General features: G+C 43.7%; 4 protein-coding genes and 1 long non-coding RNA gene across 5 annotated transcripts; all 5 read right to left on the bottom strand.

Annotated features, from left to right (window-relative positions):
* Positions 1-8553: 8553 nt before the first annotated feature.
* On the bottom strand, positions 8554-16620 carry LOC133121516 (E3 ubiquitin-protein ligase TRIM35-like). The gene is made up of 6 exons (XM_061230736.1): positions 16231-16620; positions 13357-13452; positions 12025-12255; positions 11311-11333; positions 11095-11213; positions 8554-10678 (listed from the first exon to the last, which is right to left on the bottom strand). The coding sequence occupies exons 1-6, from the start codon at positions 16618-16620 to the stop codon at positions 10134-10136; spliced, it is 1404 nt and encodes a 467-aa protein (XP_061086720.1). The 3' UTR covers positions 8554-10133.
* A 1887-nt stretch (positions 16621-18507) lies between these two features.
* LOC133111551 (E3 ubiquitin-protein ligase TRIM35-like) lies at positions 18508-28372 on the bottom strand. The gene is made up of 8 exons (XM_061222011.1): positions 28009-28372; positions 26842-26937; positions 25744-25974; positions 24841-24863; positions 22410-22500; positions 22211-22233; positions 22007-22125; positions 18508-19605 (listed from the first exon to the last, which is right to left on the bottom strand). Exons 1-8 carry the CDS (start codon positions 28180-28182, stop codon positions 19028-19030), a joined length of 1335 nt encoding a protein of 444 aa, XP_061077995.1. The 5' UTR covers positions 28183-28372; the 3' UTR covers positions 18508-19027.
* Positions 28373-30485: 2113 nt separating this feature from the next.
* LOC133111545 (zinc-binding protein A33-like) lies at positions 30486-40421 on the bottom strand. The gene is made up of 8 exons (XM_061221999.1): positions 40017-40421; positions 38354-38449; positions 38027-38257; positions 37860-37882; positions 37174-37276; positions 36944-36966; positions 36650-36768; positions 30486-31765 (listed from the first exon to the last, which is right to left on the bottom strand). The coding sequence occupies exons 1-8, from the start codon at positions 40197-40199 to the stop codon at positions 31182-31184; spliced, it is 1362 nt and encodes a 453-aa protein (XP_061077983.1). The 5' UTR covers positions 40200-40421; the 3' UTR covers positions 30486-31181.
* Positions 40422-49368: 8947 nt separating this feature from the next.
* LOC133111470 (uncharacterized) lies at positions 49369-50336 on the bottom strand. Its single transcript, XR_009704996.1, has 3 exons — positions 50208-50336; positions 49947-49985; positions 49369-49827 (listed from the first exon to the last, which is right to left on the bottom strand). It is a non-coding gene; the product is annotated as an uncharacterized LOC133111470 (long non-coding RNA).
* Positions 50337-50761: 425 nt separating this feature from the next.
* Positions 50762-58883, bottom strand: LOC133121336 (E3 ubiquitin-protein ligase TRIM35-like). Its single transcript, XM_061230537.1, has 9 exons — positions 58645-58883; positions 57309-57404; positions 56982-57212; positions 56804-56826; positions 56337-56439; positions 56119-56141; positions 55566-55684; positions 53818-54340; positions 50762-50798 (listed from the first exon to the last, which is right to left on the bottom strand). Exons 1-9 carry the CDS (start codon positions 58825-58827, stop codon positions 50762-50764), a joined length of 1338 nt encoding a protein of 445 aa, XP_061086521.1. The 5' UTR covers positions 58828-58883.
* Between the last annotated feature and the right edge of the window lie 2441 nt (positions 58884-61324).

Below are 61324 nucleotides of genomic sequence, written 5' to 3'. Positions count from 1 at the left end.
AAAATCTCAAAAGAAAAACCACCCGATGTGATTTGAACACACAACCTTCTGAGCTGGAGTCAGATGTACTACTGTTGCACCACGAGGTCTGCTTACAAATGTTTGTTTTTTTCTTCTAATATATAATATAATAAAGATTGTGAAGCCAAAAAAAAAAACCAGTCTGATCACCTTAAATGACAGTATTACTAAATATCATTTAATGTTACCCTGCAAATATAGATTACCCTGCGGCTGGTTTTGAGGATTTCTGATTATTGATCCAACACCTGATCGGTCAGATAGGATGGGACCTGGGCTCCTCAGTCAGTAGAGCGTCAGGCTCTAATTTAATCTGAGGGTCCAGGACTCAAGTCCCTGTTTTGGCAGAGTGGTTTTCCCTGTTTCACTCAGCTGTGTAGACCAGCTGTGTTTTAACTCTTGAAGTGTTAGTTTCAGTCTGTAAGTAATCTCATATTCATTGTTTTATTAATGAATTGCAATGTGCTGGAGAAACAACCCCCCCCTCCCACCCAACATACCCTTGCATTTAACCTGAGTATTATACTGGATCAGGGGTGCACAATAAGAACCCATCCGTTTCAGGATTTTGTGCCAACTTCTGGTCTTAATTATCTAATTGACTCAATCATATCTTATCTGACATGTGTGTGAGTACCGGCTACAGCTGCAGACTGCAAGTGTATCCTGATGATTTTATTGTGGTCAAGTTAAAAACTAGGCAATTGGTTGGAACGAAAAGCAGTACGCAGACCGGCCCTCAAGGACCAGAGTTGTGCACCCCTGTGCTAAATCTATGATCCATGTAGGATTATATATCATATACAGTGTGATGTACCACAGTCTACTCACTGTACTGAACCGTCGCCAGCATCTTCTCCCACACTCTGAACTTCAGATTGCTCAGGTGCTTGGTCACGTTGATCAGTGCCCCCGGAGTATTCTCAGGGCACTGAGGGGCCCCCCAGACCCTGTGGTGAAGGGTTCAGAGGTCAAACAGGCGAACGGCCAATAAAATACAAAACACTGGCGGCGTCTCAAACTGACATATTTGACGTGTTTGTGATCTCACGTCTTAAAGGCAGGGATGTCCAATCATGTGCCATGGTGGGCCAAGAGTATGCAGGTTTCATTCCAGCCAATCACCACACCAGCTGATTTAAATCATTAACACTCCGTCGACCAGGTGGGAGGAAACTTATTCGTGAAATCAGCTGGTGTCTGGTGATTGGCTGGAATGAAAACCTGCATACTCACTCCGCCTGGCGCATGGTTGGGCACCCCTGCCTTTAAGGGTTAACAGACTCACTCGTTCATAGAGGTAGGATTACAGGTAAGATATCTCCCTGAGGCACATCGTTAGAAAAAGTAGTTTTTATTTAATGGCCCACTCAGTAATTTTCAACAGAACATTATGTGGATGACAAAAAGTACCTTGGTGGATCATGGTAGTATTTAACATTTTGTACTGGCCTCTTGGTAAAGTGCAAGGCTACTGTTATTGCTACTTGGTTCATTTATCTGATTATTCTACAAGGGTTCAAGTTTGTATTTATGTGATCACAGGGTTTCAGTGCCCTTGTCCCTGGTTATGATTTGCTCTTTATGGTACATCGCTCTGGATAAAAGCATCTGCCAAATTATTATAATGCAATATAATTTCATTTACTGGACTGTAGCAATGTGAAGTACACCTGAGGTAGTTAGGCATTGTTTATTTGGCAAAATAGCCAACTATTATTTCAAAATTTTGCCTGACAAGTGAGTACTAAGTTCCTTTCCATAGTAATGATCTGAGCAGGGACTCAGTTATATAATACAATGAAGAGAATCAAAAGTCAGTTATATAATACAATGAAAAGAATCAAAAGTCAGTTATATAATACAATGAACAGAATCAAACATCTGTTACATAATACAATAAAAAGAATCAAAAGTCAGTTATATAATACAATGAAAGAAATCAAAAGTCAGTTACATAATCCAATGAAAAGAATCAAAAGTCAGTTATATAATACAATGAAAGAAATCAAAAGTCAGTTACATAATCCAATGAAAAGAATCAAAAGTCAGTTATATAATACAATGAAAAGAATCGAAAGCAGAAGACGAACATGGAAGTAGTGTCAGTCTGACATTATTTTGAATACTTATTTTTTCCTTTTGAATTGCTTTTTATAAGGACCTTTACTGTTATTTGCTTTAGGATAATAATTATGGGCAATAGTACCACCGCTTTCTTTTTTTGCTTGTTAAAAGCCATGAGCATCAAATTGCAACAACATTAGTGAGTGGGCCTTTAAACACATGTAAAATAAGTGCACATTTTTCACATCCGTTTGCAATCACATGCGGTTGATGTGAAAATCCGCTTCCTTCTACAGTACTACTGTAGATGGCATCTTTTTCCTTCTACAGTACTACAGTAGATGGCATCTTTTTCCTTCTACAGTACTACTGTAGATGGTATCCACTTCCGTCTACAGTACTACTGTAGATGGCATCTGTTTCCTTCTACAGTACTACTGTAGATGGCATCTGTTTCCTTCTACAGTACTACTGTAGATGGCATCCGCTTCCTTCTGCAGTACTACAGTAGATGGTATGAACATATAGGCATGCTAATGAGCACGAACAGGGGCTCTACACTGAAGCTGCGCTTCTCGCAGGGCTGAGGGGACCACGGGGGAGAGGTGTTCACTGTACCTGCTCATCGTTGTCTTGTATTCCTGGAGGTCAAAAGGGGAATATGTTATTCTCTAATATGTATTTACACAAATGCAAATGAAGTCTAAAAACAAGGGAGAACTAATAATATAAAGCAAAGAACATAATAATAAAACGGCACTTATTTATTTGTTTTTACACGAAAAAAGAGAAACTTACAAATGATATGTTTATGTGAAGGCTATATATAAATGTTGTACATGTATATAATTGTGGCTGGAAAAGGGATGTCAGGTGCTAGCATTAGTGCTCAACCTGTTACTGGCTGAAAAAAATGGATGAAAGTAATTTGGGAGATTCAATAAGGGTGCTACTCTAACAACAACAGAAGACCACAATATACGGCATCTCTTTTTATCTGAGATGGGCCCTGAGATACAAAGCACAACAGATGTTTTTACGATGCTAAGTTAGTCACACCATCATCCATTGTTCCTGTTCCTGTTGGTGTATCTTGTCTCAAAGTATCTACGATTTTACCCTTTACATTATTACATTACATTATAGGAATTTGGCAGATACTCTGATCCATAACCACGGGCTGCACACCTTTAAGGCATAAGATTGCAAAGTGTGCATTCTAATGCTGGTATTTCTGATCTCTGACCTACAGTGTGACCTCTGACCTGTAGGAACGAGATGTTGTTTAATTTCAGCTGCTGCTCCATGGCCGTCGCCGTGTCTGAAAGCAAGGCTATCCCCCATTTCATTTTCAGCGTCTTCTCCTTCATCAGCCGACTCTTCCGTTTCTCTTCCTCCCTCACTGCGGCGATCCTGGCCTCCTCTTCCTCCCGCAGAAACCGATGGAGATTCTCAAACTCGTCTTTTATCTTTTTCTCCGTCTGACGGGCCTGGCTCTGCAACAGGACATATTTTGAATGCTTTCCAATACATTATTATTTTGAATGTAACAATAAAAAAATTACATCTCCTAAACACCATATTAACATATTACCAGCATATAAATATGAAGTGTATTTAATATGCATTTGACCCATGTTTAATCTGCATGAACTACAGCACTATAGCCAAATATATACACTGAATGAGCACCTTATTAGGTATTTATTCAACTTGTTTCTTCTACTGCTTCTACTGCTGTAGCCTATCCTTTTAGAGTTATGATGTGTTGTGTGTTCAGAGATGCTCTTCTAGATACCACTGTTGTAATGTGTGTTTTTTTTGTTACTATCACCTTCCTGTTCTCTGATGTCATTTGTTTTTTGCACCATTCTTTGCTAACTCGAGAGACTAGTGAGCATGAAAATCCCAGGAGATCAGCAGTTTCTGAGATACTCAAACCACCCTGTCTGCCATCAACAATTTTTCCCCATTCTGATGGATGATGTGAACATTAACTGAAGCTCCTGACCCGTACCTACATGATTGTATGCACTGCACTGCTGCCATACAAATGGCTGATTAGATAATTGCATGAATAAGTAGGTGTAATAAAGTAAAAATGCTAAAAATGAAGTGCTCGGTGAGTGAATACGATCATACATGCATATATTCATAAATACATTTAATGTACGTGCATAGCATCTGTATCTATCCACCTGTATCTACAGTACACACACGGGTACATGCACACTGTAAAGTGAGTATACCATGTTATGATTTGCTGATTGATAGCAGATTTCTTTGACTCCATTTGCAGAGTCTAGCCACTTCTTCAGGGGTCTCACCGCCACCTTAATCTCGTCCTAGAAGCAAAGAGAGGACAGACAGACGGACGGACAGACGCAACGTCATTTCCCATGTGGTGAGCCCTGGAGAGAAATATGCTGCTGCTAGGTCTAGATGTTTGAGGTCCTGACGTTCCCTTGGTCCTTTCAAAAGTCTTCTCATGGTACTTTGTGAGGTGTCGAGGTGTTTTGTTCGAAGTGTCCGGGCCAAATCCCCCCAAAACAAGTGTCTGGCCACAAAAATGTCCGCTACATCCGATTGCCGATATTGCATTCATATCTACAGGTCGTCACCGCAGAAGAGAATGCTCAGTTCTCAGTTGACCTAATGTAGTCAAATGTTATTTTGGTGGGGAGAGGGGGAAGGAGTGCCAGGTATAGTGAGGCCTGATCGAGAGGTTTGGACACACACACACACACACACACACACATTACATTACATTACATTACATTACATTACATTACGTTCTTTGTTCAGCCTCCACAGGCCGCTTGGCACCTCCCCCTCTCCGAACTTCCACCTCACCCTCACGACTAATGTCTGTTCTGGCTCCGCGGTGGTGGAATGAACTCCCCGTTGAGGTCAGAACTATAAAATCTCTTCCCACCTTCAAGCGCAAACTGAAGACGCACCTCTCCCCGTCCCTCCCTACCTCCCTGTCAACCTTAATTGTTGTCTTTCTGTGATTTACTTTTTTGTGTATCGGTAGTTTGGCTAGGTAAGCAGTGTTTGGCTAGTTAAGTTTGGTCACTTTTTCTTTGTTGTTTGTTTGTTTATAAAAATATTTCAAAAATCTTTGTTGTACAGGTAGCAGTTGAAATTGTACTTCCCTCTAGGGTCTTTCAGCGCACTTATCCCTGGTTATGGATATGCACTTTGTTGTACGTCGCTCTGGATAAGAGCGTCTGCCAAATGCCATTGATGTAATGTAACACACACACACACACAGACACACCCCACGTCTATGAGTTGAGTATGCTGTCAGTGAGTGACAGATGTTGATACATTCTCAAACCAGTTTGTCTCATTTGTCTGTAAGCAGACACCGCAAAAACACAGCTGCTCTCTGTATGTGTCCTATTATATCCCATTATGTCATTTGTCATAAACTGTTATAAATAGCACATGTCAAACTGTACACAGCAGTTTGAAAGGGTACACAGTCATCTGTACACTGCTCACTACATTTCAGTTATAAAATAAAGCCAAGCCACAGCTTTATTCAGTGATTAAGCAAAAGGATTAGTCTAGGGTCTTCAACCCTGGTCCTGGAGAGCTACAGAGTCTGCTGGGGTCTCCAGCCATGTTTCTGGAGAGCTAAGGAGTCTGCTGGGGTCTCAAGCCCTGTTCCTGGAGAGCTATAGAGTCTGCTGGGGTCTCCAACTGTCTGACTCCCACAGGCTTTGTTGTGAAATGTCATCAATACATTTATTTATCAAAAAGATGTCATATTTTTTTGTATGGGTCTGAACAGGTTGCTGCAGCTCTCCATGACCACAATGGCTTCAAGACCCTTTGCAAGACCCTCATTTTACATTTAACCCCTTTTGGGCAGATGCAACCTGCACATTACAGCTTGCTTAACAGACGGATGTGACCTGGGTGTAACACCTCCCTTAACAGACGGATGTAACCTGCACGTTACATCTCCCTTAACAGACGGATGTGATGCCAGTATTACATCTCCCTTAACAGACGGATGTGACCTGCAGGTTACATCTCCCTTAACAGACGGATGTGACCTGCACGTTACATCTCCCTTAACAGACGGATGTGACCTGCACGTTAAATCTCCCTTAACAGACGGATGTGACCTGCATATTACATCTCCCTTAGCAGTTGGATGCCATTTTTCAAGACACATGACCGTAGAAATGCATTGTGATTCCTAGGCCTTTCTATGGGTTTCCTATAGGGCGCCTTGGTCCATAATGGGTTAACAAGCTCACTGAGCCACAACATAACGATGCTACCTGTAACTTATTCCAAATGCACAAACAGGCTGTGGGATGAAATCGTTGCTAAATATAAGCTGGACGCCTAGCAAGGCATGTCCATTCAGCTTGTGCTTGTGTCTTTGTTTTATTTTGTGTCTAAATACTAGAGACACTAAAAAATAGGATCTTTGTCTGTGTTGCTGTTTCTCCAAACACAAAAGCACCATAGAGGTGATTAAAGCTAGGATACCCAAGCACTGATTAATAGCAAAGCACCATAGAGTTGAGTACAGTTAGGATACCCACGCACTGATTAACAGCAAAGCACCATAGATATGATTAAAGCTAGGATACCCAAGCACTGATTAATAGCAAAGCACCATAGAGTTGAGTACAGTTAGGATACCCAATCACTGACTGACAGCAAAGCACCATAGAGTTCAGTACAGCTAGGATACACAAGCACTGGTCAGTAGTTTAATTAATTAATTAATTAATTATAAATATTCACAAACATGCTTACCCTACAGATCTGTGTAGCCTTGCTGTCGGACCGCCGCTGGGGCGACGTCCGACACGCCCAGCAGACGGGCAGTGCCCGCCAAACAGCCCCCCCACAGAGCTGACATCGCTGTGACCCCGCCTCATCCCCATAGTCCTCCCCGCACCCTCCAGGAGGACGCGGGGCGGAGGATTCAGAGCTGCCCTCCATTCCGTCTCCACCTCCGCTGCCACATCCAGCCCTGTCTTTATGCGGCCATGTGACACGCATGCTCCAGAACATTCTGACATTTGTGGGTCACACTTAGATATGATTACAGAAAGAACCCTAAACCCTCCACTGCCCCCCCCCCCTCCCCCCACATACTTAGAAAGAAAAAAAAAATTAGTAGTTAGGCTAATGTTTGTTCTTTAATATGCTATTATTAAGGTATTATATTCTTTGTGCATTGGGGTTTTTCCCCTTTTTTTGTCTTATATCTTCACTTATGTACATACAGTGTATGTTTACATGTGCATATATTGCTGTAAAGACACACACATACGCACACACATATACATACTGTACGGTATATATTGGGCGGTTGGCCTGGCTTGTGAAATGAGGCACTCAAGTGTACATCTGTGGCACGGTCCGGTGTTTCGTTTCGCGATGTGCTGACTGTTGGAAAAAAAAGAAACACACCTCAGCACTCTGCATTCTGAGTCTGAGGGGAAGAGAGTCATGTTTCCCCGGCAACAACTTACAATAAGGTTCCGACAACTAGCATGAGTTCACCCATTAACCAGCCCAGAACCAATGAATGAACGAAGAATGCACTACATCTTTTAAGGCACTTGTTCAACATGGACAAATCATTTAATTGCATTTTATCAAATCATGTAACATGTTCTTCCATGTTGGACTATGAATTGTTCCCTTTTGGTCACTAATGGAACATTTGCATGAATAGCACATTTTTATACACCTTATAAACCAACTTGCTCAACCTCCTATTCTGCCAATGCCAATGGCTTAACATTAATAAACGGTAATAGAATAGTTATAAAATGAGTTAATTCCTTGTTCAGGTTACTGTAGTTAGAACTGAAAAGTGTTAACCAGTTTCCCTTGTATTTCACTTTACTTCACAGGCAATGTCAACTGACAGATACTATACCGCATAATGTGACTTAGCAGGCCTAAAAGCTTGTATGATTAAACTACGGAAAAATATTTTCTAAAGGAACACAAGCAGTCTTTATTTTATTTTTCATCTATCATAAATGTTGGAATACTTTCATGTTACCTAACTACGTTATTTAAGCCAATTCTTATTGGAATGAAAACAATGGCTAACTAATGCTAATGCATGAATACTCAAAAGGCAATGTAATGAATACTCATGTAACTAATACAATAGTTAGTGGTTTACAAATAGGGGAACTAATGGGAAGATAATTCCACGCTTAACTAAGTAATTTTTCCATCAGTTAATTAATAGTTGCAAGAGTTAATGCCAAATCATCTTATTGAAAATCGTCCTAGAATGTAAAAAAAAAAATACTGGGCTAATTAAATGAAATCCTGCATTTATTTGTACATTCATTTTTACAAACATTTTTCCCACAATTACACAATTGTTTTTTGTATAAAATTACAGAATTTTGGTTTTCACTGACAGTACAGTATATATATACACTTAGTGACCATTTTATTATGGATACCTGTACACCAGCATGTTAATGCAAATATTGAATCAGCCGTGGCAGAAACTAAATGAATAAGCATGCAGATATGGTATGTTTTTCAGACCTAATATCAGAATATGGACGGGAATAGGGAAATGTGACTTGGAGTGATTGTTGCAGACAGGGTGGTTTGAGAAAAACAACAACCACTAAGCAACAGTTCTGCAGGCAAAAATGCCTTGTTAATGAAAAAGGTCAGAGGAGAATGGGCGGACTGGTCCAAACTGACAGGAAGGTGACAGTAACATAAATAACCACACATTCCAACTGTGGTATGCAGAAGATCTCTGAACACACAACATGTCAAAAAGTGGATAGACTACAGCAGTCTAATAAATACCTAATAAAGTGCTCACTGAGTGTAGAATCACACTGCTTTTCAATAATTGACTTATCACCAGTATAAAATTAAATGAACTTAAGGAAATAAACTTTTAAAAAGCCAAATGCCCTGTAGGATATTTTCATTGTTGTGATCTCTTTTTTTGACTTTGTTAAGTCTAATAAATACTTAATAAAGTGTTCACTGAGTGTAGGTCCAAATAGGTCTCCTTGACGTTCTCCTTGGCGTCGTTTCATTTGCGCTGGGTGACAAAAACAGGTTGCAGTGACCATATTGTCATTAATATTATGCTTTTTATTCTTGCTTAATGTCTCTTGGACTTTAAGTTTCAGCATAGCGGTTGTTGAGATCAAGACCAGAGGCTTACACTAGTTGGCATTTTTACATACAATCCATTCATACTACCACTGGCCCATGACCCACATGGAATTAAACCTGCAGCCCCCGGGTAACAAGCCCAGCTCCTTAGCTGTCATACTACCCTGTAATGGCTGCAGAAGATCAAGTGAAACCCTTATTTCAGTCAATACCCAGGCAATTAGGCATGTAATCATACAGTACATTCTGCAAACCTTAAACCTTTGACCGCTAAGAACATTCTTATTACAGTGTAAACACTGTCAGATCATTTCAAGACGACCTTCTCAGCAATCATTTTTTCTTTGTCTTTACTTCATTCCTATTTGTAATTTTCAAGACATCAGATCTACTGTACTGTAAAAATGTACTGTACATTTAACAGTAAACGAGTAAGTGATAAATCTGTTGTGCTTATTTTACTCTTACATAATTATGCATATAGTAAAATTTAATGATAAAAAAGACGTGCAAGCAATGCCACACAATTTTAAAAGCAGAACTGGAAAATCCAGGTTCAGAAAGTAAAAAGTCCTCCCCACTACTTTTTGCAGAATTAGCACAATTCTTCAGCCAGGGGGTAGCAATGCACAATAAAATCAGCCAGCTGAGTTTAAGGGTGGAAGAAACATTACTTTACGTGTCATTTGGCAGACGCTTTTATCCAAAGCAACTTACTGTTGATTTCAGACTAAGCAGGAGACATTCCCCCCTGGAGCAATGCAGGGTTAAGGGTTAAGCGTCCTTGCGGGTCATGTACCTTAACCACTACACTACAGGGCCGGACTTTTACATTCTGACTCCAGGGCGTTCCACCTGTTTAAAAGCCGGAGCGTCCGCAGAGTTTCTCACGAGTGCGGCTCCACCTTTACAGACACCTTGGCGGGGAGGACCCGCAGGCCGTGGTGCCTGCAGACCGTGAGGAAGTAGGGGAACACCCTCTCGGTGAAGCGCTCCGTGAAGGTGTAGAGAGTCGCCCCGTCCGCGGCGTTGGAGAAGCTGACCCGTCCCTCGTCCCAGTCCAGCTCCACCCTCACCCTCTGCAGCGCCCCCGTCTGCACTGCGAGGGGGGTGGCGGGGGTCGTGCCGGCGGCGTACTGCCCCAAAAACAGCCCGATGCTCCACAGCCCCTCCTGGGGGCGGAGCGCCACGTCGTCCTTCCGCTCCAGGGACCCGGACGCCACGCCCAGGGCCCAGTCCGTGTTGGCGCCCACCTCCACCTCCCAGCTGTGCCGGCCCGAGCCGAGGCCCTGCGAGCCCAGCACCGTCTCCGAGTTGGAGAAGCGTTCGGGGTTACCGGGCAGCTGCTGGACCTTCCTGTACCTCACGCTGGTCAGGTCCTCCGACAGGATCTGCCAGGGAGCTGCCGTGTTGGGGTCAAGGGTCACCGGGGCTTAAAAAAAACAGAGACGGTGGCAATCACTTTTTGGAAGAGACGAACTCATAGCTCTAACTCGCTGTGGCCCTCATGAATGATTGAGGATTCCTTGCATTTCCACATTCTCAAAATATGCTTTTTTCCCAAAAATTAAGGAAAATGTTTTATTGAATCTGAATTAATGCTGTGTAGTATCAGACACTCACTGAATTGCACCAGCAGACTTTCGCAAGACCAGTGGTCTCCAGGTCAACCTGGTTACTTGGGTCTCAACAGGGTACTGATTTTGAGGTGAAAACAAAAACCAGCACATCCTAGCTCTCCAGGACCCAGGAGTTGGAGACTACTGCGTTAGACATACAGTACTGTATGTCCCCATGAAGCTCAAAGCTACATATAAATAAGTAAGATAAATAATATCTAGTACTCACTGTGCTGAATAGTCCCCAGCATCTTCTCCCAGACCCTGAACTTGAGGTTGCCCAGGTGTTTGGCCACGTCGATCAGGCCCCCTGGGGACAGGTCAGGTTCCTGCGGTGTGCTGGAGATCCTGTGTAAACACTGACAGGTGAATATTGCCGGGGAATATTGGTTTCACGTCAAAAAGAAATTACAAAATGGAGGGCAGTTCTTTACAGGTTCTTTACCTTTTTATTGTATCACTGAAGTTCTGAAAGAAATAAAAATGGTGAATTAAATTTTAAACCTTCTTTGATTATTTTGTGTATTTTGAGTCATTCATATTCTAATTATTGTGAGTATTGTTTTTATATGAAGTCTATCTGATTGTTGTGTGAATGTTTGCTGTGCATAAAAGTGGTTTTGTCATAATAAGGATGCATAAACACAGGACCTTAATAAAGTAACACCTTATTACCACTTTATGAAGTGTTTATTTCACTTCATAAAGTTATGCACGCACTCAGATTCACATATATAAAATGAGTATATTTTTAGTGTAGTATAATTGAAGATAGGATTTCCAAGACATACATATGCACACGCACACATGCAAAAACACACACACACACATGCACACATGCACACACACACACACACACACACATACAGTCTGTTAATTATGTTTTTATTACAGCAGCATGTAGTGCATATTCATAATGCAATCATGGGTAATAATTTTGACCCCTTCTATCATAATAGTAATTTCACATAAATCGATGTTAATGTTAATGTTCTTTTTCTAGAACAATTTGTGGGGCCTCATAATCTGCATGTCTTAATTCATGCAGAAGTAAAATTATAGATATTTAATTTTTATATCTGATTATGATAGAGCAAGTCACAATTGCCCTTGTCACTGTTGCCATTGGAAGCCTGTTAAGGTGTTGATCGGTGCTTACGTCCAGTAAAGCGATGTCTTCAGCTTTCAGTTCCCGTTCTGTGGCTTTAACCAGGTCAGAAAGAGAGCAAATCTCTCTTTTTATCTTTTCTAACTTCTCCTTTATCAACTGACTCTTCTGCTCCTCTTCCTCCTTCAGTGCAGAGATCCTGGCCTCCTCTTCCTCGCGCAGAAACTGGTGGAGTTTCTCAAACTGCTCCCGGATCTGCCTCTCTGTGTGCTGGGTCTGTATCTGGCAGAGAAATCGTTGAAATCATGGATATAAGTATCCTCACATATACAAAGTAATATGTGTTTAAATTGGATCCCATTGGACTCATTTGTACTCTGTTGAATTGAATTAATACTTGACGTTTTACTTTATGCTGTCTGGGAATTTTGTTTGCCAGGTCTTGTACACAGGTAAATCAAATGAATGCATGTATGTTCTTTTGCATTGCAAATTGTTCTGGAAAAGAGTAGCTACTAAATTAAGGTAATGCAGTTTAAGGAACAATGTACAAACACTTGCATATACTCACTCACATACAGTCTACACACAGACACAAGCACACATACACACAAACGTGCTTGCTCACATACAGACACACACACACACACACACACGCACACACACAATCAAAGACAGAAACAGGGAAGAATCAAGAGCAAGAAATAAATGATATTTCCTGTGGAGAAGCAGCATCCATGTGCAAAATAGATCAAACTTTAAAAAAATAGGTCAGTTTAAAGGAAACTAAAAACTGAAAAGTGGTTAATGATTTCACCGTAATACATACTGGGAGATTTGGAGTTAATTTTTAATGGCAGCCACAACAGATAGAATGTTTTTGCGGATTACATCTGAGGCATACTTTTCTGCTTCAGGTGAATGGACCCATGACACACTTTATATGATTCTGGATTTGTTTCAAAGTCTTATATGGCTTTTATCTTTATAACTATGCTTTTATGGTATATAGATATGTATTATTTACCTGTAGCGCTACCATTCAGCACCTTCCAATACAAGACAATAAAAAAAATGCAGTGTCCGATTATGCAGCCGGATATAAACTGACGCAAATCAGGTTAAGCACCACACCCAAGAGTAGAACGACAGTGTCCCATGTGGGACTGAAATCTGCGACCATTATCCATAAAAACCAGTATGCCACACTGCCACTGGACTGGTCACTGCTTTTCAGGGTGAAATGAGAAGCAGCAGAAAAGCTGGGACCAGTGACATCCCCCAAGTACTGTTTTCAGGCACAATGACGTCATCAAAAATCACATGACGGAGGGAGAAACGAAAGAGCGGGCTGAAACGGACAGGCAAAGTTTCCGTGGTTACCTTGACGTACTGGGCCGTCTGCGCGTAGTTCAGCTTCACAGCCTTGTAGGTGGACAGTTTCTCCTTCAGGGCCGCCTGCAGCTCCTGGAGTTCGGCCTGGAGTGAGAGGTCAGGAACGCCGCCATGTCATTCCAAAAGCGTCATTGGAAGTCTTTCAACTAACCCTTTTAACCCAAAGCTATTTCCCTGTTTGCGCTGCTCTAAGAATAAAGGCGGTTAACTGTGGAAACAGACACCAGAGACTTCGACGATGACAGAATTTACATAAACAAAAAGACATTTAAAAAAAAGGCATGATTTGGAAAATATTCATGGTACACACAGAATGTTGCTACATACAAAGGTAACACAATTGTGGGTATATGTAAGATATTGGATAATCTCCAATATGGTTCCCACCACTGGAAAACAAATAGCATATCTAAAAGCTGTCAAAATCAATGAAGGTTTCTAAGGAAAAACTGTACTTTTCACATTGAAATGCCCCCAATTTTTTAAGCTAATATGTGGCGTTGTTCTCAGATTTCTTTTTGATGAAATGCGGGTAAATAAATACCACTAGGGGGCAGGGTAATCCATTCATTGGGTTTTGTGGAGCGCTGGGGTCCCTCCCTTTTAGGATGCTATCCCAGAGTTCCCCTGGTCGGTGTGAACAGCCCACAGGATATATGGTGATGCAAAAGTCCGACAAAGCCGACTCAAAGAAAACAAAGTCCAGGAAGTGATTGCATTTGTGTCAGTCGCTGGACTTTGATGTAGTCTCTGCCGAGACCAACCGTATTTCCCCCCTATCGCCGTGACAACCAATCCTCCTGCAGGTAATAGGGTGGTGAGGCAGTTGTTGAGCCCATCGTCCCTCTTTTAGGTCTCTGAAGTTGGAGTCCCCCCTAAGCAGGTGGCTTTGTTAAATGACCCACACAGACCATCCTAATATAATATACTAAGACCGTAATATAATAATATATAATACAATATCCTACTCATTGGCTCTATCCATAACCTCAGAGCCATATTAATGTAGATAACATTTACATTTGTTCGGGCATTTTGATTCTCTTTCCTGTGAGCTTGCTTTTATTTTACACTCTACCATCCATTCAGTACAATAATATGAATTTTGGATGCTTGAACTTTTTCTGCTGTGAGAACAGGCTTGTGGAATTGATGCTGGACAAGTCTTCATTTTGCGTTTACTGAAATCTTACTTGCTGAGTCATGATAATAAATTGAGTGAGATAAGCTGAGGAGGAAGCATTGTTCTGTTAGCGCGCTCACGTGAGGCTAAGCCATATAATGTTAAATATACTCGGCTAACGCAGTTAACGATCACAAAGTTCACGCAACAGAATGTTGCTCCACTTCACTCTTCGGCACTACAAACAGCTACTGCTCATGAGACAATGCAGTGGTTTCAACAGGACAACACGATAGTGATACTGTTTGTTTTGCAAAGAAAATCCATAGACTAATGCCTATGTGCTCTCCTATTATACAAAAATCACTAGGCTACAGTCTATCAGATAGGCCTATGCAAAAATACAAAAATAACAAACAATAACTACAAACTACAAAATATAACAAACATAACTACACCCTGCAGGCCACACACTGTAGTGCAGAAGAGCTTGTGGCTATTTTAGACTCCACAAGCCACACAGTACTACAGGACAGACGGAGACTCTTCTACATCCTACAGGCCACACAGTACTACAGGAGAGACAAAGACTATTTTACACCCTACAGGCTACACAATACTACGGGTGATCCAGTGACTATTATACACTCTACAAGCCACATAGTACTACAGAAGACCTAGTGACTATTTTACACCCAACTGCCCACACACTGTACTACACAGGGCCGCACAGTGAAAGTCAGTGATTATTTTACACTCTACAGGCCACACAGTACAAGAGCATTTTACATCATACCTGCCACACACTGTTTTACTGAAGAGCTAGCGAATATTTTACACTCTACTGGCCACACACTGTTCTACAGAAGAGCTAATGGCAATTTTATACTCTACTGGCCACACACTGTTCTACAGAAGAGCTAATGGCTATTTTACACTCTGCTGGCCACACAGTGAATATGGGACCTTAATTCACGGCAGGAACGGCTATTTCTCTCATTCATATGTCTCGGAGTGTTTTTTTTATTATTTCACAGCCTCATAATGGCTTTCTTGACTGTCATTGGTACAACTCTGGCCCTCATGTTGACAAATGCTAATAACAGACAATTAAAGGCCTAGAATCAAGACGAGATACTGAAATGTTTCTTATACCTGCACTAAGGAAGGAATACCTGGGACCCGCAAGGTCGGTGGTTCAATCCTTGGTTTAGCCACAATAAGATCCGCATAGCCATTGGGCCCTTGAGCAAGGCCCTTAACCCTGCACTGCTCCTGGGGAGGATTGTCTCCTGCTTAGTCTAATAAACTGTACATCGCTCTGGATAAGAGCGTCTGCCAAAATGCCAATAATGTAGTAATGTAACATTCATTGTTTCATTTGAAATCTAATGTGCTGGAGTACAGAGCCAAAACAACACAAACTGTACCACTGTCTATACATACAGACTGTATACATAAAATGTGTAAAAAAACCAAAAATGTCGATTTCATATATTCAGACTTGTATTTTCAATGTGTATGATATGAATGACAAATGTAATCTCAACGGATTTATCAAACACATTTCAGAATAGTATTCCAAATGTATTTCAAAATGCAATGCAAATGCATGTAAAACGCATTGCGAAATGCATTTTCTTTCCCACATGGTATGTCAGTTGCTAAGTGTGCTCAGCTCGATCTTTTCGTTGCTGTTTATGATGATGTGCGGGGGGGGGGGGGGGGTGCTGTCTCACCTTGCAGCGTGGCAGCACCTCCTCCAGCGGGCAGAAGCTGTGGTTCTGGTGCTGCTGGGTCAGGCAGTCCACGCAGATGAGCTGACTGTCCTGCAGGCAGAAGAGCTTGAGGCTTTCCCCGTGGCTGGAGCAGGGACGGCCCCCCCCCCGCCGTTCCCTCTCCCTCAGGTAGGACTCGCAGGTGTTCCGGAGGGTCAGGTTGAGCACGGGCGCCTCCGCCGACACGGTCCGGCACACGGGGCAGTCCTGCAGGCCGCTGGAGAGCCAGTGCTGGGCCAGGCACGCCCTGCAGAAGCTGTGGCTGCATTTCAGCACCATGGGGTCCTGGAAGATGTCCGTGCACACAGGGCAGGAGAGGTCCTGCTCCAGCAGGGAGTGAGGGCTCAGCATCCTGTCTGCTACACACACACACGCACACACACACACACACAAGTGCTCTTAACACACACCCAGTCACACACAAACAAGTGATCTTAACACACACACAGTCACGCACACACACACAAGTGCTCTTAACGCACACCCAGTCACACACACAAAAGTGATCTTAAGACACACACAGTCACACACACAAACAAGTGATCTTAACACTCAGACAGAAACACAAACTATCCAACTTCCAGCATCCAGCTACCTCCCTAACACAGCTGAGCAAAATACCGAATGGACAATTCAGGCTGAAGTGAGGAATATAACTGAAAAAAGAACAGGTACAAGTGCGGGCATTTACAATGCAGGCAGAGATAATGAGTTATAAAATAACCTGTTCCTACTTCCTTGTAGGTGACAGGTGACTTTCTCTGCCCAGTGACATGTGCCTTTTTTACTAGGTGTCAGTAGAGGGCCATGTTGCCTGATGTTCAAAACTGCACATTTCCTCATTTCATGAATGTGATTAAATGATATTGTATTAGGCTCATCTGGCACCGGCAGATGATATTATGTCAAAAAGAAATAAAACTAAAAAATGTAAAATAGAACCCTTTTTTCCTGCCCAGTCTCAAGAGGATATTGGCAGGACTATTTCACAACAAAAAGAAATACTGCTGTCCGGGAAGTCAAAGAATAAATTATTTAATTATTGAACACATCGTGGGGAACGAAGCCAGGTTTTCTTCTTTGGCAATATGAGAAGCAGTGGGAAAACAATGGGGAGTCTCTTTGGGAAGAAGGACAGGATGAATGAAGTAGTGACTGCAACAGTGTGCGCTATTCCATACAGATCTAACACCTTCTCTGGAAAAATAAACTCATTTTTCTAGATCCTTGGGTCCATGTAATCCACACTTAGCCTTTTCAAGCAACGAAATAAAAGTGAGTGGAATTGCTCATTCTCTCTCCTATAAACCCGTTTGTGTCAACATGGGCTGGGCACAGCAAACCCACTGAAACGTTTGGCACTGTGCTAGTTTGGTGTTCAATAATGCGTTGCCATTTTAAACCAACCCAGACTAGTTTTAAATTCAAACGTTGGTGCATTGTTCTTTAATGGCGGCGTTGCGAATGTGCTACATACAGCATATGAATGTCAGGCCTAGGTCAAAGGTCGGGTGTATGTTTGAAATGAGACGTTTGGACCAATCGGGTGGTCCATGATCCATAACAGTATAGCCCTGGGAAAGTCATTGCCTTGTTCGCAGGGGGGCTGGAGCCTATCCCAGCATACATTGGGCGAAAGGCAGGAATACACCCTGGACAGGTCGCCAGTCCATCGCAGGGCACACACACCATTCACTCACACACTCATACCTATGGGCAATTTATACTCTCCAATCAGCCTAACATGCATGTCTTTGGACTGTGGGAGGAAACCGGAGTACCCGGAGGAAACCCACGCAGACACGGGGAGAACATGCAAAATCCCCAGCTGACGGGGATTCAAACCCAGGACCTCCTTGCTGTGAGGCGGCAGTGCTACCCACTGCACCATCCAAATCCAACAAATCCAACAAATGAACCCCACCATTAATTTGTTTTACAAACCCGGCCACCGTTGTACCTCAGTGGCCGAGTGGTTGTGTGAACCCCGCCCCAGGTAAGCCGTTATATTTTAAGGAAGCTCTAAAATCAGTTCATTTGCATTAAAGAGCCACTGAGACTTCAAACTGGAATCTCACCGCAAGTCAAAGGACAATGTGTACAACACACAACTTATCTCTCCTGTGGGGCAGCATGTAGCCTAGTGGCTAAGGTACATGACTGGGACCCGCAAGGTTGGTAAATTGCTTTGGATAAAAAACTGATAACAAATGAATACATTAATAACCCGTGACACAGTTGCATTAAAGCCTTTAATGGAATTGAGTTGGACACGCCCTTACTCACCAGCACCTTGTGTTACAGCTAGATTTTGATAGTTGCTCCATTACTCCATGAAGCCTTATCTAGGACTGGAATGAGTGTTGTCAGGAGAATCTCCATTCAAACTGTAATTTAGCCTAATCTCTGTCTGTGACACCAGCCCTATAATTCACGCCAAATAACCAATCCACCGTCTTACAGTACCAGCACCATAACATAAAATAAGGTATCTAAGATACAAAGATATAAAATGTATTACCAGAAATGTAGCAAAATTTAGCTTTTTTCAAAAGTATGCCATTTCTAAGCAGGAGGACTCCAAGTTTCCAGTGTTCATTCTGGTGTAGCAAGTTCACTTCTGATTGGCTGTGCACTTAATGGGCACATTGCTGATTGGTCAAACAATACATTTCCATGCTACTTATGTAAGGAATGTTGTCTGCAAAAGACTTATCCGCCCGTAGCGGTACCTTTTGGCTTTTAATTCCAAATTGTTCTACAAATACCAGTTAAATATTTGAGGGAAAAGGCCTTGTTCTTCTTGCGTTGGAGCTTGGACGCTGACGCTGACCCTCTCCGGAGCGACCCGCAGGGGGTGCTCCTCGCAGGAGCTGCGGAAGTACGGAAACACCGGCTCCGTGTAATGAACGTCGACAGTAAAGACGGGGCGGTTACGGACCGGGTCGGAGAAGGTCACGTTTCCGCTGCTCCGGTCCAGCTCCACGCGCACCCTTTGCAGCCTCCACGGGATGGGGAGGTGTGTTGTTTTCACCTGGTATTTTCCATTCACAAAACACAGGGCTAAAACCCCCCGCACTTGACGCGGCTGGACGTTCCGGCCCTTACTCACAACAGACTGTGTGGCCACTCCCACCGCCCAGTTGGAGTTGTCCCCCACCTCCACGTCCCACTGGTGTTTCCCGGAGGTGAAGCACTGGGACCCCAAAATTCCGAGGGTGAACCTCTCCAGGTTGTCGGGGAGCTGAGGGTTGTCCGTACAGAACTTCATACTGGTCAGTCCCTCAGACAGAGTGAGACATGGAGCAGCAGTGTTGGGGTCCAGAATAACAGGAGCTGGAGAGAGAGAGAGAGAGAGAGAGAGAGAGAGAGAGAGAGAGAGAGAGAGAGAGAGAGAGAGAGAGAGAGAGAGAGAGAGAGAGCGAGAGAGAGAGAGAGAGAGAATACACAGGGGATTGGAGAACTGTGTCTGTGTGTGTGTGTGTGTGTGTATGTGTTTGTATGCCAACAGTGATATTTTTAATGAAATAATTATGTACATTAATGTGCATTTATGTCCACATACTAAACACAATAGGTGCACTCTCAGAGAGAGAGAGAGATAAACAAAGAGATATGTTTCACATGCTTTAATATGGAAGCAGTAAAGGGGGGGTTACTTTTACACACATAGTGTCAGCATGTTAGCATATTTTTGTTAGCAATGACACAGTAAATTGTGTATTTCTGTTGCATGAGGTTAAATCTATCCATTGTTAGTTCTTGCTGAGACCTAGATGAAGGTTAGTTACATGCTAACATGTAGAACCATTGACAGGAAAGAGGGTGCACTCTCACACATCGCAGCATATGTAGTTTCACACGTTTTATACATATGAGCATGTAGGTGTATGCGTTGCTGCCTACAAAATGAAGAACCTGGCTGAAGCAATGCTGTCAGAACTGGGCTCTGGCAGAAAACCAAAGCAAAAAATAAATAAATGCACCACCAAAAACCACAAATATCTCACAAGAATATAGCACGTAGCATGTTCCCCCAGACTTCCCCCAGAAATATTCCTTTGGCCCCCTAGAAGGCAATTTCTGCCCAGTTTGTACTAGTCCTATAAGGGTCAATATCTCAAAAACTATTTCCTGCACAAACATATACTTTACATACACTTCATCCCTGCTAAAACCTCTCCCCATCTGGATCTCTCCGTTTCCCTCGGGGATACCACACTCACGCCGTCACCCAGTGCAAAGAACCTCGGCGTGGTGATGGACAGCAGACTCCCCGTTGACGTCAGAACTGTAGAATCTCTCCCCACCTTCAAGCGCAAGCTGAAGACACACCTCTTCAAGCAGCACCTCTCCCCATCCCTCCCTACCTCCCTGTGAACCTTAATTGTTGTCTCTGTGACTTGCTTTGTGTATCGGAATTTTTAGTTGGCTAGGTAAGCAGTGTTTGGATAGTTAACTTTGGTCACTTTTGCTCTGTTTGTTTGTTTCTTTGTTCTCAAAAAAAAAAAAAAAAAGGCCCTCGTCCTTCTCTTTGTTGTACAGGTAGCAGTTGAAATTGTACTTCCCTCTAGGGTCTTTCAGCGAACTTATCCCTGGTTATGGGTATGCACTTTGTTGTACGTCGCTCTGGATAAGAGCGTCTGCCAAATGCCAATAATGTAATGTAATGTAACACATATAGTTGAAGACTAAAATCAACGAAGAGGCTTGTACCATTCAGAGATTTGAGACAGAACAAATGTATCTCAGAGCATGTACATACAGGGTACACAAAAGCAAGCTACATAAAAATACAAAAGAAAAATCAAAAAACGCAAATACAATGAACATTCATCTGTATTTTATTCACATATGTATGTGAATATATGTATACAAGTATGTGTTATAAAGCATACCCAAAGTGTCCAAAAAGCTCTCCAAAAAGTATTATTCACCCTAATGCTTTCTAACGAACTTGGATCACTTTGAAAATTTTACACATTTAATTTCTTCAGTAAAGTCTTGAGATGCTAACTGACTGCCATAAACACTGTGAGTGCATTGTAAGTTGCATCTTGCTAGATTGTATATTCTCTCATGTGCAATGAGAAATATCCCATATCAGCCAGTCAGTTGCTGGCTAACTATGAGGGTATATCGCAAATGACTTTTGAAAGCCTAACTGTAGGGTAGCTAGTTAGCTAACTAGTTGGCATAAACATTGTCGCTGCCAGCTAGCTGGCTAGCCTAGTGAACTCACTTTTTGGTGTTTATGACTAGCCAAATAAACTAGCATAGCTGGTGATTTAGCTATTTTCTGTTTATGTATGCTGACCTAGCTGGTCTCTTTTTGGCGGCCCTCCCTTTACTGCATCCAACACTTTCTGATTGTCACAAATTCAATGCTTGCCACTTTGCACAGTCAGTGAGACTGCCTGCTGCTAGCCTGTCATGCTAGCTATGTAAAGTCATCTAGCTGCCACCTGTATGTGATACTTTAGATTAGCCTCGTCTATGTTAGCATTTTTTAGGGGTATGCATAACACAGAAGTGGCACAACGTAGCTATACCGAAATCGGTAGCGCATTGCTATTAGCAGGCCTGCAATATGTCGCTGAGATTGGATTTGAAACGGGTAAGATATTGAGGTATGATATTCAAAATGTGCTGTATTCATAGGAAGAACCAACCAACACTACCGTGTTCACAACAATGTGATAACTGCCAAAAGTGCACGCTTAAATCGCGTACTCACTGTGCTGAACAGCCCCCTGCATCTTCTCCCAGACCCTGAACTTGAGATTGCCCAGGTGTTTGGCCATGTCGATCAGGGCTCCAGTAATGAGCTCAGGTTCCTGAGGTGGTTTGCACATCCTGCAGACACACACTGCGGTCAATGCTCAGCTTGTCTTTTAGTCTCACAGAAAAATGTTAAATTTTAAGAAAGAACAGGCTTTACCTTTGCACTGTATCAGCATGGACCTAGAAAAAAAAAAAGTCACATTTGTTCCATGTTCATTTTTAAAAATCACTGTAAAACTAATGTTTTACCTGGAATTGGATCCCTAGACCTGAGACAAATGCACATGGCCGTGTATGAGCAGTTGCTAGTGCACTAAATGAAAAAACGTGGTAGTTCTGTATGGGCCCTTGTTTACCTGGCCTGGTAGTTTCATCAGCTCAGCTAATTGGGTCATGAAGTTGGATGCACCAGGCTGGCTTTGTTGATCCTGCAGGGCGCGCCATGTTCTGAAACAATAAGAACGCAGTGTATGTTACTGCGATGTTTGACTCATGCATAATATGGCACAGCTTTTTTAAGTTTTATCTGATCCAGATTTTGAATGCTCAACAACAGATTTTGAAATGATGTGTCTCTTTTTCTTTTGCAGCAAATAAATAAATAAAATATAGATTTGTTGAGCTACGATGTGTGTTTGTGTGGTGTGTGTGTGTGTATGTATGCAAGCGTGTGTCAGTTTAGATTGAAGGAATGCAGTAGGCGGGGTACATAAAAAGAAGAAAAGAAGAAAAGAAGGAAGTACAAGAGCGAAGGCAGAGGGTAAATGAAAGGAATGAGGAAGAATAGAGAAAAAGAATGACAAGAGTGAATGAAAGAAAGGTGAATCTTGGAAGTAAATTTACATTTTATGTTTTAGTCATTTGGCAGACGCTTTTAATCCACAGCGACTTACAAGTGCATAGGTTCTACCATAAGTCAAAGCATCACATCCAGAAACTAGCAAAATACACATGAAATGCTGTTCTAAACATAGTTGTCATCAGAAGTGCATTTTATTTTATTTTATTTTTTTTGGGGCGGGGTTAGACAAGGATAGGGATATCAGAAAGGAGGGGCAGGGGAAATCAGGAGGGAGGACTAAGGTAGAGTTTGAAAAGGTGGGTTTTGAGTCTGTGTCGAAATAGGGGGAGGGATTCTGCTGTTCTGACAGTGGTAGGCAAGTCATTCCACCACTGAGGAACCAGAACGGAAAACAGGCGTGAACGTGCAGCTCGACCGCCAGGTGCACGTAGAAAGGGAACCGTAAGGCGGCCAGAGCTGGCAGACCGGAGTGGTCTAGCTGGGGAGTAGGGAGTGATCAGGGATTGTATGTAAGGTGGGGCAGTCCCCTTAGCAGCCTGAAATGCCAACACTAGGGCTTTGAAACGGATGCGTGCGGCAATAGGAAGCCAGTGGAGGCCAATGAGAAGCGGGGTGACATGAGCCGACCTGGGCTGACTGGTGATCAGGCGGGCTGCAGCATTCTGGACCAGCTGGAGGGGCTTGATGGCACACGCTGGGAGACCGGCTAGGAGGGAGTTGCAGTAATCCAGGCGGGAAATGACGAGCGCCTGGACTAGGAGCTGGGTGGCTTTCTCAGTCAGGAGATGACGGATATAGCGTATATTATACAGAAAGAACCTGTAGGTTCTGGCAGTGGAGGATACTTGCGGAGCCAGGGTGAGGTAGTTATTAAGAGTCACCCCAAGATTCTTTGCCGTATGGGAGGAGGAAACTACACAGTCCTCAACAGTCAATGAGAGGTCGATTGACGGAGAGGACTTAGCAGGGATGTAGAGAAGCTCAGTTTTGGCAAGGTTGAGCTTCAGGTGATGGGAAGTCATCCACGCAGAGATATCAGCCAAGCAGGCAGAGATCCGTGTGGTGATTTGGGTGTCAGGGGGGAAGGAAATGAAGAGTTGGGTGTCATCAGCGTAGGAATGATAAGAAATGCCGTGGGAAGAGATAACAGAACCAAGAGACATGGTGTATAGCGAGAAGAGGAGAGGCCCAAGAACCGAGCCCTGCGGGACTCCAGTTCGTAGGGGGTGAGGGTCGGAGACTGAGCCCCTCCAAGTCACCTGGTAGGAGCGACCAGAGAGGTAGGAGGAAAACCAAGCGAGTGCAGAACCTGTGACACCCATCCCAGACAGCGATGAGAGCACAATCGGCGGCCGACAGGTCGAGGAAGATGAGGACAGAGGAGAGGGATTTTGCTTTAGCAGAGTGGAGTGCCTCAGTGACCGCGAGCAGGGCGGCCACTCTTGAAGCCAGACTGGTTGGGGTCATGGAGATTGTTCTGGAGAAGATAAGTGGACAGTTGGGAGCAGACCGTTCCAGAGTTTTAGCGAGAAAGGGAAGAAGAGAGACAGGCCGGTAGTTGTTCAGGGCAGAGGGGTCAAGAGTAGGTTTTTTGAGCAGGGGTGTGACTCTGGTGCCGGAAGAGAGGGAGGTGTTGATTAGAGAGGAGAGAAAAGGGAGAATGTCATCAGATATAGATTGTAGGAGGGGAGAGGGGATGGGGTCAAGAGGACAGGTGGTCGGGCGGTGGGAAGTAAGGAGTTCCAGTGTGTCGGCGTCAGAGAGGGGAGAAAAGGAGGTTAGGGAGTTGGGGAGGGTAGGAGGGTCAGCAGGGTGGAGGGTTGGGAGAAGGAATTGCGAATAGCATCGACCTTCTTTTCAAAGAAGGAGACAAAGTCATCAGGTGTGAGTGATGAGGGGGGTGGGGGGGGAGGGGGGGCCAGAAGAGAGGAGAAAGTTGAAAACAGTTTGCGGGGATTAGAGGCGGCCGCGGTAAATACACATACTTGTCAATTGTGGTCTTGTAGTTCTGCAAAAAATGAGTGAATTAATATGTCATCAAGTTATATTTGTGAGTCACTGTAAGTGCATACTCATAATATTTGTCCTGTTTATTAAAGGCCCACTCAGTGATCTTGGTTGGCAACCAATTAAAATTATGCCACTAGCAGCCAATCCCTCAGTGGGTCATGGTAATTGTCTGGGATGGTGTCTTGATAACCTGGGCAACAACTTTACTTAGCCTTCTACTGTTGCAGTTTGCGTAATGCTACTGTGTCCATGTCAAGTGCACGTGAAGTAGTTGGGCAAGGTTTATTTGGCAAAATGTTTGCATACTATTCAATTTCACATGTTAACTGACATGTGAGCGACAAGTGTTTTCTCATGGTGTTGAGCTGCGCAAGGACGACAGTACATTACATTACATTACATTATTGGCATTTGGCAGACGCTCTTATCCAGAGTGACGTACAATTGATTTGACTAAACAGGAGACAATCCTCCCCTGGAGCAATGCAGGGTTAAGGGCCTTGCTCAAGGGGCCAACAGCTGTGCGGATCTTATTGTGGCTACGCTGGGATTAGACGCACTGACCTTGCAGGTCCCAGTCATTTACCTTAACCACTACGCTAAAGGCCGCCACAGCAGTATGGCTCAGATATCAAAAACAAAGAAGAATGAAAAGCGGAAACCGCAACATGAACAAAGTAGTAGTGACAGTCCAACACTAAATATCTACTTTTCTTATCGAAGAGGGTATCATGAGGATCTTATTTTGTTATTTTAGGAGAATAACTCTGCACTATGTCTTTGTCTTTTTGTTCTTTGTAAGCCTTTAGCATTTTATTTTTCTATAAATGAGATAATACTGAATGAAACATAATGCACTGTTAATCGTTCACACATGCCTGCAGGAAGGCGATGTCTTCAGCTTGCAGTTCCTTCTCTATGGTGCTGATTGTGTCTAAGATGGAGGGCAGCTCTTTAGTTATCTTCTCAATCCTCTCCTTCAGCATCCCGCTCTTCCGCTCCTCTTCCTCCTTCAGCGCGGCGATCCTGGCCTCCTGCTCTTCGCGCAGAAACCGATGGAGTTTCTCAAACTCGTCTTTCATCTCTCTCTCCGTCTGCTGGGCCTGGCCCTGGAACAAAAAACGGCAGATGTGTTTTTCCAGGGCATTTTCTAGATCTGTCGATGACTTGGACCAGGGGTAGGGCCGTACATTTCCAGGAAAATACACTGTACATATACCAGACTTAACTGAACACTCTAATGCTGATGTCACAATCACTACAAGTAACTGAAAGCAATGGGGCTCTAGAACACTGATTTAGAATTTTTAAGAAAAATATATTTTACACAAAAACTACACTTCAAAGGGCTAACAGGCACACAATGATTGTGTGTTCCAGAGTTACCACTTAATCCCCCCCCCAGAATTGAAAAGTGTGGTGTGTGTGTGCATGCATGGGGTACTGAAGCTGGCAACCCGCACGATGAGGCTTAAACTCAAAATCCACCGGGTGCTCATACCTGTGCTTCACAATATCACATAACAACAGTGTAAAGACCCATGCCAAACCTGTCACAACTCATACAGCTGACCCGCCCTTTTTCATATTTTAATGCCGAGCAAAGTCTGATAAGACTGATCAAGTTGCACAGATCCAAACACAGGTACCGGTTCATATTTCGCTTGTTCTGCGCTTTAGAAGGGTATGATAAAGAATGCCAGTGGCAATACTGCCCCGGGGCTGATGGCCTGTGGATTGTGCTGCTTTATGGCATGTTTGCACAGTGACCCCCGAAGCCTCCCTCGGTTTTCCCTTTGTCCATGGGGTAATTTTGTGGGCAAATCTGAGAGAGGTAACCATGGAAACAGCTAAGGAAACATTCCGACTTTCATTCACACGCTGATGAATGACAGCACCGTGAACGTCAGATTCAAGAAATGATTGAACTTGATCAATTAAGAGCATTTAGGGCCCTCTAGGAGCTGTCATTGTACCTTCAGATGCTTGGCCATGTCAGTGAAGACTCTGCGAGCTTTCTCATGTCCTTCCACCTTTTTCAGCAGTTTCTCCCGAGAAATTGTGAGGACCACCTGGAAGCAGACAAGTCACAGGTGACGGTGTTTCCATGGGCAGACTGGTAGATGGACAGACAACAGGTACCACTGCTTGATGTAGGGTAAAATGAAAATGTGCTCATATTAAATGCACATGCCAGTGTTTCACTGGCCTTTCAGTTCCCCCTAGTGGTGAAACATTGATACTGTCACACTGCAGTTAATACGCAACATAGGCGTCAGAGTGGCTACGGTGCATTACTGGGACCCACAAGGTTGGTGGCTTAATCCCCGGTGTAGCCATGATAAGATCCGGACAGTTGTTGAGCCCTAACCCCACATTGATCCAGGGGGGATTGTCTCCTGCTTAGTCAAATCTACTGTAAGTTGCTTTGGATAAAAGCATCAGCTAAATAACTACTGAACCACTGCATAATGGGCAACTTTATGGAACTATTTTAGGCTCCTTCCATAAAAAAAAAATTATAAAAAATATTCCAAAGGTTCAATCAATCAAACAAATACAAAAACAGTAAAGACAGTTAAAACAGTTAAAATGGATTTACAGGCAATACATTTACTTTACTGTATTTGTTCACTTTACTTATACTGTCATACATACTACATTTACTGCATGTAGTATGTATGCAATACATTACAGAAACATCACGAGAGGGGGAATGGCTTTTAAATGTATGGTAATATTATACACATGTGGCGTAAGGAAACATATGACTTTTTTCTGTTTTACATAATTTTGTATTTCATTATTACTCATCGGTGCTCATATTCACCAATCTTAATATATTGTGGATCAGTTTTCTGTGTCTAGTGGGCCAGCCTCCAGTCCTGGAGAGCTGCTGGGTTTTTGGTGTGTTTCATGTAAGGCAACCCCCACAGGTAATTGAAACCAGACTTAAAATTTTGAAAAAAAAACATGATAACAAAAAAACAACTCTACTCAGAGCGCTAATCTAAGCCACTGATAGGCTATACGCGCGGTTTCCAACAGCGATAATCGGCTAATGCTGGCTGAAAGGAAACCACACGGCGGCCCTCCAGGGCTTCAACCTGAAACCCCTGACCCAAAAAAAACAGATGCTGTACCTTGTGTTCTTTGGCGGCTTCCTGCGATGGCCAGAAGCGATACTTTTTGCGGCCGTAAGCCTCTCTACAGCCTTCACAGGCCAGTTCTTCCATCTCCACACAGTACAGGCACAAGGGAGCCTTGTGTTTCCTGCAGGTTGGCTGAGACGCTGTCATCTCCTGTGAGGCGGCCATTTGCTGTATAGCCAGGAGGGTTTGGGAGGCAAGTCGCTCTAAAGAGCGAGAGACTCAAACGTGATATGAGAAATGACCGTGATATTAATAAAGAAAAAAAGAAAGTGGAACCGTTCAGGAGTCTGAAGTATGTCACAATCCTTCACCTGAGACTCAAGCTGTTGCTAAGATGCCTCAGTAGCCTAACAGGTAGAACTGGTTAGGCAATCTGTGCTTCAAGCATTTATTTCAAACCCTCCCAACACACACACACACACACACACACTATACACCACATGCACACACACACACACACAAACACTATATACCACACACACACACACACACACAAACACACAACACGAGCGCACACACACACACACCACACATGTGCACACACATACACACAATAAACGCACACACACACACACACACACGCACACGCACACGCTCCACATACCACACCCATACACACACACACCACGCATGCACACACACAGATGCGCACGCACACACACATTGATAGATTCAAGAAGAATTTCTTTCACTGCTTCGTAACATCGGGGTTGTCCAAAATATAAACACACCCATACACCCCCAAAACCATTCCATTGATTATTTACACACATGTGGCTTGACATACAAAATATTTTTAGCTGCCCCGACAACCAGGCTTTTTGTCCATTTTTATCTGCCAGAACAAATATAATTATTTTATATTTTAGGTAAGAAGACCCATATTCACTCTTCAGTCAACAACAATTTTATGAATGTTTTCAATAAAAAAAATAGACAATAGACCACCGTATATTTCAGAAGATTGTTATTGATATCTGCCTTTGATAGATTGCCCATTACCCATCTATAAGCATGCTTTTGTGCACAACATTGTAGCGCTCCTCAGGTCTACGTAGGCTGACCATGGGGGTCAGGTGGCGATATGTCAAGGGCTGTTCGAAAGGTAGAAAGATTCAACTTGCAGTGAGATTAAAAATGTATCTACATTGTAATGTAAAAATGTCTTTTTAATGGTTTATTTTATCTGACCTGTCACATCTCCCTGGAACTCCTAATAGCCTATATCTTACATAATATAGTAATGTTAGGCATTTTGCTGTTTGTAATATAAAAATAGACATATGGCATTTTGTTTTAATTAAACTAATAATGATTGCCCCGACAAACCCAAATCAACACATTTTTATTGAATGTCTCGTCCAGCTGCCATGTCCAATAAGAGGTTTTATCATCAATGATTTCTACATAACTGTGGATACAGACACACTGATTCATGCAAGAAGAATTTTTCCACTGCTTCATCACTGCTTTTGGTTTTGTCCAACACATAAACAGACCCATACACGCCCGGGATAATTCCCTTGAGATCTGACGCACAAGCTTGATGTTCAGAATAGTTTCATCCGCCCCTACAACCAGCCCTTTTCAATTACTTTCTATCTGCCAGAACTGAGCCACTGCAAACCTTATATCCTCAGTGGAATTTTTGAAATAACCATAAATTATCACAGAGGGATGAATCCACTACACATCCTCCAAATATCTACTCAGTTATGTGAATAACTAGAATAGCACACATTTCAAGTCAGACATGAACTCCGTATTGAACAGTAATGCATTTGATTTCTCAAATTTTGCTGATGTTTAATACAAACCATGATGAAAAGATATTCATTGTAGCTTGGAGCTATTCAAAAAAATAGTTCCTCAAGGTTCTCAAGGTTGACTCACTTTATTGAAATGGGATTTGTGCATTTTGTTGTGGCTACATTATGTTTCCAAGTGCACCAGGAACAGCCACAATAATCTGTATCCAATAAAAAACAGAAAATCTTTTCAGTGAGAAAAAAAAATCTTTCACTCGCCTGAGTTTGTGCTTCGGTAACTTTGTTTTAGTAATACTTGAGAGTAATCCAAACCTGACTCAAACCCCAAAGGGATACCAATCAGAAGAGGACTATGCCTGTATTCAAATGGGTTCAAGAATAGTAACCATTGTATGTTGGGTATGCCATTTTCAAGCTTGTGTTAAGAAATGGGGTGATACTTTTACATTATATTGATCACATTTTGGCAGACGCTCTTATCCAGGAGACAATCCTGCCCTGGAGCAATGCAGGGTTAAAAGCAGATCTTATTGTGGCTACACCAGGGATTGAAACACCGACCTTGCGTGTCCCAGTCAATTACCTTAACCACTACGCTACAGGCCGGTTCATCGTCCATCTTAGAAACACTGCCAAATTAAAGGTTTTCCAACAAAAAAGTTACATAATATACAAAAAAGAGGTAGACCCACCCTTAAATTTGTAGCTTATTAAAATGATAGTTTATTCAGAATAATTACATGCAATAATTACCATAGTCTTCATTCATGCATCTCACTTTAAATTCACAGAATAGTTTATGGACGCATCTCATTGTTAATTAATTTGTTTGCAAAGTCTACATTCAAATACTAATTAAGTAGAGTACATTAAATCAAATAATATTAAGCAATCCACAGCCAGAAAATGCAGTTACAGATAAAAAGAACATTTACCCTACACAGCAGTTAGTCTATACAATGGAACATAGACAGTAGAGTGTGAATACCTGCCATATAGAAAGCCTGATCATGCAATTTGAAAGATGAGAATATAAGATGAGAATATATATTTGGTTAAAGAATAGTATGCAATTTCTAAACATGAGAGCTAAAGGCCTACAAATGTGTTCTATGGAATAGCCCTATACAGCTGCACAGCTGATTTCCATGTTTCATATGTAAGGAAAACCAATACTACATCCTCCTGGTGTGGGCAGTATGAGTGCTGACACTTTTAGTTTTTTGGCTTCTGGCCCTTTGAAGAGTGTTTTTTTAATTTTTTTATACTTTTTTCCATAGTCGGTGTTCTAGAACTCTGTTGCTTTCTTTTACCAGCAGTGATTGTTACATCAGCGTTGGAATGTTCAGTTACAACCACTCTAATCACACATTTGTTATCTCATACTTTGAGGCTTCAATACATTTTTGAACCAAGCCAATTAAACATTCCAGAAACAATATAGCTCATTCCGTACTTCGGAGTTTCTATAGCGATGCTGACCTCGTCTGGAGAGATCTGCAGAGCGTGTTCCTCACACGAGCTCTGGAAATATGGAAACAGCCGCTCTCTGTGATAGAATTTCATGGCAGTGATGGGGTCAGAACAGCCTGGGTCAGAGAAGGTCACGCTTCCCCTGTTCCAGTCCAGTTCAACCCGCACCCTACGTAGCTTATATCTCACTGAAATGAGCCCCATTCCAGTGGTATGGTAGTGACCATTCATGTTGTACAGGGCTAAAACCCCCCCAGTGGTTTCTCCCTTCCTCTCAGTGGGTTGTGTGGCCACTCCCACCGCCCAGTTGGAGTTGTCCCCCACCTCCACGTCCCACCGGTGTATTCCGGAGGTGAAGCCTTGGGACCCCAATATTTTGGCTCCGAAGGTGAACCTCTCTGGGTTGTCAGGGAGCTGAGGGTTGTCTGTACAGAACTTCATCTTGGTCAGTTCCCAAGAGAGAGAGAGACATGGAGTAGCAGTGTTGGGGTCCAGAGTCACAGGAGCTGGAGAGAGAGAGAGAGAGAGAGAGAGAGAGAGAGAGAGAGAGAGAGAGAGAGAGAGAGAGATGTGTGAGAGGTGTGCTGTTGGAACGGTCAGTGCCGACCCTGTTCTCTCGCTCTATAAGGAGACACATATCAATTATTTGAGCGTAAAAAAGAAGCAAAAGGCAAAAAACTTTACAAAAATCATTATGCGGTCAAAATTGAGTTAATACCAGAATCAGATTCCTGAATATTTACATTTTACATTTACATTTTAGTCATTTGGCAGACGCTTTTAATCCAAAGCGACTTACAAGTGCATAGGTTCTACCATAAGTCAGAGCATCACATCCAGAAACTAGCAAAATACACAGGAAATGCTGTTCTAAACATAGTTGTCATCAGAAGTTTTATTTATTTATTTATTTATTTTTGGGGGGGGGGGGGGGTTAGACAAGGATTGGGATATCAGAAAGGAGGGGCAGGGGAAATCAGGAGGGAGGACTAAGGTAGAGTGTGAAAAGGTGGGTTTTGAGTCTGCGTCGAAATAGGGGGAGGGATTCTGCTGTTCTGACAGTGGTCGGCAAGTCATTCCACCACTGAGGAACCAGAACGGAAAACAGGCGTGAACGTGCAGCTCGACCGCCAGGTGCACGTAGAGAGGGAACCGTAAGGCGGCCAGAGCTGGCAGACCGGAGTGGTCTAGCTGGGGAGTAGGGAGTGATCAGGGATTGTATGTAAGGTGGGGCAGTCCCCTTAGCAGCCTGAAATGCCAACACTAGGGCTTTGAAACGGATGCGTGCGGCAATAGGAAGCCAGTGGAGGCCAATGAGACGGGGTGACATGAGCCGACCTGGGCTGACTGGTGATCAGGCGGGCTGCAGCATTCTGGACCAGCTGGAGGGGCTTGATGGCACACGCTGGGAGACCGGCTAGGAGGGAGTTGCAGTAATCCAGGCAGGAAATGACGAGCGCCTGGACTAGGAGCTGGGTGGCTTTCTCAGTCAGGAGATGACGGATACGGCGTATATTATACAGAAAGAACCTGCAGGTTCTGGCAGTGGAGGATACTTGCGGAGCCAGGGTGAGGCAGTTATCAAGAGTCACCCCAAGATTCTTTGCCGTACGGGAGGAGGAAACTACAAAGTCCTCAACAGTCAATGAGAGGTCGATTGACGGAGAGGACTTAGCAGGGATGTAGAGAAGCTCAGTTTTGGCAAGGTTGAGCTTCAGGTGATGGGAAGTCATCCACGCAGAGATATCAGCCAAGCAGGCAGAGATCTGTGTGGTGATTTGGGTGTCGGGGGGGAAGAAAATGAAGAGTTGGGTGTCATCAGCGTAGGAGTGATAAGAAAAGCCGTGGGAAGAGATAACAGAACCAAGAGACATGGTGTATAGCGAGAAGAGGAGAGGCCCAAGAACCGAGCCCTGCGGGACTCCAGTTCGTAGGGGTTGAGGATCGGAGACTGCGCCCCTCCAAGTCACCTGGTAGGAGCGACCAGAGAGGTAGGAGGAAAACCAAGCGAGTGCAGAACCTGTGACACCCATCCCAGACAGCGATGAGAGCACAATCTCATGGTTGACTGTATCGAAGGCGGCTGACAGGTCGAGGAAGATGAGGACAGAGGAGAGGGATTTTGCTTTAGCAGAGTGGAGTGCCTCAGTGACCGCGAGCAGGGCGGTTTCAGTGGAGTGGCCACTCTTGAAGCCAGACTGGTTGGGGTCATGGAGATTGTTGTGGAGAAGATAAGTGGACAGTTGGGAGCAGACCGACCGTTCCAGGGTTTTAGCGAGAAAGGGAAGAAGAGAGACAGGCCGGTAGTTGTTCAGGGCAGAGGGGTCAAGAGTAGGTTTTTTGAGGAGGGGAGTGACTCTGGCCCTCTTCAGGGAAGAGGGCATGGTGCCGGAAGAGAGGGAGGTGTTGATTAGAGAGGAGAAAAAAGGGAGAATGTCCTCAGATATAGATTGTAGGAGAGGAGAGGGGATGGGGTCAAGAGGACAGGTGGTCGGGCAGTGGGAAGTAAGGAGTTTCAGTGTGTCGGCGTCAGAGAGGGGAGAAAAGGAGGTTAGGGAGTTGGGGAGGGTAGGAGGGTCAGCAGGGGTGGAGGGTTGGGAGAAGGAATTGCGAATAGCATCGACCTTCTTTTCAAAGAAGGAGACAAAGTCATCAGGTGTGAGTGATGAGGGGGGTGGGGGGGCCAGAAGAGAGGAGAAAGTTGAAAACAGTTTGCGGGGATTAGAGGCGGCCGCGTTAATTTTCGAGTGAAAGAAGGAAGATTTAGCTAGAGAGAAAGAGGAATGGAAAGATGATAAGAGGGCATGGAAGGAAGCTATATCACTGGGGAGACAGGACCTTTTCCATTTTCTCTCCGCCGCCCGCAGTTCGGTTCGGACAGCTCGTAGAGCATCAGAAAGCCAAGGACTGGGGGGGGAGGCCCGAGCTAGTTTGGTGGTGAGGGGACACAGAGAGTCAAAGGAAGATGAAAGGGAGGACATGAGAGTTGTAGCCGCATCATCGGGAGACAGTCGAGAGAAAGACTCCGCAGATGGTAGGGAGGAGAGGATTGTAGATGAGAGGGTGGAGGAAGACAGGTGGCGTAGGTTCCGTCGACAGGTGACAGTGGATGGTGGGAGAGATGGATGGGTGTTAGAGGAGAGTGGAAGAGAGAAAGAGATGAAGGAGTGGTCAGATATATGGAGTGGTGTTACAGAGAGGTTGGTTGTTGTGCAGCTCCTTGTGAAGATGAGGTCAAGAAGGTTGCCTGCTTTGTGGGTGGGAGGGGAAAGAGTGAGGGTAAGGTCAAAAGAAGAGAGGAGGGAGAGAAAGGTAGACTGGGTGGACTCTGAGTTGAGGTTGAAGTCACCCAGGAGGATCAGGGGGGTGTCATTGACAGGTGAGGAGCTGAGGAGGATGTCCATCTCATCCAAAAAGTTTCCCAGAGGACCCGGGGGCGATAAACCACAATAACAAACAGTTTGCACGGCAGAGTAATAGAAACCGCATGAAATTCAAAAGAGGAGAAGGAGAGGGATGAGGAGAAGACACTAGATCTCCATGAGGATGAGATTAGGAGACCTGTGCCACCTCCTCTGCCAGAGGATCTGGGTGTGTGGGAAAAAGAGAAGGCAGAGGAAAGGGCAGCCGGGGTGGCCGTGTTCTCTGGTGAGAGCCACGTTTCAGTTAAAGCAAGAAAGTCAAGGTTGAGGTGGGAGGCATAGGCAGATATGAAGTCTGCTTTCTGGACGGCGGACTGGCAGTTCCAGAGGCCACCAGCCACACAGAGATCAATACCAGGGGGTCTGGGAGGGAAGATGAGGTTAGAGATATTCTGCCCATGTTGGCGGGAGGCGAACCTCCTACCTGACTGGGACCTGGGGAGAGGAGAGAGGACAGGGATGGGAAGGAAACACATGGAGGGAACTAGGGAGGACAAGGGGAATACTACACAGTGGAATGAGGGCAGGCAGCAAAAACAAAATCAAACATCAGGCTCTCAGACAGCCTCGATGGACACCCGTAGATAGACAACCCCGACTTTGTACACCTGCGACTTCGTACGCCGAGGCAAGTAGCCGAGGCTGCCGCACACAGCTGCCGCTGGTGCGCTACACAACTGCTTAAATAACACTGACGCCGAATACAGAAAATGCAACCAACCCACTGCAGAACAATAATGCACACTGAAGTGAGTTCAGGTGTGCCAGTACTAATAGCCTGAGCAGGGTGCAAAGTATTGGCTCCTCCTACAACAAAAGCTGTGGCCTGCCAGCCAGTAAAACAATAGCCTAACTTAATAGCCTAGCTTACCTGAGAGAAACAAACACCTAACCCAGTTTCACTGAATCTAAATAAACACCACTTGTAATAGCTAACAAACAAACAAGTACACAACAGAACACTATAATGACAACTAAACTGAATTTAGAATCAGCAAGCAAACAAATAGTACTTAACTAATCCAGGAGAAAATGCAACCAACCCACTGCAGAACAATAATGCACACATCTATCATTCACCAAATTTTCTAAATCCGATCATCATACATTTTGCTGTCCAAAACAAACTTTTGTGGAAACAGTGGAATGACTGTTGGTGGAAGACAGGGTGGTTTTAGTATCTCAGAAACTGCTGGTCTCCTGGGATTTTCATGCACACTAGTCTCTAGAGTTTGCAAAGAATGGTGCAAAAAGAACCATTGTTAGTGAGAGATGTCAAAGCTGACAAGAAGGTGACAGTAATGCAAATAACCACACACTACAACAGTGGTATGCAGAAGAGCATCTCTGAACACACAACACATCATAACTCTAAGTGGATAGGCTACAGTTGTAGAAGTCTAATAAAGTGCTCACTGAGTGTACATGGATCCTCCATCTTCCAAATTACACTGCACAGAACAATACAGTAGAACATTGTGGAACGATATCATACAGTCACTATGCTTGTGAAACTTTGTATCGTGTAGGTGTGATTCCTATAGCCACTATATGCTGGACTAGTGTGTGCTTTGGTATAATGACACATTGGATTTCCACATGCTGGTTAACTGCATGATACTGGGGTACTGCAATATGTATTTCATATTTTCCACAAACTATGTCACATACTATCTTTAATGTATTTTGCAGTGAGAAAGGGTTAAATTCACAACAAAATCATTAAAAGCCACTTTTCTCAGAACTGTGTTTTGCTAAAATGCAACATTCAATCAATCATATCTCCAGGGGTATTTACTCAATCTCACCAAGTGATACATTGTGTAGCTCTCATTCTGTACCTTAACATACAATTATAAACTGAAAAGGTCTAATTTTCAAACTTGTAGCTGAAGCATGTTAGCTGCTCACAAGTATAATAGGTATGATATTAGTAAGTAATAACTGGCATTAACATCTAGTACTCACTGTACCGAAGAGCCCACAGCATCTTCTCCCAGACCCTGTACTTGAGATTGCCCAGGTGTTTGGCCACATCAATCAAACCGTTTGTGATTGGCTCAGGTTTCAGTGGTGTGCCGTAGATCCTGTGTAAAATATCAGGTCAGGGTTCAATTTATTATTTAATCCCCCTAACATAATATGAAGAAGCTGTGTTTGTTACTTGTTAATTGATTAGTCGTATTTTTAGCATGCTTCTTAATCAAGGAAAATAAATTAGTGATTAGTTGAAAGGGTATTTTTGTGCCCCACCAATCTTACCTTGTCAAGGTGTCATTATGGATCTACAAAACAAGAAAAACAGTCTTGTGTTTATAGTCACAATGTTTATATTGTGTATGAAACTATTTTTTCAGCTTTCCATTTGTAATGAAAGGTAATGCAGAATTTGATTCCCAGAGTAATTTAGGCCAGTTGTTTTTCCAGCTTTGCACCTTGCACCTGCAGGGGGCGATATTTGAGAGAGAAAAAGGAAGGGAATGATGATTTACCTGCCCTGGTGTCGAGAATGAAGTCTTCATCCGATTAATTAACTGGGTCACACCGCTGGAGAACATTCCAGAGCTCTGAGGATCCTGCAGGGATTGCCAGATCCTGAGGGGGAAAGCCGGGGATCAGTGCTGCTTGGGTGTACTGGGTATTTGGCACATTATTCTTTTATTTTACCACCATATTATATTACTGGCATTTGGCAGACACTCTTATGCAGATTGACGTACAGTTGATTAGACTAAGCAGGAGACAATCCTCCCCTGGACCAATACAGGGTTAAGGGCCTTGCTCAAGGGCCCAATGGCTGTGCGGATCTTATTGTGGCTACACTGGGGATCGAACCACCGACCTTGCCTGTCCCAGTCATTTACCTTAATCACTACGCTACAGGCCGCCCTCGACAGACATGATATTTTTCCTTTTTCATTAGTCAAAACTTTGCTACTCCATGCACTACAACTAGAACTTTTGTTTGGGGGGGGTGCATATTTGTGTGTTTAAAGAGAAGAAGTGTGGGAATTTGATGTGGGTCATAAAAAGAAGAGTAGGAGGGCAATAAAGAGCTGAAATAAAGACAGGAGGTGAGAGGAACAGAGAACAGGAGGAGATGAATGAGAAAAAGAATTTAAGAAGCAAAAGAGAAAAGGACAGAAAAGAGGTTGGGCACAGAAGCAAACAGACATACCTGTTAATTGTTTGTGAATAACCCTGGAAATTCAGAAAAGCATGAAATATAAATGTTACCAAATTATATTCTTATGTTAATACTTCACGTGGATCTAAATCATTTTTATTTATGCACAATGAGTGAAACATTACTGTCAGATTGCACTGATATCAATGTATTCATGCCTGCAGGAAGGAGATGTCTTCAGCTTGCAGTTCCTTCTCTATGGTGCTGATTGTGTTTGAGATGAAGGACATCTCCATCGTTATCTTCTCAATCCTCTGCTTCATCATCTGACTCTTCTGCTCCTCTTCCTCCTTCAGCACGGCGATCCTGGCCTCCTCTTCCTCCCGCAGAAACTGATGGAGTTTCTCAAACTCGTCTTTTATCTCTCTCTCTGTCTGCTGGTACTGGCTCTGGAACAGAAAACGGCAGAAGCATTTTTCAGGGGTGTTCGTCCACAAGCGTGTCATACTGTTTTTATAGATCTGTAAACAGAAGGTAAGTTGTACCTTAACGTGCCGGCTCATCGTATTTAAGGTGAGGCGAGCTTCTTCATGCTCCTCCAACTTCTTGGTCAAGGTCCCTCGAGAATCCCCGACGATTTCCTGGAATGACACACATCAGAGGCACTGACTCTGGATGGAATCACAGAGGAACGTACACAGACAGGCAACAAGCACAACCTGTTTGGCTACATGTGTGCATGTGCGTGAGTGACTGTGTGCATGCGTGTGTCTGTGTGTGTGTGCATGCGTGTGTATGTGCGTGATTGACTGTGTGTGTGTGCATCTGTGTATGCGTGTGTGTCTGTGTGTGTGTGTGCGCGCATGTGTGTATGCGTGTGTGTGTCTGTGTGTTTGTGTGTGTATGCGCGTGTCTGTGTGTGTGTGTGTGTGTCTGTGTATGTGCATGCATGTGTGTGTGTTTCTAAAGGTTCTTATTTTTTTACATGTTTTCTCACTTTTTATACATTTCAATGCATTTCAATGCCCAAGACAAATTATAATGTAAAATAAAACAGTCATGTTTTGCATTATTTGTTTGCATATCCTTTGCATGATATGTCTTCCTGATGGCTTATCAACATCATCAGAGTCCGTATATCGTATAGTTCAGGCATACTAAAACTCTTTTGATTTGAATGGATCTCTATGGGAATTTGGGGTTGGGACAAGATTCAGCTGTAAATCACACGGATACAGTATGGAAGAAATTGGCTTAATGGCTTTACGTCATAAAGAGTCCAAGGTATTAAATGAGTCTCAAACCATTGTGCTGCTACCAGATATGCAGTAGATACAAAAGGAAATGTTGCTCCTCACAAGTATGGACTGCATATCTATTGGCATCCGCTGGTTTAACTCTTCCTCCATATTTATGTGTGCATAGCCTGGGCCAGTGATTATACATGCATTGTTTAGAAATACTCTAGAAAACGGATTGACCGTGTGGACAAGGCTGAACAATAGGCACAATGCCAAAGTTACTTATTTCTGGGAAAACGAAACCTAACTGATTTTGTTTTGGCTCTCCTGTAAAATTCAAAAAATGACACTGACGCCCCTTTCGTACCAAACCCTCGATTTGGTTTATTTTTAAAAATCTATTTGATGAACGATCATAAGCACAATGCCAAAGTTACTCATTTCGGGTTAAACGAAACCACACAGCCTCCGGGAATATTTTACTGCCAGCAAAGACCCTGACAATTTTTTTAATGCGAGTTTATACAAACCACCGAATTCCCCGTTTATGAATTATACTTTGCGTGTAATGTGTAGGGTAATTTAAAGTAATTATTATATATTTCGACGGTTTGGTGCGTATGGGGCGTAAGTGGGCGTATTTTGGGCCAAATACCCATATTCGTCTATCAGAAGAAAGCTCTTGATGACATATCTAGCGGCAAAATATAGGATTCGACATCATTAACTACATTGAAATAAATGGAAAAAAGACTCTTTGATTTTGTTTCGGCTCTCCTGTAAAATTCGGAAAATGACACTTGCGCCCATTGCGTACCAAACCCTCGATTTGGTTTATTTTAAAAATCAAAATATCTCATTAATAATAGGCAAAACATGGAGGATACGGGAAATTGGCTTTTTCTAAAGTATCAGATAACAGGCAAACAAGCTCGTGGAACATTTTGTGAAGATTGTCGGAGCCTACCTTGAGTACTGGCGCAGCTTGCTGCACTGCAACGAGATCATGCCCGTTGTGTTCGCTACCTCGTCGACAGGATGAACAAACTAATTTTTCATCATCCATACAGTACAAGCTAAAGGGAGAGCCGTGTTGATCGCAGAACTGGTTCGCCTGCGCGGTTCCGCCGTCTTTTGTTAAACTGCACATTTTGACGAGGCTCACCGGAGAACACTTTCTAACACCGTGTGGAACAGAGTGTGTGATCTTTTATTCAGTTTCCAGTATTGCGTACGTTGTGACCGCGCAATCGCATGCGACGGCGTCGCGAAGTTCAAACGTATTGTAACGGTCCGGTTCAAACGGAGGCAGAGACTTGAACTTGTGGTTATCTTTAAGAACTTTATTGTGTCGAGAAGCCACACAAATATGCGCACTCTCATGCACGCGCTCTCTCTCCACTAGCCCACACGACCTACGTCACTCCCCTTGGCTGGCAGCGCTTATGCCAGCTGACTTTCACTGGCATGTAGCTAGCCTACTGCAGGAGCCTGTAAAAACATATCACAATCCAAAGAGTATATGAAAACATCACAATCCAATCGCCCACACATTTGATGAAACAAGCAACAGAATTCACTTTGTGTGATCATCGGTAGGTGCAATCAGGGAAATAGAGTTGGTGGGTTGCTTAGTAGCTTAGAAGTTTCTGAAATCTGATTTCTGATTTCTTCCAATGAAAAACGGCAAATGGTGCGAAACATTATCATTGACAGGCCCAGGCTGCAGTTGGGAATGAGCCCTTTAAGGTGTGACATCACAGGTGATGAGAACGTTCTGACTTGTCCATTCTAATGCTGATGTGATAATGTTTCTCCTGGGTCTCAGGACCGCCGTTTCATTTGAAATCCAAAGTGCTGGAGAAGAGAGCCAAGACAACCAAAGATGTGTCACTGTCCAAATATTTGTGGACTGCACTGTAAATAAGAGTGACAGTTGACAAAAAAACATGAAAAGCATTCTTCCATTTGTGAAACACCAACAAATGAAAGGTTTTTCCAAGCATTCAACAAGAAAGATATTTAATTACAAAAATAGAAAAAGAGGGAAGTCCATCCTCAAATGTATATCTTTTATTCAGAATAATTACATGCAGACATTTTACCCTCAGCCTTCATCCATGCATCTCACTTTAAATTCACAGAAGACATCTTGTAGGCATCTGCTTATTAGTTAATTCACAAATTCCACATTCAACTCATTCTAATTCGGTCACACATTTAGACAACCAAAATTAAGCAATCCACAGCCAGGGAATGCAGTTAAAGGATATAAGGGACTTTTTCCATTAAATCGACTAAATGTATAAATAATATTCTATCCAGTATAATACTACACATTGGGAGAGCAGAGTGTGGTTAAAACATTTGACCTATAGAAAGCCTGAACATACTATTTGAAAGATTGACACTGAAATTAGTAAAGGCCCTAAGCAATTTTTTTATTGCATTCATGGTCATCCAATTCATTAACAGGAAAATAATATAACAGTGAAGTATACTGTTTCTAAACAAGACATCTGAAGGTAAATGACTGGGACAGGCGAGGTTGGTGGTTCGAATCCCAGTGTAGCCACAATAAAATCCGCACAGCCGTTGGATAGGAGTGTCTGCCAAATGCCAGTAATGTAATAATTTTCCTCTATCCATTCCTATGAGGATGAAACTGTGAAAGCATGAGCATCATTCCAAAAATCAACAAAAATACAAGCCCAGTTACTGCACCAATACAATAGTTCAGAAAATCAGACAGTGTAGCATTCCATCAGCAACCGCTGCTATTGCGGCGGTGGTTAAGGTACATGACTGGGTCCCGCAAGGTTGGTGGTTCGATCCCCATAAGATCCGTAAGAATTTCACCTTAACAGCCATTCTGCAGTTCATGCATTTTTTCGTATGCTGGTCAGCCAAAAATTGGTCACAAAAAAGATAAGAAAAAGAGAAAGAAAAGGAAAGAAGGTATTTTTCTTCGGAGCCCCGACACTGAAGCTGACCTTCTCTGGAGCGACCTGCAGGGGCTGCTCCTTGCACGAGCTGTAGAACTATGGAAACACCGGCTCTGTAAATTTTGATTTTATGGTAGCGATGTGGCAGTTACTGAATGAGTCATGAAAGGTCACGTTTCCGCTGTCCCAGTCCAGGTCTACCTGCACCCTCCGTGACTTACTTTGCACTGAGACGGGCCCCATTTCGGTAGCATAGCGACCGTTCCTAAACTGCAGGGCTGAAACGCCCGCCGTTCTCACCACCTCTTGACCCTGAATGGTTCGGGCCTTCCTCAGGACAGACTGTTTGGCCACTCCCACTGCCCAGTTGGAGTTGTCCTCCACCTCCACGCCCCACTGGTGTCTCCCGGAGGTGAAGCCCTGGGAATTTTGGCTCCGAAGGTGAACCTCTCCGGGTTGTTGGGGAGCTGAGGGTTGTTCGTACAGAACAGAGAGAGAGAGAGAGATATGGGTCTCAGATCAGCAAACCACAATTGGTACTACTCTGCACTCCGGTATGTTGTGGTCAGTGCTGATCCAGGCTTCTGCCAAGATCTGAAACCATTCAGTGTGACAAATCTGCATGAATAGAGGAAATCAGGCAGGGGGCAAATACTTTTTCATGTCGCTGTGCATCAATTCTCAAAGAGAGAAAATTTAGGTTGAAATGTCATCAAACCATATGGGACCCCGCAGTATTGCTGCGAAAAATGTAACAATATACACTCAGTGAGCACTTTGAGGTATTTATTAGACTTATTTTTTTAGACTTCTATTGCTGTAGCCTATCCACTTGGAGTTATGATGCGTTGTGTGTTCAGAGATGCTCTTCTGCATACCACTAATGTATGGTTATTTGTGTTACTGTCACCTTCCTGTCAGCTTTGACCAGTCTGTACATTCCCCTCTGAAGTCTCTCATTAACAAGGCATTTCTGTCTGCAGAACTGCTGCTCACTGGGTTTTTTGCACCATTCTTTGCAAACTCTTGAGACTAGTGTGTGTGTGAAAGATCAGCAGTTGAAGTCACTTGCATCACATTTTTTCCCCATCCTGATGGTTGATGTGAACATTAACTGAAGCACCTGACCTGTATCTACATGACTGTATGCATTGCACTGCAGTGCCTCTGACATTGCATTGCACATTGCACAATTGGCTAATTAGATAATCGCATGAAGCAGGTTCCATAGCTCTGCTGGGCGACTTCAATGCTCACGTGGGCAATGACGGAGAAACCTGGAGGGGGGTGATTGGGAGGAATGGCCTGCCTGATCTGAACCCAAGTGGTATTTTGTTATTGGACTTCTGTGCTGGTCATGGATTGTCGATAACAAACACCATGTTCGAGCATAGGGTAGCTCATAAGTGTACTTGGTACCAGAGCACCTTAGGCCAAAGATCGATGATCGACTTTGTGGTCGTATCATCAGACCTGCGGTCGTATGTCTTGGACACTCGGGTGAAGAGAGGTGCAGAGCTGTCAACTGATCACCACCTGGTGGTGAGTTGGATCAAGTGGCCGGGGAGGCTGCCGGACAGACCCGGTAAACCCAAACGTGTAGTGAGGGTGAACTGGGAACGTCTGGCGGAGGCGCCTGTTCACGAGGTTTTCAACTCCCACCTCCGGAAGAACTTCTCACGCATCCCGGGGGAAGCTGGGGACATGGAGTTCCGAGTGGGCCATGTTCAAAGCCTCCATTGCAGAGGCGGCAAGCAGGAGCTGTGGCCAGAAGGTCATCGGTGCCTGTCAGGGTGGCAACCCAAGAACCCGCTGGTGGACACCAGCGGTGAGGGAGGCCGTCAAGCTGAAGAAGGAGGCCTTTCGGGCTTGGCTGGCCCGGGGGTCCCCTGAAGCAGCAGACAGGTACCGGGTGGCCAGAAGGGCTGCAGCTTCGGCAGTCGCTGAAGCAAAAACCCGGGTATAGGAGGAGTTGGGGGGGAGGCTATGGAGAAGGACTTTCGGTTGGCCTCGAGGAAGTTCTGGCAAACCATCCGACGACTCAGAAAGGGAAAGCAGGGCTTGTCTCAGGCTGTTTTCAGCAGGGGAGGAGAACTGCTGACCCGGACTGGGGATATTGTCGGGCGGTGGAAAGAGCACTTCGAGGAGCTCCTGAACCCGAACAACACGTCCTCTGTGGAAGAGGCAGAGCCTGAAGACTCAGGGGAATCTGCACCTATATCCCTGGCGGAAGTTGCTGAGGTAGTCAAAAAGCTCCTCAGTGGCAAGTCACCGGGTGTAGATGAGATTCGCCCTGAGATGCTGAAGGCTCTGGACATTGTTGGGCTGTCTTGGCTGACACGCCTCTTCAGTGTCGCGTGGAGGTTGGGGACAGTACCTGCAGTGGCAGACCGGGGTGGTGGTCCCCATTTTCAAGAAGGGGGACCGGAGGGTGTGCTCCAATTATCGGGGTATCACACTCCTCAGCCTCCCTGGGAAAGCTTACTCTAGGGTGCTGGAAAGGAGGCTCCGACCGACGGTCGAACCTCGGATTCAGGAGGAGCAATGTGGCTTCCGTCCTGGTCGTGGAACAGTGGACCAGCTCTTTACCTTGGCAGGGTTGCTGGCGGGGTCATGGGAGTTTGCCCATCCAGTCCACATGTGCTTTGTGGACTTGGAGAAGGCTGTCGACCGTGTCCCCCGGCGAACCCTGTGGGGTGTACTGCGGGAGTATGGGGTCGTTGTTACGAGCCATCTGGTCCCTGTATAACCAAAGTGAGAGCTGTGTCCGCATTCTCGGCACAAAGTCAAGCACATTTCCTGTGGGTGTTGGACTCCGCCAAGGTTGCCCCTTGTCACCGGTCCTGTTTGTGGTATTCATGGACAGGACCTCAAGGCGCAGCCGAGGTGAGGAGAGTGTCCGGTTTGGTGACCTCAGAATCGCATCTCTGCTTTTTGCGGATGATGTGGTTCTGCTGGCTTCCATCGGACCGTGACCTTCAGCACGCACTGGAGTGGTTTGCAGCCGAGTGTGAAGCGGCCGGGATGAGAGTCAGCACCTCCAAGTCCGAGGCTATAGTTCTCTGCCAGAAAACGGTGGATTGCTCACTCCGGGTTGGGAATGAGTCTTTGCCCCAAGTGAAGGAGTTCAAATATCTCGGGGTCTTGTTCACGAGTGAGGGTAGAAGGGAGCGTGAGATCGGCAGGCGGATCGGTGCAGCGTCAGCAGTAATGTGGGCGTTGCACCGGACCGTCGTGGTGAAGAGGGAGCTGAGCCGGAAGGAGAAGCTCTCGATTTACTGGTCGATCTACGTCCCAACCCTCACCTATGGTCACGAGCTTTGGGTAGAATCCTGAGGATCCTGCAGGGAATGCCAGGTTCCGACGGAATAACCACAGAATCAGTGCAACTTGTTTGATTTATTTGGTGTATTATTGGTGGTTTTTTTAAAGCTCTTGTCAGGCACCAGAACAAACCCAATAGCCCAGGCAGAACATATATTCAGGGGAACAGGGGTGACTGATAGCCCAGGCAGCAGGCGAAAGGGGACAGACCGGTGGAGGAGACGGGTAGCAAATTGTGGGCGTACTCCCTCCAAGGGAGAGAGTCGATCCATGAGGAAGGCAATTTTTCCACCTAGCAGCGTAGGGTTTTTTCCAACTCCAGGTTCATGGGCTCCATCTGCCCGTTGCTCTAGGGGTGGAGAATCACCTCCAGGGGCAAGCCGTGGTCGCCTCCAGGGGCAAGCCGTGGTCGCCAGGCAGAACACTTAAAAAACAGGCACCACCGGGCCTGACGGGGGTTCAGTCTCTTGGTCAAACTCAGGTACTCCAGGTTGCAGTGGTCGGTCCAGACAATGAGCGGGATGGCAGTTCCCCCCAGAAGGTGGCGCCACTCTTCAAATGCTAGCTTCACCGCCAGGAGCTCACAGTCACTAATGCAGTAGTTTCTCTCTGAGTGTGAGAGGCAGCGAGAGAAGAAGGCACAGGGGTGTACCTTATTGTCCAGGGATATCTGGGATAGTACCGCGTCCACCTCGAGGGGAAGTGTTTCTTTAGCTCAGGACAATTAGCTACCGTGGTGGTCTTCTCGGGAGCCATTTTGATCTGCCCCCTGGAGACAACAAAGCCAAGGAACTAGTTGGTGGAGCGGTGGAATTCACACTTATCTGCTTTTATGAATAACTAATTCTCCAGGAGACGTTGGAGGACGTGGCGGACGTGACTCATGTGTTCTTCCAAAGATGAGTATGTCGTCCAGGTACACAAATACAAACTTGAGGACGTTGCTGATGAGGTTCTGGAAGACAGCGGGGGCGTTAGTGAGTCCAAAAGGCAGGACCAGGTACTTATAGTGGCCACTGGGGGTATTGAAGGCCGTCTTCCACTCGTCCACGTCACAGACAAGGTGGGAAGCATAGTGGAGTTCCAGCTTAGTGAAGAACTGGCAGCCTTGCAGTGACAAGAAAGCAGATGAGACCAGAGGAATGGGATATTGGTTTTTGACTGTGATGTCATTAAGTCCATGGTTGTCGATGCAGGGATGGAGGGACTTGTCCTTCATCTCCATGAAAAAGAAGCCAGCACCGGCTGGAGAAGAGGAGGGATGGATGAGACCAGCAGCCAGGGACTCGTTAATGTATTTCTCCAGGGCTTGGGTCACTGGGGCAGACAAGGAGAACAGATGACCTCTAGGGGGAGTGGTGTCGGGAAGCAGGTCGACAGTCGTACGAGCAGTGAGGAGGCAGGGAGCAGGCCTGGGACTTACTGAACACCTGACCGACGTTGTGGTTACATAATTAAAAAAAACTAAAAAGTTTCCTACAGTAAATCCTCAAATTGTGTCCGGGATTCTGTTTGAAGCCGGGCCTCGGATAATAGCCGGGGGCGTGGCCGATTCAGACAAATAAAGGCCGGCCCCCAAATACAAGCCGGGGTAATATTGCCTACCAGTAGGGCTATCAGTCCATGAACACTAGAAGACATTGTTTCGATTTAACTCAATGAAATAAAAGAGCTCTTCGTAATATTTTATGTTGATGGTTGGTTTAATACTGTTGCCAATGAAAAGTCGTTGTCCAACACGTTGTTCTCAAGCTACCAGTCGCTTCCCGCCCCCTTCCAAGTAGCTTGCCAAAGGCTGAAGCAGTATACATGTAGCGCCCCCTAGCGTGTCTGGCTATTAGTGTGGAGTGCGCTCCCCGAATTCCTATATAGCGAGAGATCACTCTCTCTAGTGTTAATCAATGCTCTAATGAAATAATTCACTAAATGTAGGCTACTGTAAACCTTTTCACTGTTAGCTTACTCTCGGTATCAAATAAGCTACCCACAGACAGGCAAATATCCAAGAGAAGTTTAAACTATTTACTTGAAAAAGATGTTATATACAAATATACACATATAAATATAACAGATAAACACAAATGAATGGCTTGCTTTTCAGTTCTTTAACTGCTATGCATTCACTCAAAACACAGTTCAGTCAACATATTTAAACCACACTTTTAGTTTCAAACCTAAAACTACGCCGGCAAATATATAACCTAAATGCAGTAACATTGGGTAAGCAACCAGTTGTCAGCAGAGAGATGCAGGCCTGTATCGATGCTAGCGTTCGGTGAAGCCTCAAACAAAATGGCTGCTTCGCGCCCAAAGTGCCGCGAGAGAAACCAAAACAAACTTGCGCTGGTTGTCCTCCTCACCACGATAGCAACGCAATGTCGGCGGCGCTGTGTGTGGAGACGTCGTCACTGCGGTCCTCGGAGATCTTGGAGACGATGTGTGAAGAAGTGACCGGGCTGGCTACTCTTATACAAAGTCCTTGGATCCTCCAACGGCAAGCTACGTCGAGCTAACTAGCATGTATCCTCGTCGTAAACTCTGACCGAGTTTTCGATATCAAACACGTTATAACACCGCTGTATCACTGTAGAATGTTGTTAAAAGATTCCCTGCCCGGGTGTCTCGGTGGCGCAGCCTGTAGAGCACTAACCGTATGCTCATTGCGAGCCGCGACGTCGGCGGTTCGAATCCGACCGTCCGACATTTGTCGCATGTTTTCCCCTCTCTCTCGCTCCGGCCAGTCGCGGATTGCCGTAACAGATTTTTTGACCGAAGGTGACCCCTCTCTTGAAATAATGTTTCGAATCCAGCCCCGGCTGTTATTTAAACATTATAAACCTCACCTTTTTAAGTTAATGTGATCCACTCAAGTGATGTTGTACAATAACCTTTTATAGCAACTCATAAAAAGGAAAATATATAAATATAAAGTGACAATGCTGATGGGTGTAATACTCAATTCTAGTTGTGAGTACGATTCCTGTTTTTGGAATGTACATTTGTTTCCCCCCTCAGATAACAGCCTGAAAAGGGTATTCAAAGCCATTCCTAATAGCGGGATTAAGATAAAGTCCACTGAATCCAGAGTGCATTGGCCTGTATCTGTGACAAATGCTGTTCTAGCAGATTTTCAGTAAAAAACTTTTCATAATTTAAAATTTTTTTTTCATTTAATATTTGTTTTGTATAATTCCATAATTTGCTCATCAACAAAGAAAGATTCATTCCTTTGAGGTCCTGACACTCATTAGATATTTGATATTTGAATGCTTTGCGATCGTGAGCATAATGATTTTTGATTCAGTGATTTTATACAGGAGCCTAAGAGATAAATAGGCCTAACAATTATTTCATTGATAAAACCACCTTCAACTGCACAAAGAGCATGACTCTCTTCAAGGTCATTTTATTTTGATCTTTTGATAATTTAAATCAAAATGTTCTTAGTTGATTGGTTATATTACACAAAGTGGTTCAAGAAAAAAAGTTTAGTTTCTTGACATTTCAGTAAAATAATCATAAAAATGAATATCATCAAGAAGAATACATTTCCTGCTTCAGTGTTCTTTGATGGTCACCCAACACCTCAACCCTACTCGATGATCAAAGGGGGTTAGGAACAACCATTTGGTTTCCTTCCACATCACATGCGTACAAAATAATGCATATTCGTCCGCCTGTCACCTCATCAGGGACGGGACCTGCATTTTATTTCAGCATTTTACTTCAGGAGGTTTGGGGCATAAAAGCTCATTCTCATACAACATGATTTTGTGATTGAAATGATACGCTTCATTCTGTAATTAAGACTATTTTTGCTGAATTAATAAATTGTTATTGATCTGAATTTTGGACTACAAGTTTTAATTCACAAAGGACCAAATTCCTACACATATCAACACTGGAGTCATTGCTTTAATACAAACATAATTTTTTAATTTCAGTGATATTAACAGACACGCATACACATCCTGATACAGTACCCAATACACACACATATTAAGACACCCTTATACAATACAAACTCTTTCATTACTAGGTATGCAACATCTATGTAAAAAAACTGTGCGGCAACAGCACAAACATACACTTAAACAAAGGGAACGAATATATAAACCTTTCCCAAAAAAAGGCATTTTACAATGTTCCAATGTTCAATGTTGGGGGGTGGGGGCCTGGAAGCACTGTGTGTATCTGTGTGTGTGCGTGTGTGTGTGTACATGCGCATGTCTGTGCGTTCGTGCGTGCGAGTGTGTGTGTGTGCGTGCGTGTGTGTATGCGTGTGCGTTTGTGTGTGTGTGTACATGCTCGTGTCTGTGTGCACACGTGTGTGCTTCATTTTCCTCTCTCAGTTGATCAAGATAATTGATCTTTGTTTTCTTTGTTATCCTTTTCATAAAAGGCAGTGGTCTGAAACTCACTCCAGGTCATCTCCCTTGCCATGCCTTGTGCTTGGTATTGGAAAATACCTTAGCTGGGCAGGAGAAGTTGTTGCTGGCTGTATTACTGCTACAAAACACAAAGTATGGGGTTACTGACTTAAAACACTAAATTAACAAAGTATCTAAGAGCTGACACAATAACACTCAACAATCACTTCAGTTGTGTTTTTACAGAGTGAGGCTCACCTTCATCCAGTCGTGTCTCTGGCTCATGTGTGGCAGGGGCTGGAGGATGTAAAACAGGACATATTGTCAGAGACAGAGAGATGTGGCGCTGTTGTAGCAACTCCACTGTGAACTTTGAGACAAAGGGTCATCAGTCAAACTATTGTATAATTTCCACAATTGTAGTATATTATCACAAAGGAAGTAAGAAATAAAAAGTAAATATAATGAATGATGGCTCTTCACAGAGTATTTACTATTGGGTAAGATTCAATGCCATACTTTGCGCTACTGCTTCAGTGAGCGCCACGAACACGCGCAGAAGTTCCACTGGGACTGGAATGGGGGCCTTCACTGGCACTGAAGGTACATCTTGACAAATGGCTGCGGGCTGATTTTTGGAGGCTGTACATGGTGCAGGAGAAGCTATTCAGGCAAAGACAAATCTATGTTAGGATCTAATTTCAGCATAAACAACTAAAGTGATGTAATGGTTATGAATATATTTACCACGCAAGGAGGAGGCATGCACATATACAGGACTGCCTCTGGACACTGTTGATGTGGGACCACTCAGCTCTGAAGGAAAAAGTCACATTGGAAAGAGTCAAACTCACATTCTGAAACCATTTTTATCCCTTTTTATAAATGCTATATTTCAGAGATTACAATTGTAAACTCGCCAATCCATTAAAAGATGTTTGACACTGCAAGGTTCTCTCTTCATAGAACGTAACGAAGTAAAGAAGACAGGCAGAACACGGCCAAAAAAACAAACCAAAGTAATAAAATATTTGTTATGAGAGGATAGCCTCTCCATACCTCTGTCTGTAGACTTAATTGGCGCTCTGGTGACTGCAGCAGGTGCTGAAGCTGAAGAAATAGACAAGACATTGCTCAGAGGACATGTAATTGTTCATGAGAAATAACCATATTTGACAGGTAAAAAATCTTTTGGACAAAAAGATTATTTAAATTTTAACAAAAGTCAGAGCAGCTTAGACCACACAAGCTGAACTGTAAATGTGTGATATTTGTATGTATGCACTATTACATCTGTAGAATGAAACAGGTGTACAAAAAGTGCCAATAGTAATAACAACAACAACAAAAATAATAATAATAATAATAATAATAATAATAATAATAATAATAATAATAATCGCTACCCCCTCGTAGTAATCTAACTTCGTAGTAACGTTACACCCACAGCTGCTGTGAACAGCGTCCCTAGATACCACGGCTGCTGTGAACAGCGTCCCTAGATACCGTAAAAGTTAACTTTACAAATGACTCCCACTACTAGCTACCCAGACAGCTACCAAAAACTTTTCCCATCGACATTATTCAAAAGTAGCTTTTCATAAACGTTGTGCCACTTTACATTTGCGCGACGAAAGGTTACCAATAAATTACGTTCACAATAAATTAACGTCGTGTTGCAATCGGATGAGGTAACTTACCTTAATAAGTAGACTGACTGACGACAGGATCGGCGATCCAGATGACTTAAGTCTCTCTCTCTCTCTCTCTCTCTCTCTCTCTCTCTCTCTCTCTCTCTCTCTCTCTCTCTCTCCTCTCTCTCTCTCTCTCTCTCTCTCCTCTCTCTCTCTCTCTCTCTCTCTCTCTCTCTCTCTCTCTCTCTCTCTCTCTCTCTCTCTCTCTCTCTCTCTCTCTCTCTCTCTCTCTCTCTCTCTCTCTCTCTCTCTCTCTCTCTCTCTCTCATTCCGTCTTCTCATTGGGCGCGGCGGAAAACGGGAAATAGCGCCAGGGCTCCGTCGGGTTCAACGCGGTGGCGGAAAATATATTACATCCGTAGTGGTTTAGGACTACCATCGAGAACGAATGGGTTTCGGTTTAGGGAGTTTTAGCTAAACAATACGCGGCTCCCGCGCTCCCATTCTTCCTGTCTCTCTATACTATACTGTCCAATAAAGCTGAAAAAGGCCTAAAAATATCTTTAATATCTGTCCGTTCGTCTAAACCAGGGGTCGGCAACCCTGGTCCTGGAGAGCCGCAGGGTGTGCTGGCTTTTGTCGTTACTCAGCACTTAATTGATCGATTAAAGCAGTGGATTACACAGTTAACTCGCCTCACCTGGTTTCTTGGGTATGAATCAGTTGCTGGTATTAAGGCGATAACAAAAACCAGCAGACCCTGCGGCTCTCCAGGACCAGGGTCGCCGACCCGTGTTTTTAATAATCTAAAAAATGTTGAAATACTGTTTACATGCGTTAAAAAATTCCAGCCTACGAATTTAATAAAACTTAACTCAATTTAGGCTACTTGGCTACGCAATAAGGTTTCCATATATTTACAGCACAGCGCACGTTCAATGAATGAATGAAAGCGGCTGCCTTGGCTCGCAATAAACAGACGGGTGGAAATCCCGACACTCTTTCAACTACATAAAACTTAACAATGAACCATCAAATACCCCCCAGATTTCAGTGCCCATCAGTCCCAACATTTAGCAATAGAATCAAACAGTCCAAAAGTAAATTAAATCCCAAACCAAAGCGAAAATCTTTTGATAGCCTGCCGGTATGCTGCTCCAAACGAAACGCATGTCTCAAAATAAAACGCACTTTAGGAAAAAAAGATCCTTAACTTGCTGTTATCTACGCTAATTTGTTATTGTTCATGAAGGCGTGTCTGGCAAGTTGTTATTTTATGGATTCTGGGCTTGCATGTGATTTATTGTGTTTGAGAATATTTGCAATAAACTAAGTCTGTTAAGACTGACACTATGAAAGTGCATACCCATAACCAGGGATAAGTTCGCTGAAAGACCCTAGAGGGACCCTAGACCCTAGACCCTAGAGGTTTCCTGATTAGACTACACTAATTGATTTCTGAACGGTTACAGGAAGTGTTGAACAGTGTTGGCCCACTTTAAGTGTAGCCTTTTACTTTATTTCTAAGAATAAAATTCTACACCAGAAGCCTAATAAGAAATAAAGGCCTGCCTCAAATACAAGCCTGCCCCAAATAAAGGCCTGTGCTTTGTGCAGCCTAAGTAAATAAAGGATTTACGGTAATATACAAAAAGAGGTAGACCCACACTTAAATTTGTAGCTTATTAAAATGATAGTTTATTCAGAATAATTACATGCAATAATTACCATCGTCTTCATTCATGCATCTCACTTTAAATTCACAGAATAGTTTATGGAAGCATCTCATAGTTAATTTGTTTACAAAGTCTACATTCAAATACTAATTAAGTAGAGTACATTAAATCAAATAATATTAAGCAATCCACAGCCAGAAAATGCAGTTACAGAAAATAAGAACATTTACCCTACAAAGCAGTTGAATAAAAGTATTGTATTATATTATATAAATGTTGCAATATAGTAGTAATTAGTCTACACAATGATACATATAGAGACAGTAGAGTGTGAATACCTGCCATATAGAAAGCCTGATCAAGCAATTTGAAAGATGAGAATATACCATTTCTACATTTATAAGCAGGAAAATAATTCAATTTTGTTAAAGAATAGTAGGCAATTTCTAAACATGAGAGCTAAAGGCCTACAAATGTGTTCTATGGAACACTGGGAGCGCACTATACAGCTGCACAGCTGATTTCCATGTGACATATGTAAGGAAAACCAATACTACATCGTCCTGGTGTGGGCAGTATGAGTTCTGACACTTTGAGTTTTTTGGCTTCTAGCCCTTTGAAGAATGTTTTTTTTTTCCATAGTCGGTGTTCTAGAACTCCGTTGCTTTCTATTACCATTAGTGATTGTTACATCAGCATTGGAATGTTCAGTTACAACCACATCTAATCACACATATGTCATCTCATACTTTGAGGCTTTAATTCATTTTTGAACCAAGCCAATTAAACATTCCAGAAACAATATACCTTATTCCATACTTTGGAGCTTCTATAGTGATGCTGACCTCGTCTGGAGAGATCTGCAGAGGGTGTTCCTCACACAAGCTCTGGAAATATGGAAACAGCCGCTCTCTGTGAGAGAAGTTCATGGCAGTGATGGGGCCAGAACAGCCTGGGTCAGAGAAGGTCACGTTTCCCCTGTTCCAGTCCAGTTCAACCCGCACCCTACGTAGCTTATATCTCACTGAAATGAGCCCCATTCCAGTGGTATGGTAGTGACCATTCATGTTGTACAGGGCTAAAACCTGCCCAGTGGTTTCTCCCTTCCTCTCAATAGGTTGTGTGGCCACTCCCACCGCCCAGTTGGAGTTGTCCCCCACCTCCACGTCCCACCGGTGTATCCCGGAGGTGAAGCCTTGGGACCCCAATATTTTGGCTCCGAAGGTGAACCTCTCTGGGTTGTCGGGGAGCTGAGGGTTGTCTGTACAGAACTTCATAGTGGTCAGTTCCCGAGAGAGAGAGAGACACGGAGTAGCAGTGTTGGGGTCCAGAGTCACAAGAGCTGGAGAAAGAGAGAGAGATAGATGTGTGCTATTGGAACGGTCAGTGCCGACCCTGTTCTCTCGCTCTAGAAGGAGACACATATCAATTATTTGAGCGTAAAAAAGAAGCAAAAGGCAAAAAACGTTACAAAAATCGTTATGCTGTCCAAATTGAGTTAATACCAGAATCGCATTTCTGAATATTAGATCTACCATTCACCAAATTTTCTAAATTCGATCATCATACATTTTGCTGTCCAAAACAAACTTTTGTGGAAACCATGGAATGATTGTTGGTGGCAGACAGGGGTGGTTTTAGTATCTCAGAAACTGCTGATCTCCTGGGATTTTCATGAACACTAGTCTCTAGAATTTGCAAAGAATGGTGCAAAAAACTAAAAAACAAACCAGTTAGCAGCAGTTCTGCAGACAGCAATGCCTTGTTAGTGAGAGACGTCAAAGCTGACAAGAAGGTGACAGTAATGCAAATAACCACACACTACAACAGTGGTATGCAGAAGAGCATCTCTGAACACACAACGCATCATAACTCTAAGTGGATAGGCTACAGCAGTAGAAGTCTAATAAAGTGCTCACTGAGTGTACATGCTTCCTCCATCTTCCAAATTACACTTCACAGAACCATACAGTGGAACATTGTGGAACGATATCATACAATCACTATGCTTGTAAAACTTTGTATCATGTAGGTGTGATTCCTATAGCCACTATATGCTGGACTAGTGTGTGCTTTGGTATAATGACACATTGGATTTCCACATCCTGGTTAACTGCATGATACTGGGGAGAGTCATGACAAAATAATGAGGGAAGTGTTGAGTCCTGCAATATGTATTTCATATTTTCCACAAACTATGTTTTAAAACACCATCCTAATCAAAGCAAGCTTTGGGTTAGGCACTACACAGATATAATTATTTCACATATTGTCTTTAATGTATTTTGCAGTGAGAAAGGGTTAAATTCACAACAAAATCATTAAAAGCCACTTTTCTCAAAACTGTGTTTTGCAAAAATGCAACATTCAATCAATCATATCTCCAGGGGTATTTACTCAATCTCACCAAGTGATACTTTGTGTAGCTCTCATTCTGTACCTTAACATACAATTAAAAACTGAAAAGGTCTCATTTTCAAACTTGTAGCTGAAGCATGTTAGCTGCTCACAAGTATAATAGGTTTGATATTAGTAAGTAATAACTGCCAGTAACATCTAGGACTCACTGTAGTGCAGAGTCCCCAGCATCTTCTCCCAGACCCTGTACTTGAGATTGCCCAGGTGTTTGGCCACATCAATCAAACCGTTTGTGATTGGCTCAGGTTTCGGCGGTGTGCCGTAGATCCTGTGTAAAATATCAGGCAAATGGTTGGCATTTATATAGCACCTTTATCCAAAGCGCTGCACAATTGATGCTTCTCATTCACCCATTCACCCATTCACCCACCAACGGCGATTGGCTGCCATACAAAGCACCGACCAGCTCATCAGGAGGTTAGGTGTCTTGCTCAGGGACACTTCGACACAGCCCGGGCCAGGGATCGAACCGGCAACCCTCCGACTGCCAGACGACTGCTCTTACTGCCTGAGCCATGTCACCACAGGTCAGGGTTGAATTTATTATTTAATCCCCCTAACATAATATGAAGAAGCTGTGTTTGTTACTTGTCAATTGATTAGTCGTATTTCTGGCATGTTTCTTAATCAAGGAAAATAAATTTAGAGAGGTCGAGATCAGTGATTAGTTGAAAGGGTATTTTTGTGCCCCACCAATCTTACCTTGTCAAGGTGTCATTATGGATCTACAAAACAAGAAAAACAGTCTTGTGTTTATAGTCACAATGTTTACATTGTGTATTGTGTATGAAACTGCATTTGTAATGAAAGGTAAAGCAGAATTTGATTCCCAGAGTAATTTAGGCCAGTTGTTTTTCCAGCTTTGCACCTTGCACCTGCAGGGGGCGATATTTGAGAGAGAAAAAGGAATGATGTTTTACCTGCCCTGGTGTCGAGAATGAAGTCTTCATCCGATTAATTAACTGGGTCACACCGCTGGAGAACATTCCAGAGCTCTGAGGATCCTGCAGGGATTGCCAGATCCTGAGGGGGAAAGCCCGGGATCAGTGCTGCTTGGGTGTACTGGGTATTTGGCACATTATTCTTTTATTTTACCACCATTATATTATATTATTGGCATTTGGCAGACACTCTTAAGCAGAGTGACACACAGTCAATTGGAGTAAGCAGGAGACAATCCTCCCCTGGAGCAATGCAGGGTTAAGGGCCTTGCTCAAGGGACCAACGGCTGTGCGGATCTTATTGCGGCTACACCGGGGATCGAACCACCGACCTTGTGTGTCCCAGTCATTTACCTTCATCACTACGCTACAGGCTGCCCTCGACAGACAGGAGGTGAGACGAATGAGAAAAAGAATTTAAGAGGGGCACAGAAGAACAGACATACCTTTTAATTGTTTGTGAATAACCCTGGAAATTGAGAAAGGAATGAAATAAAAACGTTACAAAAATGTTTTCTTATGTTAATACTCAAGTTTGTATATTTCACGTGGATCTAAATTTTTATTTTTGCACATTGAGTGAAACTTTACTGTCAGATTGCACTGATATCAATTTATTCATGCCTGCAGGAAGGAGATGTCTTCAGCTTGCAGTTCCTTCTCTATGGTGCTGATTGTGTTTGCGATGAAGGACATCTCCATCGTTATCTTCTCAATCCTCTGCTTCATCATCTGACTCTTCTGCTTCTCTTCCTTCTTCATCGCGGCAATCCTGGCCTCCTCTTCCTCCCGCAGAAACCGATGGAGTTTCTCAAACTCGTCTTTTATCTCTCTCTCCGTCTGCTGGGCCTGGCTCTGGAACAGAAAACAGCAGATGCATTTTTCAGGGGTGTTCATCCACAAGCGTGTCATACTGTTTTTATAGATCTGTAAACAGAAGGTAAGTCGTACCTTAACGTGCCGGCTCATCGTATTTAAGGTGAGGCGAGCTTCTTCATGCCCCTCCAACTTCTTGGTCAAGGTCCCTCGAGAATCCCCGACGATTTTCTGGAATGACACACATCAGAGACACTGACTCTGGACGGAATCACAGAGGAACGTACACAGACAGGCAACAAGCACAACCTGTTTGGCTACATGTGTGCATGTGCGTGAGTGACTGTGTGCATGCATGTTTCTGTGTGTGTCTGTGAATGTGTGTGTGTGTGTTCATGCGTGTATGCGTGTGTCTGTCTGTATGTCTGTGTGTGTGCGTGCATGTGTGTGTGTGTGTGTGTGTTCATGCGTGTATGCGTGTGTCTGTCTGTATGTCTGTGTGTGTGCGTGCATGTGTGTGTGTTTTTAAAGGTTTTTATTTTTTTGACATGTTTTCTCACTTTTTATGCATTTCAATGCCGAGACAAATAATCAAGGTAAAATAAAATAGTCATGTTTTGCATTACTTGTTTGCATATCCTTTGCATGATATGTCTTCCTGATGGCCTATCAACATCATCAGAGTCCGTATATCGTATCTTCAGGTTGTCCTACAAGCGATACTAAAACTCTTTTGATTTGAATGGATCTCTATGGGAATTTGTGGTTGGCAACACAGTGGTTTGAAGCTGGTTTAACTCGTATTTTTTCCCTGAACAAAAAATGTCAAGATCTGTCCCTTCCTCCATATTTATGTGTGCATAGCCTGGGCCAGTGATTATACATGCATTGTTTTGAAATACTCTAGAAAACGGATTGACCGTGTGGAGAAGGCTGAACAATAGGCACAATGCCAAAGTTAGTCATTTCGGGGGAAACGAAACCACGCAGCCTCCGGGAATATTTTACTGCCAGTTCCTAGAGTAAAGACCCTGACAACTTTTGAAATGCGAGTTTAGACAAACCTGCGAATTCCGAATTCATTATACTTTGAGTATAATGTGTAGGGTATTTTAAAATTATTATTACATATTTCGACGGTTTGGTGCATATGGGGCGTAAGGGACATTTTGGCCCAAATACGTATAATCGTCTATCAGAAGAAAGCTCTTGATGACATATCTAGCGGCAAAATATAGGATTCGACATCATTAACTACATTGAAATAAAAGGGGAAAAAGAATATTTGATTTTGTTTTGGCTCTCCTGTAAAATTCGGAAAATGACACTGGTTGCGTACCAAACCCTCGATTTGGTTTATTTAAAAAATCAAAATATCACATGGAGGATACGGGAAATTGGCTTTTTCTAAAGTATCAGACAACAGGCAAACAAGCCCGTGGAACATTTTGGGAAGATTGTCAGAGCCTACCTTGAGTACTGGCGCAGCTTGCTGCACTGCAACGAGATCATGCCCGGTGTGTTCGCTACCTAGTCGACAGGATGAACAAACTAACTTTTCATCATCCATACAGTACAAGCTAAAGGGAGACCCATGTTGATCGCAGAACTGGTTCGCCTGCGCGGTTCCGCCGTCTTTTGTGAAACTCCACATTTGGACGAAGCTCACCGGAGAACACTTTCTAACACCGTGTGGAACAGAGTGTGTGATCTCTTATTCTGTTTCCAGTATTGCGTACGTTGCCCGAACTGTGACCGTGCTATCGCATACTACGGCGTCGTGAAGTTCAAACGTATTGTCTAGCAATGCTAAAGTCCACTTTATGGCCACTTTAAGTTCGTGCCGAAAAGGTCTTATTGACACACATACTGTAATAAGTGAAAAGTCCTTGTCAGAACTCACACTCGGTATGGATTTCTGCCAGCTGACAATCACTGGCATGTAGCTAGCCTACTGCAGGAGCCTGTAAAAACATATCACAATTCACTTTGTGTGATCATCTGTAGGTGCAATCAGGGAAATAGAGTTGGTGGGTTGCTTAGTAGCTTAGTCGTATATGAAATCTGATTTCTGATTTCTTCCAATGAAAAACGGCAAATGGTGCGAAACGTTATCATTGACAGGCCCAGGCTGCATTTGGGAATGAACCCTTTAAGGCAGGGGTCACCAACCTTTTTGAAACTGAGAGCTACTTCATGGGTACTGAGTCATACTAAGGGCTACCAGTTTGTTTTGTTACACGCAGAATACTGACCTTTGAACTAGAGTAGGTCAGAGTTCACCTAAACTTATCTAAATTTCATGTATAATAAACATATTTTTAAGATATTGTCATTTTTAAATCTATATAAATGCAAGTGTGATAAAAAAAAAAATAGCAACAGAATAAAATTAAATTTTAGATGCAGCTCACTAGTGAGTTATGATATTTTTAGAACAGGCCTGCGGGCGACTCATGTGGTCCTTGGGGGTGACCTGGTGCCCGCGGGCACCGTGGTGGTGACCCCTGCTTTAAGGTGTGACATCACAGGTGATTAGAACGTTCTTACTCGTACATTCTAATGCTGGTGTGATAATGTTTCTCCTGGGTCTCAGGACTGCCGTTTCATTTGAAATCTGCTTGAAAGTGCTGGAGACAGCAATGGCTCAGGTGATAAGAGCAGTCGTCTGGCAGTCGGAGGGTTGCTGGTTTGTATCCCACCCTGTCCCACCCTTGAGCAAGACACCTAACCCCCAAATGCTCCTGACGAGCTGGTTGGTACCTTGCATGGCAGCCAATCGCCGTTGGTGTGTGAGTGTGTGTATGAATGGATGAATGAGAAGCATCAATTGTACAGCACTTTGTATAAAGGCGCTATATAAATGCCAACCATTAACCATAAGAGTGACAGTTGACAAAAAACATTGCATAAGCATTTTTCCATTTGTGAAACACCAACAAATTAAAGGTTTTTCCAAGCATTCAACAAGAAAGATATTTAATTGCAAACATAGAAAAAGACGGAAGTCCATCCTGCATGAATAGAGGAAATCAGGCAGGGGGCAAATACTTTTTCATGTCGCTGTGTATCAATTCTCAAAGAGAGAAAATTAAGGTTGAAATGTCATCAAACCATATGGGACCCCACAGTATTGCTGGGAAAAATGTAACAATATACACTCAGTGAGCACTTTGAGGTATTTATTAGACTTATTTTTTTAGACTTCTATTGCTGTAGCCTATCCACTTGGAGTTATGATGCGTTGTGTGTTCAGAGATGCTCTTCGGTTATTTGTGTTACTGTCACCTTCCTGTCAGCTTTGACCAGTCTGTACATTCCCCTCTGAAGTCTCTCATTAACAAGGCATTTCTGTCTGCAGAACTGCTGCTCACTGGGTTTTTTGCACCATTCTTTGCAAACTCTTGAGACTAGTGTGTGTGTGTGTGAAAGATCAGCAGTTGAAGTCACTTGCATCACATTTTTTCCCCATCCTGATGGTTGATGTGAACATTAACTGAAGCACCTGACCTGTATCTACATGACTGTATGCATTGCACTGCAGTGCCTCTGACATTGCATTGCACATTGCACAATTGGCTAATTAGATAATCGCATGAAGCAGGTTCCATAGCTCTGCTGGGCGACTTCAATGCTCACGTGGGCAATGACGGAGAAACCTGGAGGGGGGTGATTGGGAGGAATGGCCTGCCTGATCTGAACCCAAGCGGTGTTTTGTTATTGGACTTCTGTGCTGGTCATGGATTGTCGATAACAAACACCATGTTCGAGCATAGGGTAGCTCATAAGTGTACTTGGTACCAGAGCACCTTAGGCCAAAGATCGATGATCGACTTTGTGGTCGTATCATCAGACCTGCGGCCGTATGTCTTGGACACTCGGGTGAAGAGAGGTGCAGAGCTGTCAACTGATCACCACCTGGTGGTGAGTTGGATCAAGTAGCCGGGGAGGCTGCCGGACAGACCCGGTAAACCCAAACGTGTAGTGAGGGTGAACTGGGAACGTCTGGCGGAGGCGCCTGTTCACGAGGTCTTCAACTCCCACCTCCGGAACAACTTCTCACGCATCCCGGGGGAAGCTGAGGACATGGAGTCCGAGTGGGCCATGTTCAAAGCCTCCATTGCAGAGGCGGCAAGCAGGAGCTGTGGCCA

Source organism: Conger conger, chromosome 2, assembly GCF_963514075.1.
Source record: "Conger conger chromosome 2, fConCon1.1, whole genome shotgun sequence".
Lineage (NCBI taxonomy): Eukaryota > Metazoa > Chordata > Actinopteri > Anguilliformes > Congridae > Conger > Conger conger.
Note: the sequence above shows the minus strand (reverse complement) of the source record. Positions and strands in the feature narration are given on the sequence as shown.

What these genes read in the sequence shown, in the direction of transcription:
- LOC133121516 (XM_061230736.1), bottom strand. Translation starts at nt 16,620, where the DNA reads ATGCTGAGCCCTCACTCCCTGCTGGAGCAGGACCTCTCCTGCCCTGTG. An exon ending in AGGTGCTGCCACGCTGCAAG is followed by an intron (nt 13,453 to 16,230) that starts GTGAGACAGCAC and finishes CTCTCACTCCAG; the next exon opens with GCCGAACTCCAGGAGCTGCA. An exon ending in TTCAGTGATACAATAAAAAG is followed by an intron (nt 11,214 to 11,310) that starts GTAAAGAACCTG and finishes GTGTTTACACAG; the next exon opens with GATCTCCAGCACACCGCAGG.
- LOC133111551 (XM_061222011.1), bottom strand. Translation starts at nt 28,182, where the DNA reads ATGGCCGCCTCACAGGAGATGACAGCGTCTCAGCCAACCTGCAGGAAA. An exon ending in ACATGGCCAAGCATCTGAAG is followed by an intron (nt 25,975 to 26,841) that starts GTACAATGACAG and finishes TTTTTGTTCCAG; the next exon opens with GGCCAGGCCCAGCAGACGGA. An exon ending in AAGACATCGCCTTCCTGCAG is followed by an intron (nt 24,864 to 25,743) that starts GCATGTGTGAAC and finishes CATTTTTTGCAG; the next exon opens with AACTACAAGACCACAATTGA.
- LOC133121336 (XM_061230537.1), bottom strand. Translation starts at nt 58,827, where the DNA reads ATGTGGAGTTTCACAAAAGACGGCGGAACCGCGCAGGCGAACCAGTTC. An exon ending in CGATGAGCCGGCACGTTAAG is followed by an intron (nt 57,213 to 57,308) that starts GTACGACTTACC and finishes TTTCTGTTCCAG; the next exon opens with AGCCAGGCCCAGCAGACGGA. An exon ending in TATTCACAAACAATTAAAAG is followed by an intron (nt 56,440 to 56,803) that starts GTATGTCTGTTC and finishes TTTCCCCCTCAG; the next exon opens with GATCTGGCAATCCCTGCAGG.
- LOC133111545 (XM_061221999.1), bottom strand. Translation starts at nt 40,199, where the DNA reads ATGTGCAGTTTAACAAAAGACGGCGGAACCGCGCAGGCGAACCAGTTC. An exon ending in CATTCTCGACACCAGGGCAG is followed by an intron (nt 36,967 to 37,173) that starts GTAAATCATCAT and finishes CTTGTTTTGTAG; the next exon opens with ATCCATAATGACACCTTGAC. An exon ending in GCTGTGGGCTCTTCGGTACA is followed by an intron (nt 31,766 to 36,649) that starts GTGAGTACTAGA and finishes CTCTCTCTCCAG; the next exon opens with CTCCTGTGACTCTGGACCCC.